The 68570-nt window shown below is 45.3% G+C and overlaps 2 protein-coding genes across 7 annotated transcripts in view; both read right to left on the reverse strand.

Moving 5' to 3' along the window:
- The window catches only part of BPHL (biphenyl hydrolase like), a 27861-nt gene extending 26036 nt beyond the window's left edge, over nucleotides 1-1825 (reverse strand). For both annotated transcript variants that reach the window (XM_082637913.1, XM_082637914.1), the window contains exon 1: nucleotides 1611-1825. In XM_082637913.1, coding sequence (XP_082494039.1) covers nucleotides 1611-1810 — 200 coding nt within the window. In that variant the 5' untranslated portion in view covers nucleotides 1811-1825. The remainder of the gene's footprint in view (nucleotides 1-1610) is intronic.
- Nucleotides 1826-12838: 11013 nt separating this feature from the next.
- Nucleotides 12839-57285, reverse strand: RIPK1 (receptor interacting serine/threonine kinase 1). 5 transcript variants are annotated; one of them, XM_082637672.1, is made up of 11 exons: nucleotides 57158-57285; nucleotides 37222-37445; nucleotides 36267-36423; nucleotides 33848-33985; nucleotides 31664-31889; nucleotides 29315-29464; nucleotides 24505-24581; nucleotides 18184-18274; nucleotides 16732-17304; nucleotides 15362-15514; nucleotides 12839-13496 (listed from the first exon to the last, which is right to left on the reverse strand). In XM_082637672.1, exons 2-11 carry the CDS (start codon nucleotides 37371-37373, stop codon nucleotides 13210-13212), a joined length of 2004 nt encoding a protein of 667 aa, XP_082493798.1. In that variant the 5' UTR covers nucleotides 37374-37445; nucleotides 57158-57285; the 3' UTR covers nucleotides 12839-13209. The 5 variants fall into 5 exon arrangements, with proteins under 5 accessions (XP_082493798.1, XP_082493797.1, XP_082493796.1 ...); XM_082637671.1 differs by lacking the exon at nucleotides 57158-57285 and adding an exon at nucleotides 49072-49206; XM_082637670.1 differs by lacking the exon at nucleotides 57158-57285 and adding an exon at nucleotides 48582-48725.
- Between the last annotated feature and the right edge of the window lie 11285 nt (nucleotides 57286-68570).

Here is a 68570-nt window from a genome sequence, read left to right on the forward strand (position 1 = left end):
TCCTGTTGATGTTTTTTCTGTAACCTCACGGCTGAACAGAGTCCCCAGCGGGCTCGGCACCGGGGCCACATTCACCCTGACTGCTGGACACAAGGTGAGGGCAGGCGCCAGGGGAAGGCGGGTCTCTGATGCTCAGACAGAGCATCCCCAGGTTGAACTGGAAAACATCTCTCTTCAGGCAGGCTGTTAGGTTCTGTAAAGTTATAAATATTGTAAATGCACGTAACACACAATTTCAGGTGGAAAAGGCTTTCCTGACCAGGCCCTGGGATAAACCACTTTGCAGATTATGAAATACAAAGAGTCAGAGTTCCAAACAGCAGACTTACAGAGAAGGTTTTGGAATGCAACACAGTTGTAGGTTAGGCACCCGCTGTTCTGAAGCAAAGGTCTTACAGGAGTGCTTTTACCTACTTAACACGGGACTGCCTTCTTGTTTCCGGATTAACCAATACCACTGCTTGTTTTCCCCTTTACAGGTCATATCAATTTGCAACTGCATTTATAAAACGGCAGTTGAAAATCCAGAGAAACCTGTTTTTCAGAGATATTTTAGGAGGAATGATTTGCACTGCTAAGTGGATGGGGCCTTCTTGCAACCATTTAATAACCTACTGTAACCGATATTGGTGCCATCACAGGAACCCCATTTCAATCCCTTTCTGCAAATGGGACACTGGATAAATGGGCATTTTTCAACGTTGACTTACAGAGCTGCAGGCGTTGACATATTTTTCCATCTGTATGAAAACAGTTCTGAAAATCGTAAAGCTGGTCAGATCTTTCCTTTCTCCTTCCAAATGAGAAGCTTCCCAACAGGTGAAGTTCTGAAGGCCAGGTACCTTCCTAGTCATGGGTGGAACTGACCCAGCACCAGCCATGTATGTGTGTGTTTGTGTGTGCGCGCGCGTGCGTGTGTCTGTGCGTGCGCGTGTGTAAGCAGGTACGCAGGAAATAAAGTAAAGCAAGCTTCACGCCGCTCCAACCGCATGTCCTGCGTACTCTCCCTCGAGACCGACAGCACCCACTTTTAAGACTGTGGGTCAGAGACGGATCTCCTTTTCTTGCTGCTGCTGTGTTTCAAAGCCTGCGCGGGAGGGCATGTCACAAGAGAGAAAGGCAGATTCCTGGGCGTCTCCACAACCTGCGCCCTCAGCACCTCGGGAAGCCATCTCCCCGCTTCCCAAGGTGATTCTTCTGCACATTAAAGCTCGAGGCGGGCAAGCGGGGCGAAGGAGACCCAGGGCCTTGGGGCCCGCGACTCCGAGAGGGGTCGGGCACTGATGGGGCGCAGGCACTGCCAGGCTGGCCTGACAGGAGCGCGCGCGAGCACTGCCCGCAGGCGTGAAGGGCTGCGCGGAACGCGGGCCCGGAGCGAGGGTCTCCCACCGCCGGACCCTCGCCGCTCCCGGCGCCGTACCTCGGCCCAGCGCACCACCCCGCCGCCCGCGCTCCCTCGGCCGCGCCCGAGTCATGGGTTAAAGGGCAAGGGGCCGGCGAGGCCATGACCACGCGTGTCTCCAGCCCGGCCCCTGGCCAGCGGCTCCCCTCACGCCGCCCCGAGCGCGCGGACAACGACGCGGGGGCTCCCGAAGGGGAGCGGCCATTACCTGAACGCAGCCACGGGCTCGGCCTGGGGAACGTGGATCCCGGGCTTCAGCGTGGAGAGGAAAAGCCGCAGCCGCCGCGCGCCCCAGAGGGCCTGCGCCGCCGCCGCCATGGTCACTGGTCGCGCTCGCGCCGGAAGCGCGCAAGCGCCGGGTCTCTCGGCCACCCTGAGCCCGCCCCACCGCGCCGCCCGAGCACGCATGCGCCGGGCCCCTCGGCATCCCTGAGCGCGCCCCGCAGCGCCGGGTCTTTTGGCAGCAGTGGGCCCGCACCTGCCCAACCACCCCGAGCACGCATGCGCTGGGCCCACAGGCAGCTGTCGCCGCTCGGCACCCGGCCTGGACTCATGGCCCGAACCCCTTGGCTTCTCGCTGGTCCCTGACAGGAACTGGGCTCGCGATCCCCGGAGGCGCCGGCACAGAGCGTCTTCCCTGGGTGCCAGCTCTGGCTCAGCGGTGACCGGCGTCTCGCCCTCACGGAGGAGTGGGCCAGGGGCCGCCGGCCTGGCTGCTCACTGGGATGATGGGGTTGGTTTATTTACTTCCCAACGCCTCACACCCACTAGGATCCCCTTTCTCAGAAATCCCAGAAATTAATGAGTGTCGGCGAGGGCGTGGAGAGTGGTGCGGGGGGGCCGCGAAAATGAGAGCTTCCGTTCGATCCTGCAGACAAGCAAGGCCTCGGGTACCTGCGCTCCGCTTCCCAGCGTTACTCACGGGAGCCGAGGGGGAGGCGCCGCAGGTGTGGATGGTGGTTGGTGGATGATGGAGACGTGAGACGGGTACCCGTGTAAGGGGACACTGTCCGCCTCCAGGAGGGAGGACGTCCCTGCACGCGGCACCACACGGGGGAACCTCGAGGGCATCATGCTCAGTCACAAAAGGACCAACAGTGTGTGAGTCCAGGTATGTGAGGCCCCTGCAGCCCTCAGGTTCAGAGAAGGAAAGTAGGATTGTGGGCATCAGGGGCGGGGGGAGGGGGAGTTAGTGTCTAATGGGTCAGAGTCTCAGTTTTGCAAGAAGAAAGGCGTTCTGGAGAGGATGGTGCTGATGACAGCACCATGTGAATGCCCTTAACGCCACAGGCTGTGCCCCTTTTCTTTGAACATCTTTATTGGAGTATAATTGATTTACAGTGGTGTGTGAGTTTCTGCTTTATCACAAGGTGAATCTGTTATACATATGTTCCCATACCTCTTCCCTCTTGCATCTCCCTCCCTATCCCACCCCTCTAGGTGGTCACAAAGCACGAGCTGATCTCCCTGTGCTATGCGGCTGCTTCCCACTAGCTAGCTATGTTACATTTGGTAGTGGATATATGTCCATGCCACTCTCTCACTTCGTCCCAGCCTATCCTTCCCCCTCCCCGTGTCCTCAAGTCCATTCTCTAGTAGGTTTGCGTCTTTATTCCCGTCCTGCCCCTAGGTTCATCAGAACCTTTTTTTTTTTTAGATTCCATATATATGCGTTAGCATACGGTATTTGTTTTTCTCTTTCTGACGTACTTCACTCTGTATGACAGACTCTAGGTCCATCCACCTCACTACAAATAACTCAATTTCGTTTCTTTTTATGGCTAAGTAATATTCCAGTGTATATATGTGCCACGTCTTCTTTATCCATTCATCTGTTGATGGACACTTAGGTTGCTTCCATGTCCTGGCTATTGTAAACAGAGCTACAATGAACATCGTGGTACCTGACTCTTTTTGAATTATGATTTTCTCAGGGTATATGCCCAATAGTGGGATTGCTGGGTCATATGGTAGTTCTATTTTTAGGAACCTCCATACTGTTCTCCATAGTGGCTGTATCAATTTACATTCCCACCAACAGTGCAAGAGGGTTCTCTTTTCTCCACACCCCCTCCTGAATTTATTGTTTGTAGATTTTTTGATGATGGCCATTCTGACTGGTGTGAGGTGATACCTCATTGTAGTTTTGATTTGCATTTCTCTAATGATTAGTGATGTTGAGCATCCTTTCATGTGTCTGTTGGCAATCTGTATATCTTCTTTGGAGAAATGTCTGTTTAGGTCTTCTGCCCATTTTTGGATTGGGTGGTTTGTTTTTTTCATATTGAGCTGCATGAGCTGCTTGTATATTTTGGAGATTAATCCTTTGTCAGTTGCTTCATTTGCAAATATTTTCTCCCATTCTGAGGGTTGTCTTTTCATATTTTTTATGGTTTCCTTTGCTGTGCAAAAGCTTTTGAGTTTCATTAGGTCCCACTTGTTTATTTTTGCTTTTATTTCCATTCCTCTAGGAGGTGGGTCAAAAAGGATCTTGCTGTGATTTATGTCATAGAGTGTCCTGCCTATGTTTTCCTCTAAGAGTTTTATAGTGTCTGGCCTTACATTTAGGTCATTAATCCATTTTGAGTTTATTTTTGTATATGGTGTTAGGTAGTGTTCTAATTTCATTCTTTTACATGTGGCTGTCCAGTTTTCCCAGCACCACTTATTGAAGAGGCTGTCTTTTCTATCTTGTATACACTTGCCTCTTTTATCAAAGATAAGGTGACCATATGTGCGTGGGTTTATCTCTGAGCTTTCTATCCTGGTCCATTGATCTATATTGCTACTTTTGTGCCAGTGCCATACTGTCTTGATTACTGTAGTTTTGTAGTATAGTCTGAAGTCAGGGAGCCAGATTCCTCCAGCTTTGCTTTTCTTTCTCAAGATTGCTTTTGCTATTCGGGGTCTTTCGTGTTTCCATACAAATTGTGCAATTTTTTGTTCTAGTTCTGTGAAAAATGCCATTGTTAGTTTGATAGGGATTGCATTGAATCTATAGATTGCTTTGGGTAGTATAGTTATTTTCACAGTGTTGATTCTTCCAATCCAAGAACATGGTACATCTCTCCATCTATTTGTATCATCTTTAATTTCTTTCATCAGTGTCTTATAATTTTCTGCATACAGGTCTTTTGTCTCCTTAGGTAGGTTTATTCCTAGATATTTTATTCTTTTTGTTGCAATGGTAAATGGGAGTGTTTCCTTGATTTCACTTTCAAATTTTTCATCATTAGTGTATAGGAATGCCAGAGATTTCTGTGCATTAATTTTGTATCCTGCTACTTTACCAGATTCATTGATTAGCTCTAGTAGTTTTCTGGTAGCATCTTTAGGATTCTCTATGTATAGCATCATGTCATCTGCAAACAGTGACAGCTTTACTTCTTCTTTTCCAATTTGGATTCCTTTTATTTCCTTTTCTTCTCTGATTGCTGTGGCTAAAACTTCCAAAACTAGGTTGAATAAGAGTGGTGAAAGTGGGCAACCTTGTCTAGTTCCTGATCTTAGTGGAAATGGTTTCAGTTTTTCACCATTGAGAATGATGTTGGCTGTGCGTTTGTCATATATGGCCTTTATTATGTTGAGGTAAGTTCCCTCTGTGCCTACTTGCTGCAGGGTTTTTATCATAAATGGGTACTGAATTTTGTCAAAAGCTTTTTCTGCATGTACTGAGATGATCATATGGTTTTCATCCTTCAGTTTGTTACTTTGCTGTATCACATTGATTGATTTGCATATACTGAAGAATGCTTGCATTCCTGGGATAAATCCCACTTGATCATGGTGTATGATCCTTTTAATGTGCTGTTGGATTCTGCTTGCTAGTATTTTGTTGAGGATTTTTGCATCTATGTTCATCAGAGATATTGGCCTGTAATTTTCTTTTTTTGTGACATCTTTGCCTGGTTTTGGTATCAAGGTGATGGTGGCCTTGTAGAATGAGTTTGGGAGTCTTCCTCCCTCTGCTATATTTTGGAAGACTTTGAGAAGGGAAGGTGTTGGCTCTTCTCTAAATGTTCGGTAGAATTCACCTGTGAAGCCATCTGGTCCTGGGCTTTTGTTTGTCGGAAGATTTTTGATCACAGTTTCAATTTCAGTGCTTGTGATTGGTCTGTTTATATTTTCTATTTCTTCCTGGTTCAGTCTTGGAAGGTTGTGCTTTTCTAAGAATTTGTCCATTTCTTCCACGTTGTCCATTTTATTGGCATAGAGTTGCTTGTAGTAATCTCTCATGATCCTTTGTATTTCTGAAGTGTCAGTTGTTACTTCTCCTTTTTCATTTCTAATTCTGTTGATTTGAGTCTTCTCCCTTTTTTTCTTGATGTGTCTGGCTAATGGTTTATCACTTTTGTTTATCTTCTCAAAGAACCAGCTTGTAGTCTTATTGATATTTGCTATTGTTTCCTTCATTTCTTTTTCATTTATTTCTGATCTGATCTTTATGATTTCCTTTCTTCTGCTAACTTTGGGGGGGGTTGTTCTTCTTTCTCTAGTTGCCTTACGTCTAAGGTTAGGGTGTTTATTTGAGATTTTTCTTGTTTCTTGAGGCAGGATTGTATTGCTATAAACTTCCCTCTTAGAACTGCTTTTGCTGCATCCCATAGGTTTTGGTTTGTCGTGTTTTCATTGTCATTTGTTTCTAGGTATTTTTTGATTTCCTCTGATTTCTTCAGTGATCTCTTGGCTATTTAGTAGCATATTGTTTAGCCTCCATGTGTTTGTATTTTTTTACAGATTTTTTCCTGTAATTGATATCTAGTCTCATAGTGTTGTGGTCAGAAAAGATACTTGATACGATTTCAATTTTCTTAAATTTACCAAGGCTTGATTTGGACACAAGATATGGTCTATCCTGGAGAATGTTCCATGAGCACTTGAGAAGAAAGTGTATTCTGTTGTTCTGGGATGGAATGTCCTATAAATATCAATTAAGTCCATCTTGTTTAATGTGTCATTTAAAGCTTGTGTTTCCTTATTTATTTTCATTTTGGATGATCTGTCCATTGGTGAAAGTGGGGTGTTAAAGTCCCCTACTATGATTGTGTTACTGTTGATTTCCCCTTTTATGGCTGTTACCATTTGCCTTATGTATTGAGGTGCTCCTATGTTGAGTGCATAAATATTTACAGTTGTTATATCTTCTTCTTGGATTGATCCCTTGATCATTATGTAGTGTCCTTCTTTGTCTCTTGTAATAGCCTTTGTTTTAAAGTCTATTTTGTCTAATATAAGAATTGCTACTCCAGCTTTCTTTTGATTTTCATTTTTGCATGGAATATCTTTTTCCATCCCCTCACTTTCAGTCTGTATGTGTTCCTAGGTCTGAAGTGGGTCTCTTGTAGACAGCATATGTACAGGTCTTGTTTTTGTATCCATTCAGCCAGTCTATATCTTTTGGTTGGAGCATTTAATCCATTTACATTTAAGGTAATTATCGATAGGTATGTTCCTATTACCATTTTCTTAATTGTTTTGGGCTTGTTATTGTAGGTCTTTTCCTTCTCTTGTGTTTCCTGCCTAGAGAAGTTCCTTTAGCATTTGTTGTAAAGCTGGTTTGGTGGTGCTGAAGTCTTTTAACTTTTGCTTGTCTGTCAAGGTTTTAATTTTTCTGTCAAATCTGAATGAGATCCTTGTTGGGTAGAGTAATCTTGGTTGTAGGTTTTTCCCTTTCATCACTTTAAATATGTCTTGCCACTCCCTTCTGGCTTGCAGAGTTTCTGCTGAAAGATCAGCTGTTAACCTTATGGGGATTCCCTTGTATGTTATTTGTTACTTTTCCTTTGCGGCTTTTAATATTTTTTCTTTGTTTTTAATTTTTGATAGTTTGATTAACATGTGTCTAGGCATGTTTCTCTTTGGCTTTATCCTGTATGGGACTGTCTGTGCTTCCTGGACTTGATTGACTATTTCCTTTCCCATGTTAGGGAAGTTTTCGACTATAATCTCTTCAAATATTTTCTCAGACCATTTCTTTTTCTCTTCTTCTTCTGGGACCCCTATAATTCGAATGTTGTTGCGTTTAATGTTGTCCCAGAGGTCTCTGAGACTGTCCTCAATTCTTTTCATTCTTTTTTCTTTATTCTGCTCCCTGGCAGTTATTTCTACCATTTTATCTTCCAACTCACTTATCTGTTCTTCTGCCTCAGTTATTCTGCTATTGATTCCTTCTAGAGTATTTTTAATTTCAGTTTTTGTGTTGTTCATCACTGTTTGTTTGCTTTTTAGTTCTTCTAGATCTTTGTTAAATGTTTCTTGTATTTTCTGCATTCTGTTTCTGAGATTTTGGATCATCTTTACTATCATTACTCTGAATTCTTTTTCAGGTAGGTTGCCTATTTCATCTTCATTTATTTGGTCTTGTAAGATTTTACCTTGTTCCTTTGTGTGTAACATATTTTTTTGTCGTTTCTTTTTTTTTTTTTTTTTTTTGATGGGTGGTGCTGTATTCCAGTCTTACTGGTTGTTTGGCCTGAGAGGTCCAGCAGTGGAGTTTTCAGGCAGTTGGATAGAGCTGGGTCTTGGTGCTGAGATGAGGACCTCCGGCAGGCCTCACTCTGATTAATATTCCCTGGGGCCTGAGGTTCTCTGTTAGTCCAGCGGTTTGGACTTGGAGCTCCCACCATAGGAGCTTGGGCCCAACCTCCAGCCTGGGAATCAAGATCCTGCAAGCTTCATGGTGCAGTAAAAAAAAAAAAAAAAAAAAAGATAGAAAGAAAAAAGGAGCAGTACAATGTCAAAGAATAAAAAACAAAATAAAATTAGAAAGATAAAAAAATGTATTAGGGGGGCTTCCCTGGTGGCACAGTGGTTAAGAATCCACCTGCCAATGCAGGGGACGTGGGTTTGAGCCCTGGTCTGGGAAGATCCCACATGCCGTGGAGCAACTAAGCCCGTAAGACACAACTACTGAGCCTGTGCTCTAGAGCCCATGAGCCACAACTACTGAGACCATGTGCCACAACTACTGAGCCTGTTCTCTAGAGCCCACAAGGCACAAGTACTGAAGCCCGCGTGCCTAGAGCCCGTGCTCTGCAACGAGAACCACCGCAATGAGAGGCCCGCACACCGCAATGAAGAGTAGCCCCCACTTGCCACAACTAGAGAAAGCCCGTGTGCAGCAACAAAGACCCAGTGCATCCAAAAATAAAAATAAATAAATTTTAAAAATATATATATTAGGAAAAATAAAACTATAATTGAAACAACCACAACAAAGTAAAATAAAACCACAACAGAAAAAAGAAAAAAAAATGGGGGTTGGGGAACAAGCCAAAAGGAGAGAACAATAATGAAGTATAAACAATAAAATAAAATTAGAAAAATAAAAGTATTAGGAAAAATAAAAATATAAAAGAATTAACAACAATGAATCAACAAGGTAAAACCGAACTCCAATCGAAAAGAGGAAAAAAGAAAAGAAAAAAAAAAAAGCTTTGGCTGTGGGGGTGGAGTTTAGGCGGTGGGGTGGAACTTAGGCAGGGACGGGGTTTAGGGTGGGGCGGGACCTAGGCGGGTGTGGGGGTGGTGCCATTTGAGCGTGGGGCGGCGCCTAGGCGGGGTGACGTTCAAGCGTGGGGCGGGGCTTCTGCTTAGGACCTGCAGAAGGGGAGAGGCAGCACGTGGAAGGGAGGGCCTCTGGAGGGCGGAGTTCTGGGGTTTGGAGGTAAGGCCCTGGGTGAGGGTGTGTGGGTGGGGTTTAGGCCCAGCACGTTGGATGGGGTCTCCAAGTGTAGAGGTGTGGGGGGGGGCGGTGGGGGAGGCGGTAGGGGCGGGGCCTGGGCTCTGTGGGGCAGGAGGGAGGCTCCCAAGGCAGAGGCAGAGGATTAGGCCCGGGAGCCCAAGAGGCTCCCCGGGGCCTAAGTGGACAGGGAAAGCGCTGGCTGCATTCCCTCCCGTTTCTTCGTGTCCCCCCATCATCTCCCCCATGTCTCCCTCTTCTTCGCCGTTGGTGGGTCCCGCTGGGTGTAGGAACTCCTCCCCTCCCCCAGCCGCCCCCAGGGGTGCCGGGTCGGAGGTCCGGCCTTTACTTGTGCTCCCCCTTCCCTCCCTCCCACTCCCTCAGGACCCGCGCGGCTGGAGGGGGCCGCTGGAGGGGGCCTCGATGAGCAGAGCATCAGGCCCGGGATCTCAGCAGGTTACAGGCTGTGCACTTAAAGATGGGAAATTTTATGTGCATTTTACCACTATTGAATTTTTTTTCTTCTTCAGACCAATTCAAGCTTTAAAGGTTATAAACATTATCTGCAATCGAAGATTCAATAGGGAAAAAAACAACTACCCTTTAATTCTGGCTGCTCTCCTGCCGTACCTGAACTGAAAATACCTGGCACATTCGTGGCTGCTGCTTAGCCTTGGCTTGAATTGGAGATTCCAACCGCTTCCTTGCACGTTACGTTATTTCTCCTCCCAGAGACCCTTCCACTGTAATAGTCCCGTAGGCACAGTGCTTCTACGTGTTACAGCCATGGAAAGTTCTGTTACCTGCAGTGTCCTCACTGGCCCATTGGAGTTTCTTGAGCAGTAAAGGCAGGTTTGGCTTAAATATGGGTTATGCTAAGATATTTATGTTCTTACAACATAAAGTTATCACATCAATTTCCTGCATGGAAAGAAAGAGAAATATGTAATATTCCAGCTACTATTGTTTGGCTTTCAGAATCTTGGGTGGGGTCAACATTTCCTTACGTTTTCCTGAAATGTTGATTGGGATCTCTTGTCAGAGATGATCAGGGTTAAAAATAATTGTACAATTTTAACACCAGTTATCCTACTGGTCAACAAAAATGGTAGTGCTGAGGGTTTAGCCTATTGGTGTAACAATTTTTAAGTACACACTTGAGAAGTAGCTCTGTGTAAACACTACTGTGCAGTTTAAAAAATAACTACTATTTGTTAGAGTCACAGATGTAGAAAACAATCTTATGGTTACCGGGGGAAAACGGGGGGAAGGATAAATCGGGAGATTGGGATTGACATATACACACTACTATATATAAAATAGATAACTAATAAGGACCTACTGTATAGCACAGGGAACTCTACTCAATACTCTGTGATGGCCTATGGGAAAAGAATCTTAAAAAGAGTGGATGAATGTATATGTATAACTGATTCACTTTGCTGTACACCTGAAACTAATACAACATTGTAAATCAACTATACTCCAATAAAAATTAATTTAAAAAATAACTGTTTTTGTGCCAGGCACCTTGTGATGCATTATCTTAATCCTCACATCAACCTTATATACTATTGCCCTATTTATAGATAAGGAAACTGAGGCTAAGAGAAGTTAGGAAGCAGGCCCCACGTACACAGCCAGAGCGGCAGAGGGGAATTTAAGCCTGCTTGATTTCAGAACCCTGTACCTGGATTATTCCATAGAACTAATCCTTCAGTGATTTCCTTGTAATTAGATGCTTCTAAAACCTTGACCATACAAAGACCTATTTTTATTTACATGATTACTGTAATTAGAAAAACTTAAAAAATAAACACACATTAAAATGTACATCAAGATACTATTTAAAATGTTTTGTGAGAAATAACTCCTTGTTGCTGAAGATCTAACTTCATATTATGGACCCAAAGCAAAGATCATGACCATAGCATCAAGTGGCGACTCTTCTGAGCAGGATGTGTGACCTGGAAGTGGGTCTTATTTAGCAGTATCAGCCTTAGGGTCTGACTACCTTTTCGGAGCCAAGATGGATAGTCTTATTCTCATGTTGTAGTCTGTGTCGTCTCATTTAATTGGTTTCTGCCCAAGACTAGTGTTTTTGTGGTGCTTGGGCCTTGTATTGGACTCCTCAGATATAAATGTGGCCCTTTTCAGCCCAGCTTTTAGAGAGTGGAGGCTGAAGGAAGGCCTCTGAGCCGGGTGTGGAGGACGGCAGTGCCGCAGGCTCTCGGATCAGTGGGTTTTCATCTTGAAAGTCAAAATGCAACGTCAAGAAGCTCCTCTTCTATCAGCAGCTTCCCCTCTCCTGCCCACAGCAGGGGTGAACAGGAAATGCCAACCCATGTGGTAAAGTCACAGTGGAGACTCTCAAACTGTTTCATTTATACAAACACATGGCTTATATTTGAGGTACAAAATTTTATTTTAAAAAGTCCATTAAAGATATCTTCTGCTTTTTGCCTCTGAACATTGATCATGCAACCTCTTTGGAATTGAGAAGAGAGACACAAGGGATGCATTTAGAAAAGAAATCATTCAGTCCCCTCCAGCAAGCCTGGGACTATTTGCCCCTCCAGTTTTCCTTTTGGGCTATGTGATCCAATGCTGTGTGGCAGCGAAGTAGTGAGCCTGGATATGTGTGGGTAGGAAAACAGGTTCACTACTTTATAGCAGTGCTGTCCTCAACTAGGGCAGTTTTGCCCCTCCAGGGAACATGTGGAAATGTCCAGAGACACTGCTGTTTGTCACAACGAGGGCTGGGAGGAGGGGGGGGAGAGCACTGGTGGCATCTCACAGGGAGAGGCCAGGGTCGCCTCCCACTGCCCTACGCTGCCCGGGACAGCCCTCCACGACAAAGAGCTGCCTGGCTCGAGATGCGAACAGTGCCAAGGTTAAGAAATGTTGCTTTACAGCACCACTTCAGTGGCTGTGTGTGTGTGTGTGTGTCTGCTGGGACTGGAGAAGACTTAGAATCAGGACCAACAGTACTGTTATGAACCCACCAAACGCCAGGATGTGTTCTGGCAGCCAGATGACCTTACCGCACCGTGTGCCTCCCTCCCGGGAGGGCTGAGCACAGTGGCACACCTGCTCTGCCGAGCAAAGGGCGGGCGGAGGGTGGCCTGGTCACGTCCGTCTCCTAGCCCTCGAGTGCCTTCACTCCTTGGTTTCAGGTGGGCTTTGAAAGGTTCAGTGCTGCGGGCACAACCAGCAGACTCGGAACCTGTCCTCTCACAGCCTAGCTCACAGAAAACAATGAAAGTATTTCTGTAGTACCCTGGGCTGAACTGAGGAAGCTGCTCAACACGGATCTGCCCTGAGGCTCCAGTCGTGGCCAGGGGTGAAGCGATCAATACCCCCGGCACACCTGCTCCCTCTTCAGGGCACGCAGGTTGGAAAAGTTCCTGAAGTGTCAGAATGCTAGGAAAGAACCTTTGTACTCGTCAGAATTAGTAGCAATTCTGTGCAATGACAGCCTGGGAGAGTCTGCTGTTTTTGTTCTCTATTCCCCCCCCTTGTCTGTACTCCTTAAAATCGCTTCCGTTAATTTACAGAGTGAAGATGGCATATAACTCCTGAAGCCTGTAGCGACTGATACGGAATTTGACCCTGAAGTTAAGAGACCTTATAATTTTGGAATGAACTGTGGTTGTGATACAAAAAAAATCCCATTTGGCGAGAATACAGCATTTTACAGCTTCGGTTATAACAGGAGCCTCTGTAGAGAAGACAGTGCAGAATTAGAAAGCTGATTTAGTTTATATTCTCTTGATTTTTATTTTTCCTTGCTCAAGCAAAACTTCAAGAAACTGAATGAACAGCATCACTGGAGGTTATGGAATAATCTGAAAGAAAATGATCTCCCTTAAATCTCTCTCCCTTTCAAAACGCTATTGGGCTTCTTCTTTGATTGGACCTTGGCCATGAATAGGTCTTCCTGTGTAGTGGGTTGTTTGCTGTAGATTTCTTTTCCCATCCTCCAGCTATGAAAGGCAGGAAATGACTTTTACGCACAGAACCCACATCAGTGAGGACAGACTTCTGAGCCTTCTGCGGCAGCAGGCTTGCGGGGGGTCGCTCACCGAGTGAGGGGGGGCCTCATGCTGCAGGAGCCCCTGTGGGCTCAGTTCTGGCTGATGTGTATCAAGCAGTTCAGCAGGTCTATCCTGGAACACTGGTAGAGCGCACAGGCCAGCTTCCCCACAGTGGCCCCCCTGCTGCCTTCCCTCATCAGCCACCTTTGGAGCATCTGGTAAACCTTTTCTTTTAGTCCATCTCGCTCATAGTCATGGTCAATTTCATCAATCTGAGATTGAGAGAAGCCCAGCTTACGGGCAAAGTTTTTCCACTGCTTGCCCAGATTTTCTCTGACTGGGTCCAGGTGTTTATCAGTCAGACTAGTGGTATTATCTGCCAAATAGAAAAGAGAAGAAGGCATCAAGCTATGGGCATTTGAACGTCTAGGTTCAAAGACCTGTATAAAGTGAAGAGTACCAGGACACGGTGAAAAAGATCTTTTTTTTTTTTTTTTTTTTGTGGTACGTGGGCGTCTCACTGCTGTGGCCTCTCCCATTGCGGAGCACAGGCTCCGGACGCGCAGGCTCAGTGGCCATGGCTCACGGGCCCAGCCGCTCCGCGGCATGTGGGATCTTCCCGGACCAGGGCACGAACCCGTGTTCCCTGCATCGGCAGGTGGACTCTCAACCACTGCGCCACCAGGGAAGCCCAAAAGATAACTTCTTCATGCTATATAGTTGTGGGCTCATCGGTGGATACTTCACCTGTCTGCCAGCCCATGTGGAGGAACCTCTTCCCCCCGCAGGAGGTGCAGGTCTGAGGCATAGCCCGAGGCTTAGAGAGCAAAACCCCTCTGGTTTCTAGGCTGTTCTGTACAACCTGAGCCACAGCCCTTGTTTATATCACACATTCCTGATGTAAAGGGGGAAGACACCATTTTTGTTCCTTTTGGGCATTTTCCACTTATATCTGGCCAGAGTTAAGGTCATTCAACTCAGGATACCCTTCACCCAGCAGTTTGCTTTCCTCTTACTTAATCAAGGAAACTGAGACCACTGGCTGTGAACTGGTTTGATTACAGTGCCTTCCCTTGTCTTTTAATGGATGAGGTATTTTTGGACTTATCCCTCCCTGCCCCAAGTGCTGTTCCCTTTCCTCCTACAGCCGTAACCTCTCTCTTTCTACTTGTTCCTTCCTCTCAGGCCTTCGTAAAAATAATAAAGTAAAGCAAAGTAAAAGTATAAAACCACCGAGACACCACAAACAAACCCAATTTCTTGATCCTCGTCGGACCTCAGTAAGCTGAATATGAGAAAAAAGGCACCTCATTTTCCCCCAACTCCCCACAGCGCAGCCTCTGCCATCACCACTGCACGTCAGGCGTCCAACATTCTGTCAACGCTTCGCCAGGAGAGGGAACCTGGGTTCCATCAGATTCTCAAAGGTACCCTTGTCACCCCCAAAATTAGGAACTTCCGCTCTAGTATTTTAAAGACTAGCCTTCAAATGGGTTAGACCGGGGATTGTCAAACTATGGCCCATGGGCCAAATCCAGCCCGCTGCTTGTTTTTGTAAACCAAGTTTTATTAGAACACAGCGACGCCCATTCGTGTACATACTGTCTGTGGCTGCTACTGTACTACAGTGAGCTGAGTAGCTGCAACAGAGACCTCAGGGCCAGTGAAGCCTAGAACATTTGCTACCTGGCCCTTGATTAAAAAGAACTGCCCATCCTAGGGTTAATTAGAAAGCTGGTTCTTAAATCACATTGCTGTGGCCTCGTGACTGCTTTTCCCAGGTTGTGTTTGGGGATTAATGTTGTGAGGCTGCGTAGCGGAACCCCATAAGAGAAAGCCCTCTTATTTTTGTTATGCATGTGCAGTTGAGGGCAGAGTCTCCTGTCTTTTACAGAATCCCCTTGGGTGAGGACCTGAGGGAGCTGCTGCTGCTAGGTCCAGGTACTAATACTGACGCGACGGTGACGATGGTGTGTTTAACACTTGTATATCTTACCATGTGCCAGGCAGTGTGCTAAGCTCTTTATTCATATCGACTCGTTTAACTCCCACAGCAAATCCATGAATTAGATATTCTAATTATCTCCACAGTAAACATAAATAAGTTACCAAGCGACTACATGGAAATTACAGAGCTATGTCAGAGAGGAAAGACAGGGCACTTTCACGGAGAATAATCAGAGAAATATTAGATAAGACAGTTCAAGGTTACGATAGATGGGTCCTTCAAGGGCATCTTACCAAAGATATCTTGGTACTCAGAAGCTGGGTCTTCTTTCAAGTTCATGTGCGTGCTGTCCGGTACAAATGAACTCATTCCGCCAATCTCCATATAATTACTGTTTCCAATCTGAATGCCAGAACTGTTGTATATGCTATATTTTAAAGACTCATCTGATTAGAGAGAAACACATAGGTAAGTACATCTAGACTGAAAGCAACAGAAAAAAGTACTACATGGTAAAGGGGCAGGGCTTTACTCCAAATGCTTAAGTTAAATTATTTATCCTATGCCACCCTTTGAAATTTTCTTCTTTAAAAGGTGGCTGAATCACCTCACATCCATTAGGATGGCAACTATCAAAAGTACAGAAAATAACAAGTGTTGGCAAAGTTGTGGAGCAATTGGAACCCCTATGCACTGCTGGTGGAAATATAAAATGGTACAGCCACTGTGGTAACCAGTATGGTGGTTCCTCAAAAAATTAAAAATAGAATTACCATACAATCCAGCAATTCTACCAGGTATATACCCCGAAGAACTGAAAGCAGGGTCTCAATCAGATATTTATACACCCATGTTTATAGCATTATTCATAATAGCCAAAAAGTGGAAGGCACCCAAGTGTCCAACAGCGGATGAATGGATAAACAAAATGTGGTCCATCCATACAATGGAATACTATTCAGCCTTAAAAAAGGAGATTCTGACACAGGCTGTAACATGGGTGGACCTTGAGGACATTGTGCTCAGTGAATAACCCAGTCACAAAAGGACAAATACCATATGATTCCACTTATATGAGGTCCCTAAAGTCATCAAATTCATAGAGACAGAAAGTAGAAGGTTGACTGCCAGGGGCTGGGAGGAAGGAGAATGGGGAGTTATTGTCTGCTGGGTACAGTTTCAGTTGGGGAAGAAGAAAGAGTTCTGGGGGTGGGTGGTGGTGACGGTTGCCCAACAACGTTGTTTTCATCACCAGGGGTAGTCTCTGGCCTGTATGAGATAAAAAATGAAAATATCCAAGATTTATTTCTTACCTTCAGAAAACAGCAAGCAAGCGAAAGAATACAAGCAGATACCTTCACTTACATCAGAGATTGGACATAGTGGAGCTACTGAGATTTGGGTTAGAGTGGAAGATGCCTACTAGATGCAAAGACCTGTGGCCCGACACTTGTGGGCAGCTGCACTGACTTCTACCCAAACCAAGAGCCTAGGCCAGGTGGTCTGATGGGAGACTTATTCCGAGAAGGCAAGGTGTGTCTGGTGGCTGAAGCCTCCAAACAGCTTGTCCTTTGTTCACTTATAGTCTACAACAGAGCTAATGGCTGCTTTATTTTCAGGAAAAGTTAAAAAATAGAACAGTGTGACTGAAGGGCCTGTTTACCTCTTGATGGCAAGGAGGTGAATGGAATGGTGGGTGTGTTTCCCAGTAGGTTGGTCTCAGGCACTGGAGTTTTATACAGGTTTGGCATGTGGCCTGGATTTGGCCCATACCAAACCCCTGAACCTGCGGTTCTCGGATCTACTGGTCTTGCTCCAAAACCAAGTGATGTACACAATCCATTTCTCCAGTATAGTAACTGGGGTTGGCTGGTTAGCCCTGTTGGTTGCTGTACTGCATTACCGTGATTGGTTGCACCGGAATAAGCAAGGCCTTTTAGCCCTGGGTTCTGACCATTCTCATAAAGTCTCTGCTGTGCAAAAGGGTCATGGGAGACCCTCCGTCTCCTCTCTTCCTGTCTCCTGTCAGCCACATTCCGTCTGGGCTGCTCTTCTGTATGCTTGTCCATGCGGCTGCCATAAAGATGGTAGTTGGCCTCCTCCTGGAGTTTACTGTGCAGTCGGAGGTCCTCCTGCTGCTGCTGCTGCTGCTCTGGGGCGGGAGCAAACCAGGAGTCCTCCACAGGACCCAACCCGAACCCCCGTGAACTGTGCAGCGAACTGGGCTGTTCTGTGGCTTAAAAGAAATGAATCAGCGTCGGAAAGAGTTTGATGAAACATTAAAAAGTAAAAACCTGAGCACAATCATGAATCTGTACCTTGGAGTAACACTGAGAACTCTGAGAACAAATAAAAAGCGTTTACCAGGTGGTTTTCCTCCTGTGAGTTACATAGGTAATAAGTAGTCGTCCCTGCCTGGCAGTGTGAGAGCACGAGAGAAGTTACAACCAAGCAGCAGAAAGGTGGGTGTTGTAGGAATGACCAAGGAAGAAAAGGACTTGTGTTGGAGCAGAGAAGGTGTCTCCTTGTTGTGGCGCAGGGCTGGAAGATAAGAATGGCAGCAGTTCTGGGCTAAGCGCGTCTGTGGATTCTCTTATTCTTTAAAAGCCCTATAAGAGCAGGAGCACTTATTATCACAACGATGGATGAGGCTTACAAGAAGTCAAGTAATTTGCCCCAGAACAGACACCTGATAAGTGGCTTCAATATCCTATACTCTGCTTTCCCTTCTGTTCAATGAAAAAAGCATCCCTGCTTGAATCTGAGGCCAACCTCTCTGCACGTACTCTGGACCCAGTCATCCCTGACCTTCTCAAGGACTCTGCTCCCACATAGGTTCCCGTCTTTTTCCTGAGCTGTCACTTCCTCCCTATCAGATATATTAGGCCTCTTGTGTTCAGGATACTTTATGATTTTGGTGAACATGTTGTTACCTAATATTTCAAATATATGTACCTTAACTCCAAATATATTAGAAAGTCCTTTAAGCCAGCTGTTATATTTTATAGCTTCTTCTGTTTCTCATATAGTTGTAAATAGCATTTTAGACAGTACAGTGAGTGAATGAACAAACAAATAAGTGAATAAATAGATTTTCAATCACAGTATAAGTTACCTGAATTTGACCTGCTTGGAGATATTGCTACGCAATCAATTTGGAGAGACTTCATTCTCTTTACAATTTCATTTTGGCCTGGATACTCTTTCTAGAATTAAGAACATAAAGACATATTTTAGTAAATAGCAGAAAATATTGGGTTGGCCAAAAAGTTCCAGAAAATTGTTGTAAGGAAGAACGAATTTTTCAGATGGTAGAAATTTCACATAGCTCTTACAAGCAGTAAATACTTCTTTAAGAAAATAAACTTTTTTCCCTAAATAGCCGAAACAATCTTAAAAAAGATCAAAGTTGGAGGGCTCACACTTCCTGATTTCAAAACTCACTACATAGCTACAGTAATCAAAACAGTGTGGTATTGGCCTAAGGAAAGACATACAGACCAATGGAATATAATGAACCCAGAAATAAACCCTTGCATATATGGCCAATTGATTTTTTATTTTTATTTTTTATTATTTATTTATTTACTTTTGCCGTACAGCATGCGGGATCCCCAACCAGAGATGGAACCCTTGCCCCCTGCAGTGGAAGCACCAAGTCTTAACCACTGGACCGCCAGAGAAGTCGCTGGCCAATTGATTTTTGACAAGGGGGCCACGACCATTCAATGGGGGAACACTGGTATCTACATGTGAAAGAATGAAGTTAGATCCTTACCTTTCAACATACACAAACATATATAAAAATTACCTCAAATGGATCAAAGACCTAAGCTTAAGAGCTAAAACTATATAACTATAAGAAGAAAACATAGGGGAAAAGCTTCATGACATTGATTTGACAATGATTTCTTGGATAAAACACCAAAAGCACAGGCAACAAAATAAAAATAGGGAACTGGACTACATCAAAATTAAAACCATCTGTACATCAAAGGGCATTATCAAGAGAGAGAACAGACAACCCACAGAGCAGGGAAAAATTTTTGTAAATCACATAAAATATAAGGGATGAATATCCAGATTATATAAAGAATTCCTATAATCCAACAACAAAAAACAAACAACCCAGTTCAAAAACAGGCAAAGGACTTGAATAGATATTTCTCCAAAGAAGACATACAGATGGCCAAGAAGCACATGAAAAGATGCTCAACATCATTACTCAAAGAGAAATGCAAATCAAAACCGCCATTCATTACAATGGCTATTATCAAAACAAAACAAACCCCAGAAAATGAAAAGTGTTAGTGAGAAGATAGAGAAATTGGAACCCTTGTAAACTGATGGTGGGAATATAAAATGGTGTAAATGATGGTTCCTCAAATGTTTAATGTATAATTATCATACAATCCAGCAATTCCACTCCTAGGTATATACCCAAAATAATTAAAAGCGGAGACTCAAAAAGATACTTGTATACCAATGTTCATAGCAGCATTATTCATTATAGACAAAAGTGGAAACAACTCAAGTATCCATCAAAGATGAATGAATAATCAAAATGTGACATATACGTACAATGGAATATTATTCAGCCTTAATGAAGTTCTGGTACATGCTACAAAATGGATGAACCTTGAAAACACTATGCTAGGTGAAATATGCTAGACACAAAAAGACAAATTGTATGATCCCATGTCTATGAGGCACCTAGAATAGTCACATTCATAGAGACAGAAAATAGAATAGAGGTTACCAGGGGCTGGGGAGAGGGAGGAATGGGGAGTTGTTGCTTGGGATACAGAGCTTCTGTTTGGGATAATAAAAATGGAAATGGATACTGGTCATGGTGGTACAACATTGTGTGTTAATGCCACTGAATTGTATACTTAAAAATTGGTTAGGATGGTAAATTTTATGTTATGTATATTTTACTACAGTTAAAAAAAAGATAAAACTTCTTCCCTTATAAAAATAATAATCATTATAAAAGATATACAAAATGTATAGAATTAACTTTAAATAGAAACCTACTCAAGTGAAAAAATTAACATTTTGTATTTCCTACAAGTTTTTTCCCCTGGTCATATTTGCACTATGCTCTTAACAGAGTGCCTGATACATAGGTAGATGATCAAAAATATTCAGAATCAACATATGAATGATTTAGGGGAGAATGACACAGGATATTAACTATGTGTACAGTTTGTAGCATTTTGTATGTTGCTTTTTACTTAACACATAAGCATTTTTATGTTATTTTAATTTTTTTTAATTGGACTATAATTGCTTTACAATGTTGTGTTAGTTTCTGCTGTACAACGAAGTGAATCAGCTATATGTACACCTATATCCCCTCCCTCTTGGACCTCCCTCCCGCCCCCCATCCCACCTATCAAGGTCGTCACAGAGCACCAAGCTGAGCTTCCTGTGCTATACAGCAGGTTCCTACTAGCTGTCTATTTTACACGTGGTAGTGTATATATGTCAATCCAGATCTCCCAATTCGTCCCATCCTCCCCTTCCCACCCTGTGTCCACATGTCCATTCTCTACGTCTACGTCTCTATTCCTATCCTGGAACTAGGTTCATCTGTACCATTTTTCTAGATTCCACATATAAGCGATATTATACAGTATTTGTTTTTCTCTTTCTGACTTACTTCACTCTGTCCCTAGGTCTATCCACATCTCTACAAAAGGCACTATTTCATTCCTTTTTATGGCTGAGTGATATTCCATTGTATATATGTGCCACTTCTTTATCCATTCATCTGGTGATGGACACTTAGGTTGTTTCCATGTCCTGGCTATTGTAAATAGTGCTGCAATGAACACTGGGGTACATGTGTCCTTTTGAATTATGGTTTTCTCAGGGTATGCGCCCAGTAGTGGGATTGCTGGGCCATATGGTAGTTCTGTTTTCAGTTTTTTAAGGAACCTCTGTACTGTTCTCCATAGTGGCTGTATCAATTTACATTCCCACCAACAGTGCAGGAGGGTTTCCTTTTCTCCACACCCTCTCCAGCATTTATTGTTTGTAGATTTTTTGATGATGGCCATTCTGACCTTGAGGTGATACCTCATTGTAATTTTGATTTGCATTTCTCTAATGATTAGTGATGTTGAGCAGCTTTTCACATGCCTCTTGGCCATCCGTATGTCTTCCTTGGAGAGCTGTCTATTTAGTTCTTCCACCCATTTTTTAATTGGTTTGTTTTGTAAAAGCAATTGTTTTCTTTTTACAGCTATTTCTTATTAGACATAATATATAAATACAAACTTCTTTTAAAAGATTCAAACTGCTGAATTACACAGAGCAACACTTTAATGTCACTCCTTCCAACCCCCTCTCTTCCATTTTCAGAGGTAAACCTTATCTGGAGTATGTTGTGGACATTTTATTCTCTCTAGGCATTTGCATATATATTCTGGAAATATACAAATATTTATACATATGTGTGTATATATATATATTTACATATTTGTGTATTTCCAAATTTTAACTCTCACAAAGGTGCAAAAATCTCCTGAAGCTAAATCTTTGAGCATACATGTGGGTAGGATAGATTACTGAGAGCAGAACTGCAGCAGAAGTTATGTGCTTTTAAAAGTGGGGTAGATGCTTCACCGTTCAATAAACTTCAACTTTCACTTTTACCAATACTACATGAGATTGTCTGTTATTCTGCATTTTCACAAACACTTGATATTATCAACCTTTCAAAACTACTGTCAATCTAATGGATGAAAAGTTATAATCAGTTCACTTTGCTTTTCTGTTATATCTTTTTCAAGCTTTACTGTCCATTGATGGATTCAGCTTGTTTATATTTTACTCAGGATTTTCACATCTACATTGTTAAGTGAAATTGTTCTGTAAGTTTCCTTTCTTGTATCTTCTTTTCAGGTTTGGGAATCAAGGTTATCTTAGTCTCATAAAATGAGTTTAGGAACGTTCCTTCTTCTCTATTATCTCGACAAGTTGTATACAATTGGGGTAATTTCTTCATTGAATATTTGATAGAAACTGCTGATAAAGCTATATGGTTGTGGAACTTTCTTGCAGGACTGATTCAATCTCTTTTAATAGTTATGGGAATATTCAGGTTTTCCATCTCTATTTGAGCCAGTTTTGCTAAATTATACAGTTGACCCCTGAACAACATGGGAGTTAGGGGTGCTCATCCCCTCACAGTCGAAAATCCAAGTGTAATTTTACAGTTGGTCCTCTGTATTCATGGTTCCACATTATGAATTCAATCAAGTAAAGATCATGTAGTACGTATTTATTGAGAAAAATCTGTGTATAAGTGGACCCATGGAGTTCAAACCTGTGTTGTTCAAGGGTCAACATATTTAAAAAAAATTTATTGCCTTCTTGGTGAAATGAAACTTTTATTGTTATGAATTATTCCTGATTGCTGTGGTAATGCTTTTTTTCCTTAGTGACTATCTTTCCTGATGTCCTTTTGATTACTTCCTTGGTTTGCATTGGATACCTCTCTTTTATAGTGTAGGTATCCCTCCAAAGTCTGGCAATTGTGGGTTTTTAAAAAATTTTTTTAACATTTTGATTGGAGTATAATTGCTTTACAATGGTGTGTTAGTTTCTGCTTTATAAGAAAGTCAATCAGTTATACATATACGTATGTCCCGATATCTGCTCCCTCTTGCATCTCCCTCCTACCCTCCCTATCCCACCCCTCCAGGTGGTCACAAAGCACCGAGTGGATATCCCTGTGCTATGTGGCTGCTTCCCACTAGCTATCTATTTTACATTTGGTAGGGTATATATGTCCATGCCACTCTCTTTGTCCCAGCTTACCCTTCCCCCTCCCTGTGTCCTCAAGTCCATTCTCTAGTAGGTCTGCGTCTTTATTCCCTTTTTGCCCCTAGGTTCTTCATGACCTTTTTTTTTTTTTTTTTTTAGATTCCATATATATGTTAGCATACGGTATTTGTTTTTCTCTTTCTTACTTTACTCAGTATGACAGACTCTACATCCATCCACCTCACTACAAATAACTCAATTTCATTTCTCTTTATGGCTGAGTAATATTCCATTGTATATATGTGCCACATCTTCTTTATCCATTCATCTGTTGATGGCCACTTAGGTTGCTTCCATGTCCCGGCTATTGTAAATAGAGCTGCAATGAACATTGTGATACATGACTCTTTTTGAATTATGGTTTTTCTCAGGGTATATGCCCAGTAGTGGGATTGCTGGGTTGTATGGTAGTTCTATTTTTAGGTTTTTGTTTTTTTTTTTTTTTTTTTTTTTTTTTTATGGTACGTGGGCCTCTGGCTGCTGTGGCCTCTCCCACTGCGGAGCACAGGCTCCGGACGTGCAGGCTCAGTGGCCATGGCTCACGGGCCCAGCCGCTCCGCGGCATGTGGGATCTTCCCGGACCGGGGCACGAACCGGCATCCCCTGCATCGGCAGGCGGACTCTCAGCCACTGCGCCACCAGGGAAGCCCCTATTTTTAGTTTTTTAAGGAACCTCTATAGTGTTCTCCATAGTGGCTGTTATCAATTTACATTCCCACCAACAGTGCAAGAGGGTTCCCTTTTCTCCACACCCTCTCCAGCATTTATTGTTTGTAGATTTTTTGATGATGGCCAGTTTGGCAATTCTTGACTATCTGACTGTGTATGTGTGTGCATATCTTAAAATCTCTGTCTGCCTGCCTGTTTTATTTACTGTAGTCTCCCTTTCATGATTATAGCACCATGTTGCTGTAAGACTTAAGACAACAGCTTGTTTCCTGAGTGTGTGAGGAGGGGAGGTCTCTGTTCCTCTTGGCTGGTTAGTTGGCAACAGTCTCTGACATACCTCTCTGATCCCAGGCACCAAACTCACTGCTTCGGCCCTGGATACATGCTGCTCCCCCATCTGCTGCTTTAGCACAAGACGTGAGGGGGGAGGAGCCAACTTTTAAAACGGACACAACCATGGCTCCCAAATGACAACGCCTACCAACGTCCCGTGTGACCACCCACTTCTTCTACACATTGACACAAGACTTCTTCCTCCATGACTTCTTGATTATTATGTTTGGGTCAGCCTTTTACAACGTTTTTCCTGTTTTATGTCTCAACAGATACAATTCTGTTGTCTTTTTATCTTTCAAGAATTCCTCAAAATGACTGATCCACCTATGGTACTTTCCATCCTGTTCCAGTAATGTTGTGCTTTTGTTTTCATATTGGTAGATATATTTTCTCTCATTTCATTAGTTTTGACAGAGGAACGGGTCTGGTATGCTAACTTGATGATATCTGCATAAAACTGCCTATTTTGTTTTTTGTGGTTACCAAGCTAGCTTACCTCAAATCTCAGTAATAAAGTATAATGCTTTGGTTTTCATGACTGACAATATACATGCTTCAATATGTTAGCATTTTGAGCAGCTGCTACGTTACCTACCTTTAAACTCTTCACATCCTCTTCTACATGTTCTTCTAATTGATTTAAATAAAAAGGCCTAAATTTTTCTTCAATGCCTATATGTAAAAAAAATAGTACTTTAAATTTCTTAAGTATTTTCTAGAATAAAATTAAAATATTACCAACCTATTATCTTTGAATTACTTACCGTAATCTGTGAGCAAAGCAGGGAAATATAAATTTAAATGCCAAATCACTGACTTTCATAAAGAGACTAACAAGACTATTCCACAGACAGAACAAAGGATAGGATATCACTGGAAACCCAGGGCTCCTGCCTAATAATAGACAGTTTCTCTGGCTGCAGCACAAAGCCCTACCTAATATGAGTTAATTTCCAAATGAAAAAGATGGGTAGACTCCTTGTTTCTGTCCCTTTGGCATCTAAGTTACTATAGGGTGGAATACTCAGAATAAGGATCTGGTATAAAGTTAGAGCTGTTAGCCTTAAAAGAAAAATGTAACTTCCATTTTTGGGAAGCTGGAATAGACATACTTTTCCTTATTTCTCCCACTAAGTATGACAAGAACCCCTACATATTATATTATATATAAAACAAACATAAGGAGACTGAAAGGAGGAGAGACAAAGTCAGACTAGCTAGGGACTTTGGGATCTGAGGAAAGACATGGCAGTAAGCTTACTGGATTTCTTTTTTTTTTTTTTTTTTGCTGCACAGATCTCAGACTTGGACCTGAAGAAGCTAGCAACCCAACAAAAAAGCCCAACAAAAGCCTGTTCTTTCTGGCCAGAGGGCTAAGCAAGGGGCAGCCTAGCAAGACAGAGTGCTTAGTCCATAACCACTCTCCAGCCAAATGCCATAGAAAAATCATGACTCCATCCCCCACCCCCACCAGCAAAGACTGAGTGGGGAGTTGAGACTCCCGACCCCAGAAGACACTGACAGGGTGCTCCAACACCCCACCAGGGAGATGTCAGAGAAGGCCAAATAGGAGGTCAGAACTTTCCTTCCAGTCAGGTGGTAATGAGCCCCTCCACTCCTGTGGTGTCAGTGGACAACAAGGGTAGACTGAACTTGCATCCTCACCTTGCAGTAATAAGATGCTCCTTCCCTATCCCAATGGGGAACTATCAGAAGAGGCCTTGGGTGAGTTGGGACTTTCACCTCCATTGCAGTGTCCATGGAGACCATGTGGACTCCACTGAAACCCTCACCCCTGACCAGTAGTAACGAAAAGCCTCCCACTTCAGGTGTCAACAGGGCCAAGTGGGGAAACTGACTTCCTTCCACCTGGTGCTAACAAGGTGGCAGTCACCCTTTCTTTGTCAAAGCCATGTCAGAAGAGGCCAGCTAAAAACAGAAGGCTTCATAGTAAGAAAATGTACAAGTTTCAATAGAAAAATCATTCATCATACTAAGACCCAGTAAGGTCACAAACTGAATGACAAAAGACAACTAACAGATGCCAACATCAAGATGACAGAGACATTAGGATTACACATCAAAGATCTTTAAACAGCCATGATAAAAATGCATCAAGAAGCAATTATGAATATGCTTGAAACAAATGAAAAAATAGAAAGCATCAACAAAGAAATAGAAGATATGAAAGAAATTTCAGTGAAATTTTAGAACTGAAAAATAAAATAAGGCAAATAAAAAGCTCAGTGGATGAACTCTACAGCAGAATGGAGGAGAAAGAGCAAAGTCAGTGAAATGGAAGACAGAACAATAAAAATGAATGGAAATTCTAGCCAGTGCAATAAAGCAAGAAAAGAAAATAAAAACCAAACAGATCAGAAAGAAAGAAATGAAAATGTCCCTGTTTGGAAATGACATGAAAATCTAAAAAAATCTCCAAAAAAACTCCTAGAACCAGTTAGTGAGTTCGACAAGGTCACAGGATATAGGATTAACATACAAAAATCAACTCTACTTCTATATTCTAGCAATGAACAAATGGACACCTAAGTTAAAAATACAAACTACTTATAATTGCTAAAAAAAAAAAAAAGGAAATAGATATATAGGACTTGTATGCTGAAAACTATACAACACTGATAAAGAAATCAAAGACAATCTAAATAAATGGAGAGACATATTGTGTTCATGGATTAGAAGACTCAATATAGTAAAGGTGTCAATTCTCCCCAAATGGATACACAGGTTTAACACAATTCCTATCAAAATCCCAGTAAGATTTTTTTTTTTAGACATAGACAAGATTTTTCTAAATTTTATATGGAAAGACAGGAACTAAAGTCGTTAAAATAACTTTTTAAATGAAGAAAAAAGTGGGAGAAATCAGTCCGTCCAATTTCAAGAACTTATGTCACTAAAGTAATTAAGACCGTAGGTACTGGAGTAGGGATAGATGCATAGATTAACGGACCAGAACAGAGAACCCAGAAATAGATCCAGACAAATATCCCAACTGATTTCTGACAAAGGACAAAAAACAATGCAAGGGAAGAAGGGCAGCCTTTCAACAAATGGCATTAGAATGAGGCAAAAAGGAAAAAAAACAGCGAACTTCAACCTAAGTCTCACACCTTATACAAAAATTAACTCAAAATGGATCATGGTATTTTCCCAGTAAGACATAAATCACATAACTGGCAAGAAAGACAACCAATATTTAGTTCTGTGTTATCATTCTTATGTTAGCAATAATAAATTTTCCTTGACAATAAAAACAAAACAAAACAAAAAAAAACTTAACAGAGACTTAAATGTAAAACCGTAAGAATTTTAGAACAAAACAGAAAAAAATATTTGGGATCCAACCCTGACAGTGTCCTTAGACTTGACACCAAAAGTATAATACATAAAAGGAAAAATTAATGAATGAGCCTTCATCAAAATAAAAATGTTTACTCTGTTAAAGACCCTGCTAAGAGGATGAAAAAAACCAAGCTACGGATTGGGAGAAAATAGTTGAAAACCACATGTCCAAGAAAGGAATACTATATAGAATATATAAAGAACACTCTAAATTCAACAGTGAAAAAACAAAATCCAATTAGAAAATGGGCAAAAGACATAGAGCAACATTTTTCACCAAGGAAGATACACAGATGGCAAATAAGAACATGGAAAGATATTCACCAACATTAGCCATTAAAGAAACGCAAAGTAAAACCACAATGAGATATCACTACATACCTATCAGAGTGGCTAAAATTAAAAAGCAGCACCACCACCAAATGCTGGTAAGGATGCAGAGAAACTGGTGAGAATGTAAAATGGTAGAGCCACCTGGAAAACAGTTTGGCAGTTTTGTTTTGCTTTGTTTCATTGTTGTTGTTGGCATGTGTGATCTTAGTTCCCCGACCAGGGACTGAATCTGGGTCTTTGGCAGTGAGAGCGTGGAGTCCTAACCACTGGACCGTCAGGGAATTCCCAGTCTGGCAGTTTCTTTAAAAAAAAAAAACAAAACCCTAAACATGAACCTACCACATGACCTAGTTATTTCACTCTTGGGTATTTTTATTCCAGAGAAACAAAGACTTATATTCACACAAAAACCTGCAACATGAATATTTACAGCAGCTTTACTCCTATGAAAGAGCTGCACGAGGGACCCCTGTGTCAATATCCCAGTGGTAATGCAGTCCTATAGTCTGGCCAGATGTCATCAGTGGGGGAAACTAGGTAAAGGGTACATGGGATGTCTGTGTTATTTCTTATAACTGCATGTAAATCTACAATTACCTCAAAATAAGAATTTTAATTTAAAAAAAGTGAAAAAGGCATGAGAGAAGAAACCATGCCAGGATAAGATTCAGCAAATAAGAAAACAGGCAACTAAATCAATCACACCTCTAACCCTTTGGTGGGAGTGGTAGGTGGGGCTTCAATTCTGTTTTCTCATCGCAGAAATATGAGAGCAAAGTCCTTTGTAGGCTCCTACGTTCCTTCCTGCTATTTATTTTTTCCTCACCTGATTTTCTTCTTTCCTCTGCCTCTAGGACTTTAGCAAGATCCTAGGCAACACAGGGGAATGAGAAGAGGTACAAGGATGTGACATGTCCATGTCCCTTTCCTTCTCCTTCTACTATTGGCCCAATCCAAATGACAAAATCACATTTCCAAAGATGCCAGCTTCGCAAGGGAAGGGAAATGAAATAAAAGCTAAGAAATAAGAAGGCCTGTGGAAGCAACCCATTCAGCAGATGAATGGATGGACAAAATGTGGTCTACATACCATGGAGTACCACTCGGCAGTGAAAAGGGAGGAGATTCTGACACAGGCTACAACATGGGTGAACCAACCCTGAGGATGTTGTGCACAGGAAATAAGCCAGTCACAAAAGGACAAATACTGTATGATTCCACTTAAACGAGGTACCCAAAGTAGCCAAATTCAGAGAGACAGGATGTAGAATGATGGTTGCCAGGGGCTGGGGGAGAGGAGATGGGGGTTATTGTTTAATAGATACAGTTTCAGTTGGGAAAGATGAAAAAGTTTCGGAGACGGATCGTGGTGATGGGTGCAAACATTGTGAATGTACTTAATGTCGCTGAACTGTACACCTGAAAACGGTTAAAATGGTAAATTATGTGTCACGTATATTCTAACACAATTTTTAAAAAGTTAATTAGGGGAAAGAAAACCCCATAAAGAAACAAAAGGACCTTATATGCCTTCATGCTCTGGGGAGGGATGACAACTTTTCATCGAACAAAGTGTTTGGCATCTAGAAAATCAGTTTGAAATCACAAGTGGAACTCAGTTTTCTAAAAACTCAAAGCAACTTCCTGTCAGCATCTCACGAGGAAGATCACCACGTGGGAGACCGTGCAGTCATGGAAGATGCTCTCACCAGCAAACGTTGGCCGATCTTCTGGATTCACCGCCCAGCACTGCTGCATGATGCTGATAATCTCCTGCGGGCAGGGCTCAGTGATGTCCTCCACAGCTGGCCTGTTCCCAGATTTAATGCGCATCATCAGCTGCTGCTCACAGACAACATCTATAAAACAAAGAGGAGCTTAAGCTGAGTTTTCAGGTCCTGCTCCTCTCAGGCAGGGAAGTGACAGAGCTTGGACAAAGCCACTGATCTCTCCCTGCCTAGGGCACACGCTTTCAGTACAGCTGCCGCTTTCAGTACAGCTGCCGCATCCAGCAGGGGCAGAATGGCCCTGTGACAACGAGCTGATGAATTCCACTGCAGAGATGATCAAACAGCATTTTAGTTTCTGCAGGTGAAAGAGAGAATTCACAGCAAAGCTGACTCCTCGTAGAACAAATGGTGAATATGTGAATAAAGCCAATGCCACACTCCAGATTTTCATACAAAGACAAATATGGGACAGTGCTTGCCTTTAAGGAGCTCAGTTTAATAAGAGTGACTTAAAATGTAGAGTGATAATGGCTAGTCGAGAAGTAAGTACAAAGGGTTCTGGTAACAGGATCATGACTAGAAGGTCAGAGAAGGCTTTGTTGAGTCCAGAAAAATAAGCAGGAATTATCCAGGTAAAGAAGTGGGAAGGAGGATTCAGAAAGGAGGATTCCAGGCTAAGAAAGCAGGATATGAACAGATTGGAAGTTGCAGAAATCATGATGCATCCCAGAAATTATGAATAGTTCAGTGTAACTGGGCATACTGACTAAAGGAAGTGAGGGAAGGAATAAGGTTAGAGAGAGAAGCAAAAGCCAAATCAGAAAGGACACTGTACTCCATATTGAGGGATCTGAACTTTACCCTGAATGTCAAGGGTGCCTTGGCAGGATTTTAAACAGATGAGTGAGACGGTCTGATTTGCTTTTTAGGACAAGCAGCTTGGCTGCAGTGTGAATGGCGGCAGCGCGAGGAGACTGCCATAGAAACACAGAGGGTTTGACCTAGTGAGGGCCCCGTGGGGGATGGGGAGAAGCGGATGTACCTTGAATCAGATACACCTTGAGTTCACAGTTGTTGTTTTTTGGTTTTTTTTCCCAGCCACGCCACGCGGCTTGCAGGACCTTAGTTACCCGACCAGGGATTAAACCTGGGCCTTCAGCAGTGAAAGTGAGGAGTCCTAACCACTGGACCGCCAGGGAAGTCCCGAATTCATAGGTTTTGGTGTCTGATTGGATGTGGGAGATGAGGGGCAAGGTTGAGTCTGGGATGACTAAAATTTCTGGTTGGGCAGCTCGGTTGGTGGTTGGTGATGCCATTTTCTGAACATAAGAGCAAAGCTGGGGCTTCCCTGGTGGCGCAGTGGTTGAGAGTCCGCCTGCCGATGCAGGGGACACGGGTTCGTGCCCCGGTCCGGGAAGATCCCACATGCTGTGGAGCGGCTGGGCCCGTGAGCCATGGCCGCTGAGCCTGCGCGTCCGGAGCCTGTGCTCCGCAACGGGAGAGGCCACACAGTGAGAGGCCCGTGTACCGCCAAAAAAAAAAAAAAGAGCAAAGCTGAATGAGCTACTGGGACGGCACAGAGAAGATGGATTTGTTTTGGGGGGGACGCTGCTTTGGGGTTCCCCTGGTATGTGGACTAGGTCTGACTAATAGACAAGTGGATATCCAGGCCAGGGCTGGAGATTTGGGAGGCGTCAGCAAAGAGGTGATCATTAAACCATGGGGGCTGATAATCACCCAGGAAGAATGGGCAGGAGAACATCCATTAGTTTCGATACTTAACAGACTGAAGAACGGCTAATCTGTTCTCCTGCACAAACCATGACTTTCTCACCTTTATATTCTCAATTCTGAGTAAAGTCCCACCGTAAGTACTGAAAAGAAACAATTTCTGAATGAAGGATTAGGGGACGAATGAAAGTATGGAGTGTATGCCCTGCAAGGGTTAACCCCTCATAGGCAGGAGCAGGCAAGCTTCCCTGTCCGGGAGGAATTATGGAACGTTACAGCACCTCCCAAGCTTAGGTACGTTATCAAGGCTCCTATCTGTCCTACGATCCCTGATTCCTAAACTGAGATGACTCATTCTTTCAACAAACACTTCCTGAGCACCTACTACGTTCCAGGTACTGTATGTGTAGATACTGGGGAAACAGCAGTGAATGGATCAGATGTGGTCCTGGCCCTTGTGGAGCTTATAGTCCAGTCGGTCAGACAGACATTAAATGAACAAACAATGATACCTCTTAACTGACTTCACTGAAGGCTCAGATTCCGTTGAACAACTCTGATTAGTACCCAAATCCCACTCCTCTGTAACTGCCTTACTTTCATACGGCTCCTTGTTGGCAAAGACGGCCCAGAGCACTATGGCGAAGCTGAACACGCCCGACTTCTCCGAGGGCCTCGAGGTGACGTCGTTCAGGTGCTCGGGGGCTAGGTAGTGGAGGGCACCGCCGGTCTTCATGCTGCTGTGCCCTCCCCTCTGCGCAGTAAGCTCCTCTTTCATCAGCTCACTCCACGTCTTAAGGGAGGCAAAGCCAAGGTCAGCTATCTGCAAGGGAGCAAACCCACGGGATTGTTCTGGGAAGGCTACAAGCAAATCAGATTTGCCTTCAAATCTGGGGTTTCTTCAGTAGATGTGAGGTACAGTAACATTTCCAGAAATGGTTGCACTAGATAAGTTTAAAACAGCTACTTCTGAACAGACTAGTAGAAACTGTATGTCCTCAGCCATCTGGAAATTCTCCCTTAAGAAATGTCTGTGCGTCAGGTTCAAGCCCTGGTCCGGGAAGATCCCACATGCCGTGGAGCAACTAAGCCCGTGCACCACAACTACTGAGCCCACGTGCCTAGAGCCCATGCTCCACAACAAGAGAAGCCACCGCAATAAGAAGCCTGCGCACCGCAAAGAAGAGGAGCCCCTGCTCGCCGCAACTAGACAAAGCCCGCGCACCGCAACGAAGAGCTGCCCCCGCTCGCCCCAACTAGAGAAAGCCCGCGCGCAGCAACGAAAATCAAACACAGCCAAAAAATAAATAATTAAATAAACAAATGTATAAAAAAAGAAACAAAACAGAAATGTCTGTATGAAATTCTGGTATCTCAATTCTTATGCAATAAAACCTGGGGGCGGGGGGCAAAGGGGTGAGAAAAGCAGATGTTTCTGAGATGAACACAACAAAACATGTTCATTCTAATTCCTCATTTATTCTGCATATATTTTTCAACTATTTCTGAGGTTAGGAAAAAACAGGTACTTTCTTCTCAGCAGATTTGTATAGCAGATGGTACTGCATCTTCTATTTTTCCAAATGGTGTCCAGAAGCCCAAGGATGTGAATTTCCGAGGATCCCAAAGACACACTGAGGATAAGGACTGCAGTGCTACCTGTTCTGAGTTGGGAGCCTGAACCTAAGAGGAGACGGGATGAGAAGGAGGGAAACACAGACGAAAAAGCAAAGAAAAAATACCAGGGTCACGTGAGCCATGGCCGCTGAGCCTGCACGTCCGGAGCCTGTGCTCCACAGCGGGAGAGGCCACAGCACTGAGAGGCCCGCGTACCGCAAAAGAAAAAAAAAAAAAAAATACCAGGGTCAGACACAGAACAAAGAGGGCAAAATGACAGAACACCACAGTTAAGAAATCAGAGGTGACAGTTTCACTTTTGCCTCAAGGAATCCAAGCATTTGGGGATGATTTCTGGCATGTGATTATCTAAAATCCTCAAATTCTAACCCAGAACATAACAGATAAGTTATTAATGTAAAGAAGAACCTTCTTTTAAAGACACAGGAATAAAAACCCCCGTCCAGGACTAGAACAGAGTGTGAGAAGCAGAATCTTCTGGTAAAGGGATGCCTGTGTAAGCAGTTCCCGAGTCCTCCCCCAGATGCCACTTCCCCTTTCAGATGCTTGCGCTTGGATTCCTGCTGCCAAAGCCAACTAGATGTGATGCTCCGCCTAATGAGGGCTCGCTCTTGAGTGAGCAAAAGAAAAACCCTTTGCCTTCTTCCTCTTACTACAGTGGAAAGAGAGTTTTCAACAGGAAACTGAGTTTGAAAAAGGAGATGATGGGACTTCCCTGGTGGTCCAGCGGGTAAGACTCCACGCTCTCAATGCAGGGGGCCCAGGTTCGATCCCTCGTCGGGGAATTGGATTCCAAGCGCCACAACTAAGAGCTCAAATGCCTCAACTAAAGATCCCGCTCATGGCAACGAAGATCCCGCATGCCACGGGTACAGCCAAATAAATAAATAAATAAATAAATAAATAAATAAAATAAAAAAATTAAAAAAAGAGATGAAAGTAAATGAATAAATAAAAAATATCCACTCCATCAAATCTGCATCTTGCTTTTCCTCCTTTGGTAGAGCTTTCTGGCACCACCATTACCAGTTATGAGCTGAGCTAGCTCTTCTTTTAGAGTGTATCATGTTCAAAAATGGATTTCCAGTGGACAATTAAAACTAAAATTACCCCAATCCTCCAGAAGCCTTGACTATGGTTTACCTTAATGTGAAAGTCACCATCGACAAGGATATTTTCAGGCTTGAGGTCCTTGTGTATGACACCTTCTCCGTGTAAGTAGCGCATTCCTTCAATGGTCTCCATAATTATCCTTCCTTTCACAGAGAGAGGGATACTGATCTAAAACGAGTGATAGTAAGTCCGTGAATGGAAAGGTAATCAACGAGGCCACAGCAACCGTTTCCTTCAAGAGTGGTGGGGTCTGAACCTGAGGACAGAGACCAGGTTTCCTTCTATCAGGCCCTGCGGCACTGCTGTCTTTGCAAAACAAGCACCTTTAAGAGAGACTTCATCCCAGGTGCTGAGGGTGTTCGTGTTGTGCTCTGCCGGTGTACAAATAAAACCTGCACGCCAACATGGTAACAGGCAAAAGTGCTATAAAATTAAGCTCCTTGAGAACGAAACTATATTATTATTATTATTACTTACTTAAGATGTGTCCTGACTACCTTGCATGGTGCCTGTAATATTTGTTGAATGAATGCATATATAGACAAAAAACACAAACATTCTCAATGGCGTACTAATATGATGTGCTACTATATATTAAATATGTAACCAATGTCATAAAAATGTATGTATGAAATAAGGTTAAGAGAAAAAATAGTACAAGGGAATGTGCTCACATTGATCAAAAACATGTCAAGATTAATCTATGAGATGACATGATGTGGTTAAAACAACGCTAAAGTGAATTTAACATCTGTTTGTTGATTTGCTATCAGATACGTCAAGCCTTTGTAGCTTCTCGGGTCACTCTCACTTAAAATTGTATTCTAGTTATATGAATAGCAATGTTAATAGAGACAATTTCAGTTTCTATTAAACAGTTTTGCTTAACATTGAAAAGCACAAACTCTCACTGTGTGTGTGTGTGTGTCTGTGTGTGTATGTGTATGCAGTCCCTAGTTTACAAATAGGCTGTTTCCTAAACATTTATGTGTATGTTAGTTGCTGATAAGCAGGAAAAAAAATTAAATGATGGAAGTTAGATTCCCAAGTTAATCCCCCAAAACATCTGAAGTCATAATGTGGCTGCACTACAGTATTAGTAGCCTGACCACCACATACGAAAAAACCAAAAGCCAGAGATTCTGCCTTTTTCCTTGGTATACCTTTGGACTTGGGAAAAAAGTCTGAGCATGCCAAGCAGATCCCCTTTTTTTCCCCTCTTTCTGTTTGTCTCCCTTCTATCCTCCTGAATTTCTTCTTCAGCCCCAACGGGTGCACCTTATCTTAGCCTGATCCATCCCACAGAATGTCTCTTGTCCCAAACGATTTATCTCCCAATCAGAATGCCTACTTGCTTCACGGATCGTATCTCGATTGGGGAAGAAGAGAAGTCTGATCAAATCGCAATACAACCAGTAAGTGACTATCCGTTTACCCTTCCCCGCAACTATCTGTGAGATTTGTCCGACTGAAAAAGAACTGAAGAACTGACGCAGCTTCAGGCAGCTGGCGGGTGGGGAGGGGAGAAGACGGGAAGAGGGGGGAATACCTGCATAAGGACAGTCGTAGCCCCCCCGTGGGCACGCTCTACTGCACCCACCCCAGTTCTTTGCGTTCCCCACACCGGCCAGGCTCTAGCTCCTTCGCTCGTGCCCTTCCCTCTGCCTGGAACAGGGACTTACTCCCCAGTTCTCGGCTTCAAACCCTCTGCTTGTCCGTCACACTCCCACTCCAGCCTCCTCCTTCTGGAATCCCTTCCCATCTATCCCACGCTGGGGAGAGAGCCCCTCTTCTGTGTTCCCAGAGCTCGCTATGAGCGTGTCTATCAAAACAACTCCACACCAGACTGTTCACTTCCTGTCCCGTTACTTGTCTGTGTCACATTTGCTATTGCTTCCTGAGCAAAGAGCACAAGGCCTTGCACTTAACAGGCACATACACTTTTAAAAATGCTTTAAAGTTATCTGTCTTTGGTAAGCAATATTAACCTTCCTGTTCTAAGCCTTCCTTACCCAGTGTTGTTACTCTAATGTTCTATAACCTATAAGCTTCTTCAATGGCATCGAAATGCAATCACTAATATTCCATCTTCTCATACGGTCATTTACAGTGTACATCTTTTAATCAATCAATATTTAATTGTAACCCATGATGCACGCACCCCCCATCAGACCACGTGCTTCGTGAACACAGCGCCTGCCTCTGAACTGTGGATCTGACAGTGGCTGACAAAAGCCTCCTACAACACTGAGGCCCAGAGATGACCCTCCGAGAGAGGGATGGACACCTGTCTGCAGGCATTGAGAGGAGGGCGAGCCCAGCTTCTGGGCATGGAAAGTCAAGGACGATTTAATGAGGGACTGACTTGAGAAAATCCCAAATATCCAGCCATTCACAAAGGACTCTTGTGCACCAAGCAGCTGGCAGGGTGTGCTCTCGGGCCTGGTACCTGGGACTTGAGCACGTGCGTGAGGTCACCCTTCTCCACGTACTCCATCACCAGAGAGTAATTCCCGTCCTCCATGACGACGCCCAGCAGCTTCACCACGCGGCTGTGCCGCAGCCTGTGCATCATCCTGCCCTCCTCCAGGAGGGCCTCGTCGTACCTGGGGGAGGCAAGGGGGTTCAGGCAGGCAGAGGCAGCCCCTGCTCCCTTCCTGCCCCCAGAAACGCTGTGGTTTGGGATTCCTTGGAGCATCACCGCACACGCTCTGTCACTCCTTGTGCACGTGCTGGTCTCTGCCAGACACAGACCACAAGCTCCGGAAGGCAAAGCAGTTTCTCGTCCACTCTATATTCCTTCTTCCCAGTGACCGGCAGCAAGGGCTCAAGAAATGTTACATGGATGAACGGATCAACGCAAAGTATCAATACATGAACAGCAGCAGCGAAATGCGGCCGGAAAAAAGGACTGTGCTGGACAGTGTAATAAAAAACGCAGTCTCTCTCATAACCACTCTGGCGAGAACAGAGGGAAGTAAAACAATGCCACCAACTGCCTTGAAGAGAGGGTTCCTGGAACCTCTAATTCAGGAACCAGCTTTTTGTTCCTGTACTTAGGGCTGGTCCTCACCAACACGGTGAAGCAAGCGCATCCATCTGTCTTCCCTGCTCCCTGCCATTCCCTTTCCGTCGGCCCCTGTGTTGCCCTGGGTCTTCTTCCCTTTCTCTTCTTCCTCCTCTTCCGCTTTCTTCCCTGAATTACCAGCTCTGAGCTCTTCCCTAGCCAGCCTCCGAACCCTCATCAGCGATTCAGGGATGTTAATGTCCACCCTGCAGGGTTATCTGACATAAAGCCCGGGTGCTGACCCTCGCACCCCATCTGTCTCATTCTAAAGCCTGTGCTGCCCGTATCCACTGCCCTGGCCGGTCACGTGGCCCATCTGCCTCTGCCCCCAACTCACTCGGTGCGCTTGGGGCCCGTGTACACTTTCTTCAGGACCACGAGTCCATGGGAGCTGTGTAAACACAGAGACGCCTTCCCGAAGCCCCCGCTGTCCAGGTCCTCCTGCTCCAGGAATTCAGCAGAGCTCATCCTAATGTCATCCAAGGACATGTCTGGTTTCCTTCTGAAGGCTCAGAATGCCCCAAAAATACACAACTGTTTTTTCCCCCTCAGAGCTGTGCCCTGTGAAGAAAATAAGAGGACACGTCAGTGCAAAAAAATCATTATTCAAAAAATATATGTAACGTTCCACCATGCGCTTGGTGTGCCTTTATTTTTTGAAGATAGATTTATAGTCTCTAAGATGAAAGCTTTTCATATTTCCAGGAATCACAGACAACCACAATCTTTCTTCCTTAGACTTTCATTTCTAGCAACATGAAAGACTAAACACTCTCCTGCTACAAAGGACACGTATACATTGCATAACATAATACAAACATCCATTCAAGTGCATAGCTAGGCTCAGCAGAAAGGAAAAGAACTCCAGGGACGGAAAACAAACAGCGTGTGGGGCAGGGGCCACGTGATGGCTGCCGTGGGCTGAACGTCCGTGTGCCCCCCAGATTCGTATGTTGAAGCCCGAGCTCCGACAGTACTAGGAGGTGGGGCCTTTGGGAGGCAATTAGGCCATGAAGGAAGCCTCGTGAACGACGTTAGTCATCCATGAGGCCTAATAAAAAGACAGGAGAGGGCTTGCTTCCTCTCCTCTCTCGGCACCCATCCCCCTTTCTCTCCACCATGTGAGAGTACAATGAGGATGGCCGGCCGTCTGCACACCAGGAAGCAGGCCCTCACTAGACACTGGATCTGCTGGTGCTTTGGCCTTGGACTCCCAGCCTCCAGAACCGCGAGAAATAAATGTCTGTTGTTTAAGCCGCCCAGTCTGTGGTAATTTGTTACAGCAGCCGAGCCAAGAAGTGGCCCTGTGGGGCACCACCAACCTCAACATCCAAAGGTCAGGGTTTAAAACCCAGCCAGAGACAGGGAGCTGAGGTCAGGACATGCAAGAAAAGAGGGTTGGAACAAAGACTCCGCCCTTAACATGGCACTTCTCAATGTGCTACCCTACCCCACAATGAAAGGATGGACTACAAAAAAAAGCAGTCCACTAGCAAAGGAACTTGTTTGTCTTAGACTGAGCTTGGGCTATAAAAAAAAGTCTCTGTGTGAATTCGTAACTTTGGGCTTGTCTTCAAATAGATTTGGGCTTTCAATTTACACTCCTCTTACCTCTTACGGCCAGGATCCCCCAAATTAAGAACTTTTATACAGAAAATGGTCACAGGCTGATGACATCCCTGGGTTATAAGGTTAAAGCAAACTAAACACCCCCAAGGCAGACCAGACAGGATTCCCACAAATAAAGCCTAACTTAACATGTGCTCCCTTTCCAAAATTATAAAACACGGGAAAAAGAAAGTCCACCATGAGCCAGACCCCACATATACGACAACCAGCAGGATTAGGCACCAACTGTTCAGGTAACTAAACTACTGAATATCCTTAGAAATGAACGGGTTTAAAGTAATTATGAACAAAAGAAAAGGAATTTGAGGAATACAAAGAGAACAATGCACTATCTAAAAAGAGCAGGAAGACAGGGAAAGGACGAGGATTGGAGACTTTGAACACAGGGCCGGAAGGTGCGCAACACGTGTGACCTCAAAACACGGCTATTTGCTTCACCCTTCTTTCCTTCTTCCTTCATGCATTTATTTTTCCCAAACTGAAATGAAAAATAAAAATCCTTGGGGACCAATATGTGACACCAGTACACACCCACCGGAGTAACCAGAATCAAAAAGGCCACCACCGCATGCCAGTGAGCCGGAATTCTCACACACTGCTGGTGGGAACACGAAATGGTACAATCACCTGAGAAAAGGTCTGGCAGTTTCTTATAAATCTAAACATATACCTACACTATGACCAAGCAATTCCAATCCCAAGGGAAATGTAAACATACGTCCCCAAAGACCTGTACAATGCTCATAGCAGCTTTACTCATGACCATCCAAAACTGGAAACAGTTGTCCGTCAGTAGAATGGGCCAAAAAAAAAAACCCTGTGGTGTATTCACAGATGGACTACTACTCAGCAATAAAAAGCAATGACCTAATACACACAACAATGTGGAAGAGTAACAAAAACATTATGCTAAGGTAGAGAAGATATCAAAGGATCCATAGTATATAACTTCATTTATGTGAAGTTTTAGAACAGTCAGACTCATCTGTGGTGGAAACCGGTTGCCCAGGGACGGGGTGAGGGACCATTCTGGGGTGAAGGTGATGTTCTACCACCTCAGTGGGGGTTTGGGTTACACAAGCAAAATCATCTGTCAACACACAACAAATGTACACTGAAGAACCGCAGGCAAATTTTACATCTAGAAAAATCTGTAAACATGCTGAACTTGTTAGTGGTATGCATGCTGAAATATTTATGGGTAAGTGTACTGATATCTGCAATTTACCTTGCAGACACATAGCCTGGTGGACAGAGAGAGGGATAAGTATATGGATAATTATATGATAGAGCAAGCAGAGTAAAATGATATAAATACTGCATATATGAGAGTTCACTGTAAAATCTTTAATTTTACTTTTTTGTTTCTACATGTTTAATTTTCATTTTTTTCCCATACACCCCTCACCCATTTGTCCTAATAGTACATTTGTCAAAACTAAGAAACTAACATTGGTATGTCACCATTAACTAAACGCTCTACTTTTTTCTGATTTCACCAGTTTTTCTAATTTCCTTTTTTGCTCCAGGACCCAATCCAGGATACCACACTGCACTTTGTAGCTCTTGATTTTTTATTGTTTTTTTTTTTTTTTTTTTACCTTGTGACCCCTTCACACATTTCTCCCACCCACACCAACTCCCTTCCTCTGGTAACCACCAATCTGTTGTCTGTATCTATGAGCTGGTTTCTTGTTTCTTTAAATTTAAGATACCACATATACATGACATCATGCAGTATTTGTTTCTCTGTCTGACTTATCTCACTCAGCATAATGCCCTTGAAGTCTTTCCATGTTGTTGCAAATGGAAAGATTTCATTCTTTTTTTTTTTTTTTTTTTTCTGTACGCGGGCCTCTCACTGTTGTGGCCTCTCCCGTTGCGGAGCACAGGCTCCGGACGCACAGGCTCAGCGGCCATGGCTCACGAGCCCAGCCGCTCCGCGGCATATGGGATCCTCCCAGACCGGGGCACGAACCCGTATCCCCTGCATCGGCAGGCGGACTCTCAACCACTGCGCCACCAGGGAGGCCCGGAAAGATTTCATTCTTTTTATGGCTGAGTAATATTCCATTGTATGTAGACCACATCTTCTTTATCCATTCATCCATGGATGGACACTTAGGTTGTTTCCATATCTTGGCTATTATAAATAGTGCTGCAATGAACATAGGGATGCATGTATCTTTTTAAGTGAGTGTTTTCATGTTCTTCAGATAAATACCCAGCAGTGTAATTGCTGGATCATATGGTAGTTTATGCTTAATTTTTTGAGGACCTTCTATACTGTTTTCCATAGTGGCTGCACCAGTTTACATTCCCAACAACAATGCACAAGAGTTCCCTTTTCTCCATATCCTCGCCAAAAGTTATTTTTCTTTTTGATAATAGCCATTCTACAGGTGTGAGGTGGTATCTCATTGTGATTTTGATTTGCACTTCCCTGATGATAATGATGTTGAGCATCTTTTCACGTGCCTCTTTACCATCTGGATGTCTTCTTAAGAAAAATATCTATTCAGGGACTTCCCTGGTGGGGCAGTGGTTAAGATACCAAGCTCCCAATGCAGGGGGCCTGGGTTCGATCCCTGGTCAGGGAACTAGATCCCACATGCATGCTGCAACTGAGTTCACATGCCGCAACTAAGGAGCCCGAGTGCCACAACTAACAAGCTGGTAAGCCACAACTGAGGTGCCAGCCTGCCACAACTAAGACCCAGTGCAACCAAGTAAATAAATAAATATTTTCTTAAAAAGTCTATTCAGATATTCTGCCCTTTTTTTTTTTTTTTTTTTTTTGCAGTATGCGGGCCTCTCACTGTTGTGGCCCCTCCCGCTGCAGAGCACAGGCTCCGGATGCGCAGGTTCAGAGGCCATGGCTCACGGGCCCAGCCGCTCCGTGGCATGTGGGATCTTCCCGGACCGGGGCATGAACCCGTGTCCCCTGCATCGGCAGGCGGACTCTCAACCACTGCACCACCAGGGAAGCCCTCTACCCATTTTTTTAAAAGATTTTTTTGTGGTTATTGAGTTGTGTGAGTTCTTTATATATTTTTTGTTAATAACCCCTTATCAGATACATGATTTGCAAATATGTTTTTCCATTCAGTAGGCTCCCTTTTTATCTTGTTGATGGTTTTCTTTGATGTCCGGAAGCTTTTTAGTTTGATAGTCCCACTTGCTTATTTTTGATTTGGTTGCTTTTACTTTTGATGTCATATTTGAAAAATCATCACCAAGACCAATGTCAAGGAGCTTACTGTCTATGTTTTCTTCGAGGTTTATGGTTTCAGGTTTTGCATTCAAATCTTTAATCCATCTTGAGTTAATTATTGTGTATGGTGTAAAACAGTGATCTAGTTTAATTCTTTAGCATGTGGCTGTCCAATTTCCTCAACACCATTTATTGAAGACACAGTCCTTTCCCCATTTTTAGCCTAGCCTACCTTAAATGTGCTCAAAACACTTACATTAGCCTACAGTTGGGCAAACTCATCTAACAAAAAGCCTGTTGTATGATAAAGTGTTGAATATCTCTTGTAATTTGCTGAATACTGTACTGAAAGTGAAAAACAGAATAGCTGTATGGGTACAGAATGGTTGTAAGTGTATTGGCTATTTACCCTCTTGATTTCATGGCTGACTGGGAGCTGCAGCTCCCTGCTTCTGCCCAGCATCATAAGAGAATTTCATAGCACATATCACTAGCCTGGGAAAAGATAAAAATTCAAAGTATGATTTCTACTTAATGCCTATTGCTTTGCACCATCATAAAGTTAAAAAAATTATAAGTCAAACCATCATAAGTTGTGGACCATCTGTATTCTTGGCTCTTTTGTAAGTTAATTGATCATTTATGTGTGGGCTTATTTCTGGGCTGCCTATCCTGTTCCATTGATGTATATGTATGTTTTTGCTGGTGCTATACTGTTTTGATTACTATAACTTTGTAATACAGTTTGGGACGTGTGTGGTATCTCCAGCTTTGTTCTTTCTCAAGACTGCTTTGATGACTTGGGGTCTTTTGTGTTTCTATAGAAATTTTTGGATTATCTGTTCAATTTCTATGAAAAATGTCGTTGGAATTTTTATGGGAACTGCACTGAATCTGTGGTATGGACATTTTAACAATATTAATTCTCCCCATTCATGAGCATGGAATATTTCCATTTATTTGTGTCTTCTTCAATTTCTTTCCTTAATATCTTAAAGTTTTCAGTATACAAGTCTTTCACCTCCCTGGTTAAATTTATTCCTAGATATTTTACTCTTTTTGATGCAGTTATAAATGGGACTGTTTTCTTAATTTCTAATAGCTCATTATTAGTATATAGAAATGTAAAATATTTTTGTATACTGATTCTGTATCCTACAACATTACTGAAATTGTTCATTAGTTCTAACAGTTCTTTGATGGAGTCTTTAGTTTTCTATGCAAAATATCACACCACCTGCAAACAGTGACAGCTTTACTGCTTTCTTTCCAATTGGTATGCCTTTTCTTTTTCTTGCCTAATGGTTCTGGCTAGGACTTCCAATACTATGCTAAATAAAAGTGGCAAGAGTGGGCATCCTTGTCTTGTAACTGATTCTGTTTCTTTTGGTTTGGCCGCAACTTGCATGCAGCTTGTGGGATCTTAGTTCCCAGACCAGGGATTGTACCCTGGCCCTCAGCAGCGAGAGCGCAGAGTCCTAACCACTGGACCGCCAGGGAATTCCTGTCTTGTTTCTGATCCCAGAGGAAAAGCTTTCAGTTTTTCACTGTTGAGTATGATGTTAGCTGCAGGTGTAAAATCTTTTTAACTCTGCACTTTGAAATTTTTCTTAATGAAATGTTGGGGGCAGGAAGTTGTTTGTTTGTTTGTTTGAAAGTACCTGAAGGGGTTTCTTTAAATGCCTAGGCTGACAGCAATCCTGTGCAGTGGGCTGCTGCAGTCTGGCTCAGGCAACCAACCTTCTACATCCTGTACAAAGGCTTCGGTGGGCCCTGCCACCCCAACAAAGCTCACATATCAGCATGGAAGATGATGCTATGAACCATTTTCCTGTAACAGGAGACATTTCCAAGCAAGTGGAAGTACCCTCTGGGAAGAAGCACATCTGTGGGGCAGAGACAGAGGTTGAGGGAGGCTGCCCAGATAAAGGGCATAAAGATGGAGGGGACAGGGGTGAGTCAGGGACTGAAGGTGAGGTACCAGAAGTCATTATGATGGTGCAAAGAGCACAGGCTTTTCTCCCGTATGGACTCTAGCTCTAATTTATCAGCCCTGTGTCTTGGGTAACTTATATAAGCCTCAATTTCCTCATTTGCAAAAGGAATAATAATGACTGCCTCACAAGACTGGTAAGGATTATGTGAGAAAAAATATGTGAAAACACATTTGTTGCCTGTTTCACAGTTCTGGCTATGACTGGCCCACCGAGCCATACGCTTCCACGTTCATCCTGTTTCCCAGGCTTTCAGGATACGAGTGTGCAGCTGGGATCACTCTTCTCAGCAGCTCTCTACTGACCAGTCCTTGTGAGGGTGGGGTGGGGGGAGGCTGCGTTATCTGTCCCACCCTCCCCTACAAGCCCTCTGAGGGCACATTCTTCTCCTGGCGAGAAGCTGTTCCTCCTTCGGGTCTCAGAAACGTCATTTCCTCAGGAAAGCCATCCTACATCTTCCCATTAGACATTTTCACAGCACCCAGTACTTCCCCTTTGAAACAGGACAGCTATAATTTGGGAGTTATTTCAATTAAGCTCACAGAAGGTAGGAAACTGTCTGTCTTATGCACTGTCTACAGTGCCCAGCACAGAACCTGACATATGGCAGTTGGTCATTAAATACATAATTTTTTAAATAAAAGAACTATTTAATCATCCAAAAATAAAGAATATAATTAGGGCTTCCCTGGTGGCACAGTGGTTGAGAGTCTGCCTGCCGATGCAGGGGACGCGGGTTCGTGCCCCGGTCCGGGAAGATCCCACATGCCGCGCAGCGGCTGGGCCCGTGAGCCATGGCCGCTGGGCCTCCGCGTCTGGAGCCTGTGCTCCGCAGCGGGAGAAGCCGCAGTGGTGAGAGGCCCGCGTACCGCAAAAAAAAAAAAAAAAAAAAAAAAGAATATAATTAAACGAATTATAGCACATTCATAAGATGTAATATTATACAGCCAATACATTAACAGGTAGATGGCTAGCTATACATATAGATATATGTACAGGAAAAAAGACACAGCGAAAGACACTAAAATGTTAGCAAGGATATCTGGATGGTTGGGTGATTTTTACTTCTTCTTTATACTTCTACTACATTTTCCAAATTTTCTTCAATAAACATGAATTACCTTTATAATAAAATTTATTTTTTAAAAGGGAATAATTCCTTTACTCAGTAGTTCTTTATTCTAAGGAATCAAATCAGAGATGCTGATACAGAGTATGTACAAGGATGTTCCCAGTAACATTAGGTAAAACAGCAAAAGCACATAAAACAACTGACAGATACAGGATAAGGGAGAATAAGTTATGACCCATTTACACTATGAAATACATCTAGCAGTTTTCAAAAATGACGTTATGTATGAATGTTTAGTAACATTAAAAAAGGCTCACAGGGCTTCCCTGGCGGCACAGTGGTTTAGAGTCCGCCTGCCGATGCAGGGGACACAGGTTCGTGCCCCGGTCTGGGAAGATCCCACGTGCCGCGGAGCGGCTGGGCCCGTGAGCCATGGCCGCTGAGCCTGTGCGTCCGGAGCCTGTGCTCCGCAGCGGGAGAGGCCACAGCAGTGAGGCCCGCGTACCGCAAAAAAAAAAAAAAAAAAAAAAAAAAAAGGCTCACGGACAGAGTAAAGAAACAGGAAGGAATTATAACCATGCCCTGAAATATGCCCATGGGGTATTAAGATTCATTTCTCTCCTTCAGCCCAGGTCTTGTCTCCTCAGAGCTGCCAAGACCAACTAGGACCTGCAGTGCCTCCTGCAACTGGGATGGAGCTCAGGGGAGGGGAGCCTCCACAAGGGTCGGCTGCACTTTGTGAGGGTGGCTCCTGACCCCAGCTGGTTCTCCTCAGTCTGCGGTTTGCTGGTTTAGTCTGGTCTTACTTAATCGTATGCACCTTTTGCATGGTTTCCAATGACTTCTTTTGTTTTTACTGTTTCCCCCACTATTTCTCCATGAATGATTCAACTTTATAAGCACTGAATATCTTAGGAAGGACTTGTGAGTAACATAGAAACCCAAGAGTCACAAAAACACTGAACGTAGGCAGGTAGAAAACCACACTATAAAGCCATGTTACAGAGTAGTTAATGAAGGCACACTAGCCTGTTATATCGTCTTATGATTCATTTCAACAAAGAATGTATCTATTTTAATGGAATTTATTGTTTTCTGTATATTTAATTCAGGGACTTAGGGAAGCAAATCTTTTCCATCGAAATTAACTGAAAATCCCAAGAAACTTCACAACTTATCTTCTAAGGCAGGGTAAGTCTATATATCAAAATATTCATATCTATGTTCAATTTTGTTAGTCAATTATACCTCAGTAAAACTGGGGAAAATACAAATTATTAACAATATATAAAACCAAAAAATCAGGCAAAACTCATCTACAATACTAACAGGCAATACAGTAGTTCCTATTAGGTGGAAGCGGGAGGCTGTGAATCACAGAAAGCGCAGGGGCTTCAGGAGTGATGGCAATGGCTCATTTCTTCTTAATGTTTACTTTGTGATACTTAATACGGCTGAACGGTTATGACTTGTGTACTTTTCTGTGTATGTTATACCTCAAAAAACAATTTTTTTAAAACTTTAAAAAATATTCATATTTACCTTTAAGTGGTAGAGGACTGTTTTTTCAATTTTTCAATGATGACCATACATAATGAGTCTGACAGAGAATGCTAGCTGCCTACCTATCACTGCCCCCCTTTTTCCCTGCTAATAGAACTCTGTTTTTACTCAGGTATACAATGGGGATTTCTCAAGGTTCTTTGATTATAACTGCTTGATACTTTGCCCCAGATAAACAAGAGCTCTGAGCAAGGAAGATCTAAATGATGAGCAAGAGAGAAGACTGGAAGAGTTCAACCCAGCATTATCATGTACGTTACCACGTTATGACCCTTTGAAGTACCAATTTACATCATTCCAATTTACAAATAAAGAAACTAAAATCTGGAGTTTTAATGATTCACCTGAAGTAGCAGATCCTGGAACTCAGCCTTTATCTCTTCACGCAAACTTCCGCTATCAGCTAACACGTGCTACTTCTCTAGAGAGCCACCAATAATGTCTTTGTTAAAATCAGATGCAAAGACTTAATCTTACAACTGCTCACCTATACTAAATAAGTATGCGACAGTCAGAAACATAGGGAATGTACAGACTAAATTTAAAAAACATATGAAACTAAGTGGTTCGAAATCAATATTCTACAGGTTAACTAACATGATCATTTTTGCCAGAGTATAATATCCAACCAAAGCATGGGAAGCTCTGTGTTTTTTTCAAATTCCCAGATCATACTGGTGGTATTAACATGTTGTGGATTAATAAGCACCCAATAGTAATTTGCGATTTTGGAAATTGCTATTTAGGGATTTTTTCCTTAATTCTCATTAATAGTCACAATCCTGAAAGTACCATATAGCTCTGGTGTTCAATATAGCTCAGACAGAGGAAAATGAAAGTTAATTGTTACCGCTGTTTTATCAGTAATAATAGTGATGATGATGACATACCCCCAAATATTTTAAGCAAGCTTAGTCTTCACCTTTTGTGTTTAGAAGGGCTGCAGTTTTCCAAATTTATAATAGACTATAATTTCCTCCCTACTCTTGCACCTACCTGATGGTTACAAAACGCAGATCAAGTAAGAAGTCACTCTATGCTCCAAAGCTCACTCCTGCCTTGATTTCATGTGTAAATCGGGGGAGAAGTAACAGTGGTCTAAAGACCAAAGGACTTCTGGAAAGTTGGTTGAATATAACAGCCTCAGGCTTTGTCCAAGATACACGAACAAGGAAGAGCCAAACAATCAGCAGGAGACAAAGAAATGAACAACCAACACCCCCTTTGTGGGGTTTTGTCCGATGCTTAGGAAAAAAGGATGTAACTTACCCGCTACAAAACTCTCAAGAAACCAAGAACAAGCCTAATGAAGAACAGAAATGTATGTGTGTAGCCAGGACATGGGAGCAACCTAAGTGTCCCTTGACAGATGAATGGATAAAGAAAATGTGGCACATATATACAATGGAATATTACTCAGCCATAAAAAGGAACGAAATTGAGTTATTTGTAGTGAGGTGGATGGACCTAGAGTGTGTCATACAGAGTGAAGTAAGTCAGAAAGAGAAAAACAAATACCGTATGCTAACACATATATATGGAATCTAAGAAAAAAAGTGTCATGAAGAACCTAGGGGTAAGACGGGAATAAAGACACAGATCTACTAGAGAATGAACTTGAGGATATGGGGAGGGGGACGGGTAAGCTGGGACGAAGTGAGAGAGTGGCATGGACATATATCCACTACCAAATGTAAAATAGCTAGTGGGAAGCAGCCACATAGCACAGAGAGATCAGCTCGGTGCTTTGTGACCACCTAGCGGGGTGGGATAGGGAGGTGGGAGGGAGGGAGACGCAAGAGGGAAGAGATACGGGGACATATGTGTATGTATAACTGATTCACTTTGTTATAAAGCAGAAACTAACACACCACTGTAAAGCAATTAGACTCCAATAAAGATGTTCAAACAAAAACAAAAACTCTCAAGAGATTATGAACATTTCGTAAAAGCACACGCCACTGACCACCGAACAGAAGACGCCTCCTAGGGCGACAGCATCCTCCCCTTCGTCGCCGTTAACCCTTCTTTCCCACTTGCCAGCACACGTCTAAGACAACGCGGAAACACTTCTGACTGCTTCGCAGTTCGCGGCGACCCCAGCGCCCCAGTCAAAGGCCCTTCCGAGGGGCGGGGGAGGAGGCCCGGCCTGGGACGCCTGCGTAACCCTGCTGCGGTGAGAGAACGCACCGCTGAGGCTTAAGGGCACCGCAAGAAAAACCCACCATCCCCACCAAAACAACGGTGGCCACGTGACAGTCCGTTCCTACTTCACGCCGTTATCGCGCCCGAGGCAGGTGTCCGCCCTGTCCGGACAAACCGAAACCCCCAGCCAGAAAGGAGCCCAGCTGGGCGTCCCACATACAGAACTTCGGCGCCCGACTTCCCGGAACGCCGCGGACCACGCCCACCGCCTGACTTCCGGGAGCATCGTCGCCCGCCCACCGCCCCCGCGCCAGAAGCGGAAGCCCCGCCCCTGGCCAGAAGCCGACCCGCGAAACTACCCGCGGCCCCGCTTCCCCGCGCAGCTGTCGCGAAGGATTCGCTTTCGCTTCCGCGAGAAACTTCCCGAGGCCCGAGGCCCGAGGCCGGGTGAGGGAAGACGCGCCGGGGGCAGCCCGGAGTTGCTCCGACGCCCGGCAGCCTCTCCGGCGCGGGGCTGGGGTGGGAGCCGAGCCTGACGGGGGGGTCGCCGGGGCGGAGCAGTCAGCTCACCGCGCCCGGCTCCGCGGGCCTGCCGTCCGCCGCGTGCAGCCCAGTGGGTCGGCGTGCTCCGGCTCCCCTCGGAGTGGGCCGCCGGACACCGCGCTCCGGGAGGCCAGTCCGATGTCCACGTCGCCTGCGCGCCAACTGAAGGAGCTCGGCTGGCGGAGGGCGTGGACTGATCGCTCCGCCTCCGCGCCCGCTCCTGCGCCGGAGGAGGACGACGAGAGTGCCCGCCCCGCGCCCGGCGGGGCCTCCTGGCCGCTTTTTAAATCCCAGAGGATCGCGGCTTTGCTGTGTTTCAGAGCGGGGTCGGGAGGCCAAGAGAAGACAGTTAGTGCGCCGAGTCATAGAAACCACTCACGGAAACCTCCCAGGCGGGACAGACAGCGCGGGAGGCACTGGGTTGCTTACCCAGGGGATTGTGAGCCCTGCGGGTCAGCAGCGCTGGAACCTTAGGCAGGTAGCTACCAGTCTCTCAACTCCTTCATCTGTAAAGTGGGGATAATCTGGTTTGTCGGACTGTGGAGGAAGAAACTGGGTACTTATTTTGCAGCCCTATACAAAGGTGACTGGGAATTCTCAAGCAAAATGGGAAATGTTTGCTATAGTGTTACGTTAAAAAGCTAATCATATTCACAGCGTGATTATATACTCTAAAAAGATACAAACAGGGCTTCCTTGGTGGCGCAGTGGTTGGGAGTCCGCCTGCCGATGCAGGGGACACGGGTTCGTGCCCCGGTCCGGCAAGATCCCACATGCCGCGGAGCGGCTGGGCCCGTGAGCCATGGCCGCTGAGCCTGCGCGTCCGGAGCCTGTGCTCTGCAACGGAGTTTATGCATTTAAAAAGGAATAGATCGGTAATTCCCTGGTGGTCCAGTGGTTAGGACTCCATGCTTTCACTGCCGAGGGCGTGGGTTCAACCCCTGGTCGGGGGAACTAAGATCCCGCAAGCTGTGGGTGTGGCCGAAAAATAAAATAAAAAGGAATAGATCTAAGAAGGACCAATGGCAGTGCCTTTGACCAAAGTATTTGGAGGGCCTCTGTATTGATAGCACCATCAGTCCATGCACCTCAACCAGAGGCCCGAGGGTGGTAAGTGCAGTGAGGTGCTGTACAACCGGCCATACAGTACACACTTGCTGAAGTAGCTCACCAGTGAAATGGGTTCCTCAATCACTACGAAGTTCAAGAAGAGTTTCCCAGATAGGGATAATCTTTTTCCAAAAGGACTTTTACCACAAAAAGCAGGAGTCGCCTCTCTGCAAGGGAAGGCTTCAGTCCAGTGGGAAAATGTGCAGACTGACAAAAATGTATCTGTGAGATGGGGGAAATTGTATGAAATTTGTTTGCCAGACCTGGAATGGTCCATTAGGCAGTTTAAAAATATCATTGAAGGTGGCGTGGACGCCGGAAAGGCTGGTTAGAAGGCGGACGGTGACGAAAGCATCTGAATTTGTAACAATCTGTTTTCCAGCGTCTTGGCTGCTTGCAAGAATAGCAGAAACTAGGAGGGTTTTGGTTTCGTTTGGGGCCTTTGCTGCAGTTGAAGATTAAGAATTGTGGCAGTCTTCCTTTGACGTCATTTATCCAGAGTGTCAGAGAGCTGGTTTGCCAGATTAACTAAATCTGGGGTGATACAGTTTTCCAGTGTATTGTGGTCCTTTTTAGTAGAAGGGAGAGATTCCAGTTCTGCCCATTAATAAACACAGAGTTAAAAGCTACCCCAGTGTAATCAACATCTGAAGGAAGACCAGAATTTTCTTTAAAAATAATCTGGAGATGATTCTAATCATGAAGAGGTTCATCAGATTTTTATGTGCAAAATCTGAATTTTGTTCCAATCAACAGGCTTTGGAAAAGCCCTAGGAATTGCCTGATGAAGTCACCGAGTGATTGCCAAAGCCTGACCATATAATAAGTTAGTGGTCAGGTGTCACAGTTATAATTCTAGAGACCTTTCAGGACTTTGCCAATTAGTGGCAAACCCAGTGCTGGGCCTGGCTTCACTGATAAGCATATGAACTAGTTGATATAAGCCAACTAACTATAGGTTGATAGGTTTGAGTGACTGTATGAAATTCCTCAGCAAATGTGTGAAGGTCTTCAGTTACTTTAGGAAAAGCTTTGACTATGAGTCACAGTTCAGCTTTAGTCCAGGGATTATAGGAAATTAAAAGTTTAGCCTCTGGATTCTCAGAGGCTTAATTTTAAAGGGACAGGTTCTGATAAGTTCAGTAGAAAAGGGGAAGTTTGGTGAGAGAATTAGTATGGGGAAGCTGAGGGTATAGCGGAGGTGTAGGTGGCATAGAAGGGAAGGAGGAAGATGGCACTGGTGGTGGGCCCTGGGCATGAGGAGCAGAGGGAGAGAAAGATGGTGCCAGGGCTGGAGCCTGAGACAAAACAGCCAAGGAAGAAGAGCCTGAGGCTTCAGGAACCATTTTATCTTTCTTTTAATTGTTTGTTTGCCTTAGTTAATCTTAAAATCTTATTTTGCAGAGAGGAAATTTTAGGTTCCTGATAATGTTTGGAAGCCTCAAAATACCATTTGAAATAGGCATTCTGTTCAGTTTTGAGCTATTGTAGTGGATTTAAGGAAATTAAGTTTAGGGATTTCAAAAGTTTCCCATAATGACCATTGATATTCTAAATTGCCTTTGGTTAGGTCATTCCATTTAGTTATAAATGCACATGAGGAAGGATCATGGTTCTTAAACGTACAGTCAGCCAGAGTCCTTGTAAGGGGGTACCCTCAAAATATTTAGACAACTGGGATCTAATTTCTTGGAGGTTTTTCTCCAGAGTAAAAGAATAGTTTTCAAACAGCTTAAACAGCTAATAGCTTAAACAGTTTAAACTGCTTAAATAGCTCAAGCAGCTCAAACACCTGCATGCTTAATATCAGCCAGTTCTAAGGGAACAGCCAGGTTCTCAGCCCAGTTCCCATAGAACAGCCCCTATTCCAAACGAATGGGCCAAAGGCTGAACTGGCACAGTTCTAATAAAACAGCCCTTTTTCCTGAAGGAATCGGCCAATGCAAGCTAGATCCAGTGAAACTCTGATTTCAAAATCAGACCAAAGTGCCAACGAGTACTCACATACAGAACAAGGCCTTAACCAGAAAGAAAGAAACCTAAAGTAGATCCCAAATAAAGCGTGGAGAGTATCAAAATACAAAGAGGGCAGAAGCTTGAATCCAGGAGAAAGACATACCTTCAAACATGATGGTTGACAAGAAAGGCAGTGAGTGACAATGGGCTCAATTGTGGGTAATGCACCATTTAACCACCAGCCCTGGAGCCATTGGGAGTCTTCTTTGGTCCCCATAAGGGCCACCAAAATGTTGACCTAAAATAGACAGACGGCCAGCTATTTCTTTTCAGTAAATGGTTCTAGGACAACTGGATTTGCACATGCCAAGAATGAAGTTGGAGCCTTACCTCACACCATATAAAAAATTAATTCAAGAAGGATCAACCACCGAAATATAAGAGCTAACACCTTATAAGCTAACATCTTATGAGAACATGTAAGAATAAATCGTGACCTCGTTAGCAATGTATTCTTAGATATGACACCAAAAGCATGAGCAACAACAAAAAAAAGTTTGCTTAGACTTCATCAGAACTTGAAACTGCATCAAAGAACATTATCAAGAAAGTGAAGGGGCTTCCCTGGTGGCGCAGTGGTTAAGAATCCGCCTGCCAATGCAGGGGACATGGGTTCGAGCCCTGGTCCAGGAAGATCCCACATGCCGCGGAGCAACTAAGCCCGTGGGCCACAACTACTGAGCCTGCGCTCTAGAGCCCATGAGCCACAACTACTGAAAACCAAGAATCAAAACCAAGAATCTCTGAGAAATCTCACAGGTAAGAGAAGCCTAAGAAGACATGACAAATAAATGTAACATGGTATCATGGATGGGAGGCTGGAACAGAAGAAAAGATATTAGGTAAAAGCCAAGGTCATCTGAACTATGGACTTTAGTTAATAATAATGTATCAGTGTTGGTTCGTTAATTGTAACAAATGTGTCATACTAATGTAAGATAATAAAGGGGAAACTGTATCCATAGGGTATATGGAAACTAATTTCTTTCAGTTTTTCTATAAATCTAAACTGTTCTTTAAAATGGTCTATTAATTTTTAAAATGCTAAAAAAAAATCAGTTAGCTGTACTTGTGTGGGTCTATTCCTCTCTCTCTCTCCCCCTCTTCAGTTGATCTTGTATCTCTTCCTTTGCTACACCACATTGTGTTCATTACTGTAGCTTTAGGATAGGTCTTCAAATTGGGCATCGTGGAGCCAAATGTATGCTTTCTCAAAATTGTTTTAACTATTCTAGCTTCTTTGCCTTTCTCTGTACATTTTAGAATCAACTTGTCTGTATTTACCAAAAATTCTCTAGGATTTTGACTGGAAGTGTATTAAATGGATGTATAAGGGAATGTATAAGGGGATACAACATAACTTGCTTAATCAAACCCATATTTAGGATTCTTTTCTACATTTAAAACAAATCTGTAACTTGTTGGTGATTTTTAAACAATTTTCTTCAGTTAAGTCCTCAAGAATGAAGTTAAAGTAGTAAATGTAATGAATATTTTCTTCATAAATCATCTCATTACTTTCTAAAAGAAGAAATCGCTATAGCAGAAGAAAATACAGTTCTATAAGCATATCTGTGATTAAAAATAATCATAGTGGAGAATATGTTCCATGAAAGCACAGACATCATGGATGTGAATCCAGGTATCTCCAGAACAGCCTGAAGACTTAGAAAGGTTCGATTTCGCTGTAAAATATTAGTCACCCTAACTCATGAAAGTTATTTACCATTTGGGTTACTTACCTTGAAGCCTTTATGCGCACCATGAAATGCAGCGTCTGGGTGCAGCCAGGAGGTAGAAAGCACCCAGCAGGTTAGACAGAGTTTATTAAGGGATTACTGACTGTGATAAAAGAGTGACTGGAAGACCTCAGGCAACTCTCTAGGCCCCGGGCCGAGGGAGACAGGCTCGCGGGAGCATAGCTGGTGGCAGTTCCGACCCGATGCAGAGGTGCAGCTCAACCCACAGACAGCAAAGCTGGCCCCTCAGGCCGGAGCTAGCCTGGAGCTGCTGGGCAAGCAAGAGGCCACCCTGGGGAGCACAGGCCAATGAGCAGCACCCAAAACCTCAGATGGGCAGGGACAGAGGCCTGCAGGCACAGGGGCTGTGCAGACCCTCCCTCCCTCCCGGACACAGGTGGCTGCGTGCTGTCCAGGGGCGCCGGTTTCCCTGCAGAGAGGACTGTGCTCAGGGTCTGCCTGGCGAGGCTGCAAGTTGGCAGTGTGTTCGGTCCCTGGCTGGGCAGGATCCACCGGAGGTCCTGACACCACATCGTGGACCCTGGCTTCACTGGAAGCTGCCCCAGAGCCAGTGGACCCCTCTGGTGGGCTGAGTGCCTGGCTGGTTATTGCCCAAAGCACCACGGGGGGTCATCCTCCCGGGGGCTGTCAGCCTCTGGGCCCACAGTGCCACCGCTGCTTTCCTTCCTCTGATGTGGCTTCAGGAGCAAAACTCATCTGACAGCAAGGACCTTAGATGCACAGACATGCAGCCCACAGCGCAAACATCACTCAGAGGACAGCTGGCTGGAAACCACCCCTCAGGTGTCTACTCAGAGAAACAAGCACCCCAAAGCCTGCTCAAGACGGACTAAATGCCCTTGAACTCAAAAGAGACAGCCCTTGGGGTCAGGCCAAGTGCACAGGACACGCAGTGTCTCCTGGAGGTAAAACACCTGCAGCTTCTCTGCCGTCCGACTGTGACCGAGACCAGTTGTGGTCTAAGTGCCACGGAAAGAGAAGGCAGTTTCCTGCGCAGCCGTCACACTCCGGAATTCCGGCCTCAGAACCACCAACCACTCCCCTTCTGAGCAGACACACTTCGTCCTGGAGACGGCGCTTCTCTTCCTGCCTTTGTTCCTCGTAGACCATCCTGCACAAAGCCGTCCTAGGACAGCTGCACTTAGTTCCAGATGCCCCGAGACACTGCTCTCTGCTAGCGCGTGTCACCTACACCACAGCCTCAGCCTGGGGGTACCTGATGTGCCACCCGTCGGAAGCCGCGGCCAGAAGGGCTGCCCAGGACTCCGTCCACAGGGGTTCAGGGAGCCAGCTCTCAGCGGCCTCGCTGGAAGGCGCTGTCATTTAGCAGGAAGCTTCCTCACAGGCGCCAGAGAGCAGGCGATGGGGGAATCGTAGGTGATCATCTCCCAATCCTAGTTTCCTCCCTATATTCAGAACCAGCTCTTAAAACTAATAATTGATCGTCCAGGACCCGGCGGTGGCTGCTTTGCCCAGAGGTGAGCAGGAGGTGGCGGGAAGGTGGGACGCCGGGACACACCCCCTGGAAGAGGGGCCCCAGCTCACACACCTGAGGGGGCCCCAGGGAGTAGGTAAGCTCGGCGGGTCCTGCTTGGGCGGGGGGCGAATGAAAGGAGGGGAAAAGGGAACGATCGGGTGAAGAGCAGCAGTGACATCCAGCACAAAGTGTTTATAATAACCCAGGAGGGAGAATTCACGTGCGTGCCCTCCAGGGGTGGGGACAGACGTGACACCCCCTCCAGGTGGTACAGTTACCTGCGTACGTGTGTGTCCCCTCTAGCTAACAATCCATTCAGAATGTGGTCCATGTTTTCCTCAGCTTGTTTCATCCAAGGCACCCAGCATTGCACATGATTGCTCAATAAACACTTATTGAATAAAAAAATACCTAGCTGATTGGAAATCTTACTTGATAAGATGGAAAAACATAAGGGATTTTAAACTTTTGTGTAACTTTGTTAATAAACTCAAGAAGTCTATCCATTCCTGAACCCAAACCTGAAGGAAGCCAGATTCACAGCACTTCAGTGGCTCAGGAGAAAACCCTTCGCCAGCACCCTGTCCACCTGGCCCTCAGGACAGCTGGCGCTGACCCAGGACACCAAGGAGGGCCAGGTAGCCAGAAGTGGACATGTGAGCTTGGAGGGGAGACCCACGCACAGAGCCCAGCTCTATTCTGCCTGAAGATGAGCTGGGGATCACTCAGAACCCCCCCAGCCGCCCCCCTCACCCAGCAGGTCGGGCGCTTGGACGTGAATCGGCCCGTTTCCCTCCTCCTGTCCTTGGGGCTGCACCCCCTGTGGTGGGAGGAGGGGTTCCCTGGTGGAGCCTCTCCATCCAATGTCCAAGGAGACCGTGTGCCGCTGTGCCGGGCGCCGGCCCTGGTCCCTCCTCACGTCTGGAACAAATCAGGGCCCGGCGAAGGAGAGCCCGTGACAGGGTGTGGCAATGGTCTTCGTTCTCCTGCCTGCAGTACTACACCACTGGCTGGCCTGGACTTGATCTGAGCAAGGCTGCAGACTGTGACCCACGCCAAGCTGGGCTCTGAACCACGGGCGGACCACAGACACCCCACCTCGGCACTCACACTGACGGCAGGCAGCTCAGTCCTGGGAGTAGCCACGCGTGGCTCTGTTTGCAAGGCGGGTGCGTGTGTGGATCTGCACGCGCATTAAACCCTGCGTTGCAGGTGGCGTCGCGCCGAGGTCACAGGCCTGGGCTCTGAGCTCGGATCCCGGCTCCAGGACCCGCCGGCCACCACGCTGCCCCTTCCCGCATCCTCCCACGGGAGTCACGCAGGGACCCCGCCTCACGGCCTCGTGGTGAGGAAGGGGGGACGCACTTCTGTGAACTACGGGGCACAGGACACAGCCGAGCAAACGTCTGCTGGCTGCAGCCATGGCGGGGGTCGGGCTCAGTCTAGAAGGAGCTCAGCTTCGTGCGGGGGGCACCCATTTGCCCAGAGGAGGAGGAGGACCCGGGGTCCCTTAGGTGCGCGGGCCTAAGCCCAGTCTGGTCCCAGCTCCCTCCAGGACCCGCCCCCAGAGGGAAGCAAAGGCCCAGCCCTGTTGCACCCTCGGTGTCGGGGGCTGAGTCAGAGGCCAGGCCCGGGGTCTTTCATCACTCGGAGTCACTTTAGACCCAGGCCACTCTCCCGCAGGCGTGAGGCCAGGATGCGCGGTGCGGGGCACACGGCGGGCGGCCGCACCTGAGATGAGAATCAATACCTCGGGGGGGTGTCCGTTTGCGAAGAACAGGAGCAGGTGACAGTCGTCAGGGTGGAGCAAGACGAGGAGGGTTTTCCTCCAGTCCTCCAGCCTTGTCGGGCAGGGGGCTGGTGAGCCCAGCGACCGGGACGACCGCGGCAAGGCCAGGCCGAAGCTGGCCGCGGCCGGGTGGGAGGAGCAGGCCTGACTGGGGAGGCCCCGAGCTGGGTTTGGCCTGGAGACTCGGAAGCTCAGCTCTGTGGTCCTGCGGTTCCGACCGCGCTCCCAGAACCACCTCCCCGGGCATGTGTCGCCACCACTAAAGGAGGAGCATCTGACTCACTCCCCGGACACGTGTGTGGCCTCGAACGTCAGCAACAGCTCCTGCGTACGGAACACATACTATGTGCCAGGCGGTATACGACACTGCATGTCTATGGCATAAAAGCTTTTTGTTTTGTAATATACACAAGCCTGTGAGGCCTCTGTTATCTCCATCCTACAGATGATGACACTGAGCCACCGGGGAGATGGGTGACTTGCTTAAATGTCATGGAGTCGGTATCTAGCAGAACCAGGACTCAGACCCAAATCTGCACAGAGATCAAAGCCGTTAGCTGCAGAGCATACGCTTAAGAGTTTACAAGTACTGGTTTGTCTTGAGGCGGGAAAATCAGAATCTGTCCTGGTGTCATAATTTTTTAAAAACTTTGCTGGCTTCTTCTTTTTTTAACCTACTATTATTTGGGTAGAAAAGAGAGAGGGGAGAATGATGGAGTACGAGATCTTATGAGAAAACCTTCCGGCGTGAGTGCTTCAGGTCACTTGTGACTTACTGGCTAATGATATCAGATAATGCTGTATTACTCAATCAACATTTTGTCTGTGTGCACGTACTCTATTTACACGTCTACGCTAGATGCTGAGAGAATCTTTGAGAACAGCACACAGGACCAGTTCAAGCTGTCGGGCCAGATGGGACTGGTCTAGTCCAGCAATGTTGAAAGCCCATCTCAGGCCTGTGAGCTTGGCTGGTCAGTAGCTCAAAGGGCTCATTTGTCTGCACTTGGACTAGGGGTGGATGTTTATGGCTTTGAAATGTTAAGGGGGCTCCACTGGCTCCTTTCCCTAAACCCCACTCCTGGTCCTTGTTTGGCCAATCGATATGTGGTCACAGCTGGACAATTTCTTATGAAGAAAGAAGGGAAACCTGTACGGAAGGGCTGGAAACATCAAGCGTAACTCGCCAGTGGTAGCTTTCCTGGGGCCCTCGGCTCAAAGTCCACGGCACAGAGATCAGAAGCGGTGCCGGTGCAGCCCTGCCGGCTCAGTTCAGCCACCGCCACGTCCTTCAAGGACCCACTGAAAGAGCTGGTTTCTGGTGCATACGGACGATGAGCACCTTCTTACCTAAATCCGGACAAGAAAAAAATCTTTCTGGGAAAAAAATTCCTCACGGTCGCGATTCAAGGAAGAAGAAAAACATTAGTAAACATTTAGGTGCCTCACCGCATTCAAGGCTGAGCAGTAAGGTTTTCAGTGCGTACTCTTTAAAGACAGAGATCATTTCATACCCGGCGGTAGTTTGGAAGGTTCACTTTCACTTTATTTTACAACACACACCATTGGAAAATAGGTCAGAATAAATCATGTCCTCTCAGGATGAAACAAGCAAACTTTATTAGAAATCTCATTTAATTTTGTTATTTTAGGTGAGCAGTTTTGTGTTCTTCTGAAAATGGAAACAGTTCACACTGTATCCTGGAGGACAGGGCACTGACTTTTGCCCTCAGCCATGGCCACATCCTGACAAGTATCAACCTGATTGTAAGAATTTCGCTTTCTTCTCCTCCAGGCCCGGACTCAACCCACAGCAGGAAGGACTGGCCTAAGCTCCCTGAGCCTGAGACCCATTACACTCAGATGGCGGGGTGACAAGAGAGAGATGGGACCAGGGACGGCCCGCAGGTTTGTTTGTCCTGCACCTCAAGTCCCTGGCAGGGAGCTCCGCCTTTCAGACAACGCTGTGCGACTGTTCGTCCTCCCAGGAAGCAGAATGGCAAACACCCTCCTACCCACCATGCCAGGGGGCGGCACCAAAGGCCAACAGTGGACCAGGAGCCAGAGCAACCCAATTACACCATAAATTATTGATTTTGTATCAGGTCTTAAAAAGAAAATATGTACGTAACGCTAAAATAATCTGTTTCAGGTCATTCTTCCAAGAATAGGAGTTTGAGAATAAAGGGATGTTCTTGTCAAGGTTTTTCATCCTAATCTCCCAAAGCCCATGTTTCTTACCTGCCATGTCTTGGAAAGGTGGTTGTTTTCCTCAAGAGGATTTTATTTAGGGCTCCCATCTGGATGTTGCAAAAGGGAGGACCCTCTGTGAGCTCTGGCTTGTGTGCCAGCCCTGACCCCTCTCTCCTGAGGGGTTGTGGGCCTGGGAGCGGGGGATCCTGCAAGGAGAGGGGCAGAGGGAAAGGTCCAGGCTGGCAGGGCCCTGCGCCAGCAGGAGCTCAGCACCCGGGTCAGCCAGCCGTCCCCACATGCACCCAGGTCACCTGCCGCATGCACCAGCTTGGGGCGTGAAGCCTTCGTGTTCTTCCAGTTAATCCCATGGGTCCCTAAATGCCCTTATTTGCTGGGCTCCCCACTTCTACCCAAATTGCCTGAAAATCCTGGGGACTTTCTCGGGGTTTTCGCTTATAACCTTCAGGCGGTGAGAGGCTTGGAAAGTCTGATCTGCCCACCAGCACTGGTGCTTCTGACCCTGCCATTTGGGGGTCACTGTCGGGTCCTGCATGGCCTAATGGACTTCTGTCCACTGAGACAGTCACGTCCTAGATGGTTCAGAGCCCGCGGCCCCCAGGGGCCCCCGCAGTGGGCTCCAAAGAAGCAACTCTTTCAGGTCACATTCACGCAGGTTTTAAAACAGTAAGTATCTAGATTTACTTTCTTTCTTCCTTAAACGATTTCACATACATAAAAGTAAATATTATATAATTATTTCTCAAAGGACAGTGAAATGAATACTCAGGTACTCACCCTCTAGTTTAAGAAATAGAACATTAATAGAGCTTTAAAGGAGCTGTGTGCACCCTCCCACCACACTCCTATCCTGTGTATTTCCTTATAACTCCACCACTTCAGTATGAACCTCCAGATGCCTTTTTAGTTGGCATGTTTCTATACTTACTCTAAGTGATCTTCTGTGACCTGTGTTTTCTTCCCCATTCAGCTTTATGATTATGAAACGTGTATGCCTGTGGTTAACTTTTTTTAAACTGGGAAGTAAAATGTGTAAATGCTCCATTTTACAGGGTCCATTTTCTAAAGCTGTGGTTCTAATAACCCACGAGCAGTGTGTAGGTTTTCCTGTTGGCTTCCATTCTAACACATGCTACAACCCAAACTTTTAGATTTCTGCTAGTCTGCCGGGTGTAAAATGGCACATCACTGTGCACTCCATGCGCATTTCTCCTGAAAAACCGACATCTTCTCTCTGTGCGTCGGCCAGGTGTGTACCCTCTTCCATGGAATGCCTCGCACTTGAGCACACGTGTGCGTGTGCAGGTGTGTTCTTTCTCTACCTCTTTGTAGTCCACATTAAGCTTATTTGAATACGTGTTTTATCCCATCTTTATTCTTTGCTAATGAGCATTCAGCAATATAGGTAACCGTCAAATATTACTTGCGCTGCAACCCACAAATCTGATAATGTAGTATTTCAATTATTATTCAGTTCTCAATACTTTAAAAAGTCTCCATTATAATTTTAACTTTGAGTTATTGAAAAGAGGGTTGTCAAATTTCAAGTGACGTATTTCTTAGTTATCTTTATGATTTGATTTAGTTATATTTTGGTCAGAGATGGTCTTCTGAATTTACATATTCTTTGCAATTTGCTGAGATCAGAAGTTTTATGATATTTCCATGAATGTTTCGGAAAAATATGGATCTTCTTGCTGCCGGGTGCAGTGATCTTTATGCAAGTATTGTCACTTTTGTTCAAATCTTTATTCTTTTGTGTGTTTGACCTTTCACGTACAAGATGTGTGCTGAAATCTCTCACTCCGATAGATTTGTCGATCTCTTTTTATAACTCAGTTTGTTTTATATATGGTTTAAAACTGCTTACTACATGGATATAAGTTTGGAATTGGTATAACTTCATATTGAATTGGAACTTTTACCATTACACAGAAACCTCCTTTACCCCTAATCATCTGTTTGATATTAAGCTGTTCTGCCTTCTTGGGCTTAGGATCTGCATGGTACATCTTATAGCTTTTTTTTGGGGGGGGGTTGTTTTAGATATATCTCTTGTACACAGGAGATAGCTAAATTTAATTTTTTATCCAGTTTGACTGTGTCGTTTACATTTTTTTGTGATTATATACATATTAGGATTTTTTCACCATAACTTTCTGCCTTTGTCTTTTTTTTTTTTTTTTCCTGCCGTGCCATTTGGCATGCAAGATCTTAGCTCCCTGACCAGGGATCAAACCCGTGCCCCCTGCAATTGAAGTGCGGAGTCTTAACCATTGGACCACCAGAGAATTCCCCACTGTCTGCTTTTACTGTTTTTTTCTTCCAGTCTTATTTTATTTTGGATGATGGCATTGTCTCACTCCATTCTACTAATTTGATCCTCAATTTCCATTATTTTAATGCTTATCCTAGAAACTTGAATATATTTCACTTAAAAAGCTAATTATTAACTATCCTTCTCCTTGAAAAGAACAATTGGCTGTTTTAATTTAGATTATACTATTTTATGTGTTACTTTCATCCAGCATTTTAGTTCTGGTTTTTAACCCTATGAGTCAGACTTCATTGTTAGTGTTTCACACGGTCAATGTTCGTCTGGATTCTCCCATGTCTGCCCTGTTCCTTGCTCCCCATGCCCTGCTGCATTTCAGACCTTCCTTCCTTCCTTCTGGAATCACTGCCCTTCTAAAAGAAATACAACTTTTAGAAATTCCTTTGGTAATATCTGTCCATAGCAAACTGTATTTTTTGATTTTATGAAATGCCTTTGTTTTACTCTAATAGTTGAAAGAGAGGTCTAAATTTATAGTCATCCTTTTTTGCAACATGTTAATGGTGGTATTCTACCGTTTTCTGTTGTTGCTATTGAGAAATCAGTTGTCAGTTAAACTGTTGTCCCTTTAGAGGTGATCTATTCCTTCCACTTCTCTTTCGTGTCAGGCAGTGTCACTATGCTATGTCTGGGTATAGGTTTTCTTTTACTTATCCTGCCTGAGACATGTGGTACTTACTAAATCTGACATTTTTCATAAATTCTGGGAAATTCCCAGCTGTGGTACTTTTTGAAATATGGCACGCCCCCATCTTCTCATTCCAGAAATCCAATTAAAAATGTAATAGGCCTTTTACTCTATTTTCTCTCTTAATCTACCCTTCATCCCTTCCACTTCATCCTTTGGTCTGTCAGTTCACCAGTTCTCTCTTCATCTGTGTGTAACCTAGTGTTTATCCTGTTCACTGAGGTATTTTGCAAACCTGTGTGGTCACTTTTGAATGTCTCTTTCTGTTGCTCAGTGTTTGATTCCATTTTTATTTCCTTAAACATCATTATTTTGTGTTATGTATCTCATAGTGGCAATATTAGAAGCTCAAGAGTGGTAAAATCTACTGCACGGTGTTTCTGTTTATTCTCAGTCATACTTGGTTTCCTCATGTATTTGGCAATTTGGGAGTTTATACTAGGCTGACTTAACCAGGGAGCATCCCGACAGGCACGAGACAGGCACGAGACAATGTTTTTCTCTAGAGCAAATTTACTTCTTCCTGTACTGAGGATTGTCATCATTTGGGGCCACTTAATTTCTTTAGATTTCCCCTTACCCTGTATGTGGGTAGAATAGGTCCCGTTCCAGGATCCTGTGATACTGAAGAGATTTTTTTTCTACCCAGAGCTGAGATGGATGTAGGTTAGCTTTCTGTCTCCCCATAAGGGCAGGTGTAATTTTCTACCCACCTTCTGACAGAGGTGGCCCCCTCTATGCAAGGTCTCAATTGAGCTGCCCATGTTGCACAGACGCAAGGTCTGGTCTCTCGCTTCCCTTTTTTGTTGGAATATTAACATCACAGAGTATTGATAACATAGAGCATTGATATCAGCATGTGACCCCGAGGCAGCCTAAAGTTCCATGTTTCTATCCATTCTGCCGTCAGTAACTCGTTAAGTTTTTGCTGTTAAGGGGCAAGGCTGGTGGGTAGGGGGTGCGGATAGAGTTGGGGATATGCTTAGACATTTCCCCCAATTTCTTACCACCTCAGCAATGCATTTAAATGTCTGTTTCTTGTGATTTAACTGGCCTCTGGAAGTGCTGCTGCAGGATACCTTTTGAGAAATCTCATCTGCTCAAGAGCAGGAAATCAAAGTCTCAGTAGGGTTTTCCCCCTCAACCAGAAACCATACAAAAGTTGACCCACAAAACTTTAGGCCCTTGCTCAGCAGGAGACTCAGCTCAGATTTCCTCTCTTCCCATGATGAACTCCCCGTGGGGTCTTTGCGGGTCATTTCTCAAAAAGGGCCTCTGTTCAGTGCTGCCTCAACCCCGTGACGGTTCCAGAACCTGAGAGGTTCTGAGCACAAACTCTGTAACAGGTGCTTTGGTGCGAGCCTCAGCTCTGCCACGTGTGGTGGTGGGACCCTGGCCAAGGTACTTCAACTCTGAGTTTACCCATCTGTAAAATGGGGCTAATAATAAGATCATACAGCCTACCAGCTCGTGCCGGGAGAAACTGCACAAAATACCGTCCTTCATCAGGGATTCGAGAGTTCAAGGAACACATGATCTGATTCCTCATAAACTCTGTCCTCAATACATCTGCATAAAACCATGGACTGAATGTATTTACATTTCAACACATCCATCCCGCTTGACAGAAAGAGAGGCAAACAGAAATCAGACATACCAGGGAATTCCCTGGCGGTCTGGTGGTTAGGACTCCACGCTTTCACTGCTGGGGACCCGGCTTCAATCCCTAGTCAGGGAACTAGGATCCTGCAAGCCCTGAGGTGTAGCAAAAAAAAAAAAAAAAAAAGGAAAGAAATTGGCCCCAGGACTTGGGGACCCCCAGACAGCTCTTCCTGGGGCCTCAGGAAAGGACTACAATGTGCAGGGCTAGGGGCTCCTGGAATCTTACACAACCAGTGGGGAAACTTAAGTAAGGCCAGCCTCCCTGATTTCACAGATGGGGAAACTGAGGCCCAAGAAGGTTGATCAGCTTGTTCAAGGCCACTCAGTCAGTGCAGAGCTGGGACTGGGCGGGGGTCCCTGAGCCACCCTCAGGTCTCCGCACAGCAGGGTCTCACCCTGTCCTTCTCCTCCTTTGTTCACTAGACATACTTAACCCATTTGGTGAGAAAAATAACTTGATATATTTCTATACAATTTGTTCTAACTTTATACACCTCTGTGTATTTTTATATTATAACCATATTCCAAAATTAATATGTTTTCACTGGAGTATTTCCTATTTCCATGTAAACACTAACTATGCCTATGCTTGTTGAATTTAGGATTTCTCTAGTTGCAATTTCTATAAAGCCACTTGAGCAAAAAAGGCAATGTATTGCCTCCCATGACTGGAGAACTGAAGACGGAAATGCCAGCTTCAGGCAGGGATGGATCCAGGTGTCAAAGGATGTCCTTAGGGAGTCATCCCTTTCTGTGGCTTGGATGAGCTGTCCTCAGTGTGGCTTCACCTGCAGGATGGCACTCTCTCCTCAAGGCCCCGACCAACCTACAAGGTCACAGCTCCAAGTCCAGAAGCCAGAAAAGTCTCCTCCTTCCCAAGTTTCATCTCGTTTTCTGGGGCAGGGATGCTGCTTGGTGAGGGGTGTCAAGTGCCACTTCTGGGTGCTGAGGAGCTGTCCCCCTATGATACCACACGGCTGGTTGACAGGGCATGTTTCCTGAAGGAAAACCCAGTGTGGCCATGGAAAGAAACATGAGCAGACGTGGGACAGGCGAACACGGTCGTTCAGGAAACCCGCCGCCTCAGCCCAGGGGCGGCCATGCACTCTGTCACCACCCGATCCCAGGCTCGCCGGTTGCTTCCAGGGAGGAACCAGATGCACTGGGCTCAAATCCCGTACCTGCCCCACTCTAGCTGTGACCTCGGGCAAGTGCCTTAGCCTTACTTTGCCCCCGTTTCCGCATGTGTAACATGGGGACACCACAGTGCTTGCTCATGGGGGCACGGGGAGGGTCAGACAAGCTGGTAACACAAGCACATTCTATCAGCCCCGGCACGGATTCAGCGCCCAATGTGTGTCGGCTGGTATTATTCATTATTAGAACCAGCATTGCTAAGAAAATAAAACTTAGTTTAGAAAACTACTTCCACCTTGTCTGGAGCATTTCCCTGGCACACATTCTGCACGTGGAATTGCCGAGGCAGAGGCCGCCTGCGTTCACAGCCCTCGTTACTTGTTGCCAGGCTGCTCTCAACAGCTCTGAGCTGCTTGACAGGGTCGCAGGCGGGCGGCCCTGTGCTCGGGACCCATGTGATCCCCGGCCTCTGGCCCTGTCTAGGATAACCTTCCTTTAAGAGCAAAACAAAACAGGGCTTCCCTAGTGGCGCAGTGGTTGAGAGTCCGCCTGCCGATGCAGGGAACACGGGTTCGTGCTCCGGTCCGGGAAGATCCCACATAGTGCGGAGCGGCTGGGCCCGTGAGCCATGGCGGCTAAGCCTGCGCGTCCGGAGGAGGCCCGCATACCGCAAGAAGAAAACAAAACAAAAAAGAGCAAAACAAGACAGCCTGAGCACACACCCGGCAGAGGGGGGCCGCCTGGGGTGCGGGCTGTCCCCCCGTTCCTCCGTCGCCCGCCACCCCCAAGCTGCTGCCGTGCCCTCTTTCCTACACCCCCTTCCCCCTGCCGTTCCCTGGGCCGCGCCCCGCCGGACACCCGTGCCCTTTCCCTCTCCCAGACTCCTGCCGCCTTCCTTACACTGAACAACACAAGTCTCTTCCCTCTTTTTTTTCTTTTTTTAAACCAACCTCCATCCAAACTAGGCTCTGGAACCTACATCCGCATCACCAAAGAGAACTTCTGGATGTGAAAAGGCCCCGCGGTCCTAAGAAAAACGGAGCCAGGGCTTTAGGACGTTTAGGGAGCACCTGCTGGACGGGCGCTGCTCGGACCCGACTTTCCTGGAGCAAACAGCCTGGTGAGGGAGACACAGGGAACAGCGAGAAGGCCCTCGTTGCTTCCCGTAGAGATAGAAGGCCACAGAGATGTTTTTAAAGCCGTGAGGAAGTCAGGCACAGGACAGGGCGTCCGACCCCATCCAAGGGGTGGTGGAGGCTCCCTTAACCAGGTGCCGTGGAAGGTGGGTGCAGAGGGTGATGACAGGTGGGGCACACCTGAGAGGGAGCGGCCTGCACAGAGGCCCTGCAGCAGGACGGGCGTGGGTCCCCGGCCGGCTGCGGAGACACGGGGGCAGGGCCGTGGACCAGCCAAGGATGCTGGCCGTTTCCCAAGGGCATGAGAGACCCGGGAAGAACCAGTAAGCCTGGAGTGGTGAGGGTGTGCGCGCACACGTGGTTAAAGGCTACTCTAAGCGTTTTTGTAGAAAATGGTTTGTAATGGGCAGAAGTGCAGGAGGGCAAGTTACTTGGGAGGTTGATGCAATAATCCAGACAAGACTAGGCGGCACCTTGGACCAGCATGGTGGAAGTGAGGATGCAAACAGTGCGCAAGTGCGGCGTACGCTTCACGTACGCCGTTCAGCAAGGCGTGAAGCTTGGCTGGGTGCGAGTCAAGGTGAGGCCCAGGTTCGGGCCTGAGCATCCGATGACCGTTGCTGCCACTCACTGAGACGAGGGACAGTGACGGAGGCTGGGATGGGGAAGGAGCCCCGCTGACAACAGGCTGGGCAAAGAGACAACACGACACAGATGGCAGACCCTGGACCCCGGTGGTGACCTCCTTGCTTGCCCGGACCCTGCTCCCGGGCCAGGGAGGAAACAAGGGCAGCGAGGACCTGGGCAGAACGGGGAGCGTGATGAGCAGCTGTGAACGGAGGAGCTGTACAGAGACACCGAGGGTGATGGTGACACCGAGGGTGACGGTGACACCGAGGGTGACAACGCCCGGGAGAAGCCCAGCCGAGAAACTAATCTTCTGGGCAGCAGTCGGCTGACGCCCCTGGAAAGAAGGCTGGCTCCCCAGCACCACTGAAGAGTCCACCTCCACACGTCAGGCTAACTGGCTTCTCAGTGATGGCACATGCAGCCGCCTCTGCAAACATACACAGTGGTGCTCGCAACGCTGAGAAGCCTCTGCAGAGAAATGCCCCGAACCCACTGACCTCAAAAGGAGGGGCAAGAAAGAGAAAGGCTTCAGGGTGAAGAGAGAAATACAAAGGCATGTGTGACTGGTTTCCCTCCGGACACGACAGTGGGGTCATCCACGCACTTTCTATCTAATCTGGCACGACTACCGCGGAGATCTTAACGGAGATGGCTCTGCAGTTATCTGAAGAGGGAATCTGTGGATCCTGCATGAATTCTTTCAGATGAAGATGAAATTAGAAGCTAGAACTTGGATACTTAAGGGGAGGATGAGGCTCAGGAGAGGCGCAAGCTCCCCAGGAAGTGGTCTCTCAAGAAAAGCAGCTGGACCGTCCTGGGCAAGCCATGATTCTGAGGATGGTCCACTGGTGCTGAATGGGAAGAGAAAACCTCTGAGGAGTGTGTTCAAAGTGCGGGCCAACTAGGAAGCTCCTTTCCTTGGACAGACACCCAGATGTGACCTGCGTCCTAAGGAACACAGAGGAAGCTGATGGTTAGATTCAAACCCTCTATGAGTAGGAGGTTTGGTGGCTGTCATCTACCTGTCCCAGCAGGGATGGGACAACAGATGACCAGGCTGAGGACACTGCAAGAGAACGGAAGGCTTTCTCCAGTGTCCTGAGGCATTCACTGTTGAATTCCCATCTTTGCTTCAAAGCGCAGGGTCCAGTGTGTAAGGGCTTTCCTGAGCATCCCAGCACATATGGGATGAAGAAGGCTCAAGAGGCTGCAACAAACATGGCATTTAAAGGACCTGTACATCAAACACATGTGGAAGAACAGAGGATTTTTTTTTTTTTTTTTTTTTTTTTTTGCGGTATGTGGGCCTCTCACTGTTGTGGCCTCTCCCGTTGCGGAGCACAGGCTCCAGACACGCAGGCTCAGCGGCCATGGCTCACAGGCCCAGCCGCTCCGCGGCATGTGGGATCTTCCCGGACCGGGGCACGAACCCGTGTCCCCTGCATTGGCAGGCGGACTCTCAACCACTGCGCCACCAGGGAAGCCCAGAGATTTTGAAGAAGATGCTTCTGAAAAAGAACAGGGCCCAAGAGAGAGTCTGAAGAAGGCAGTTCCAAAAGTCTGAAGAGAATGGTC

The sequence above is a fragment of the Mesoplodon mirus genome (assembly GCF_964341445.2).
Source record: "Mesoplodon mirus genome assembly, chromosome: 12".
In the NCBI taxonomy this organism is placed as follows: domain Eukaryota; kingdom Metazoa; phylum Chordata; class Mammalia; order Artiodactyla; family Ziphiidae; genus Mesoplodon; species Mesoplodon mirus.

Bases quoted from the DNA above. Each gene is read 5' to 3' on its own strand.
- RIPK1 (XM_082637672.1), bottom strand. From the start codon at position 37,373: ATGTCCTTGGATGACATTAGGATGAGCTCTGCTGAATTCCTGGAGCAG. The intron at 24,582-29,314 runs GTGAGAGCATCT...TTTTACATATAG, and splicing joins AGATCGGCCAACGTTTGCTG to GCATTGAAGAAAAATTTAGG. The intron at 13,497-15,361 runs GTAAGATGCCCT...TCTATTTGGCAG, and splicing joins TGAGTACCAAGATATCTTTG to ATAATACCACTAGTCTGACT.